The sequence below is a fragment of the Pezoporus wallicus genome, unplaced genomic scaffold (genome assembly GCF_028554395.1).
Source record: "Pezoporus wallicus isolate ANWC-B61680 ecotype Strahan unplaced genomic scaffold, APGP_CSIRO_Pwel_v1 contig_3324, whole genome shotgun sequence".
NCBI classification, from domain to species: Eukaryota; Metazoa; Chordata; class Aves; order Psittaciformes; family Psittacidae; genus Pezoporus; species Pezoporus wallicus.
In genome coordinates this window covers 197,035-269,123 of record NW_026643042.1, presented here as the reverse complement: position 1 = coordinate 269,123, position 72,089 = coordinate 197,035, and the positions used below count along the sequence as shown (strand labels likewise).

Below are 72,089 nucleotides of genomic sequence, written 5' to 3'. Positions count from 1 at the left end.
AGGGCTTGGTGAGTAAAAATCAGTCAGTGTTAACTTAGGAAGGAAAGTCAGAATACACAGGGACTTTGCAGGCAATACAAACCAGTGAGAAAAAGCCGGGGTGAATGGTGGGACGAGGACAAAGCTGGCCACTGTGATGGTTCCCCTGCTTTCCTCAAGCACTGGGAGAGGCAGGCTGTGCTATGCTCAGTGCTTTGGGCTGTGGACCTCCAAGTAGGTTATTGTATTAGTTTTTCAACTCTGGAAATTTGCTACAAGCTCATCTCAGATGAAAACTGAAATGAGTTTTGCAACTATGGCAAAAAAGCAATTTTATATTTCATAGGCCTTTTAAAATCTTTTTCAATAGAAAATAAAAATAACAGTAAGGAACAACAACAACAAAAAAGGCTACATTTCTATTCCTGTTTTTATAGTTTGACGTTGCAGATGTTTCTGGGTCAGAGGTGAACATGTCTCTAGGTGTCAAAAGATGCAATAACCTGAGTCAAAAATGGCCCAGTCCCCAGAACCATGATTGTGTGCCAGAATATCTCCACCTCAGAAGCTTGCTGGCAGCAATGTGCTCCAGGTGTCTTACACTGCACAGTCCTGGTAGTCATTTTAATATTTTCCATGCTCATGTAAATGGACTTGATGTGTGTTCATCAAATGTGGGAAAATCCCACGGAATTGTATGCCATCTGTTTATAGGTAAAAGGCCTGCTTTGCTGACAATTTAGTGCAAAGTCAGGAAACAGAATGAAAGCAAGCCCACTTTTGTTTTGTTCTGTTTTGGCTTTATAAATCTGAGGCTTAACATCATATCAAAACCCTAACAAAGTTCAAAGGTTCATTCTGTTTGGATAGCAGTGCTTTTCAGATATATGAATATTACCTGAGCCCCATAGAGCTCTTAAATCTGCACCATGTGGCTACACTCCAGTGAAACCCTGAGCACACAGCATTCAGCAGGACACGGTGAGGGTTCAAGGGCCACATTTTGGGTAATTTGTTGTTTGCATTGATGCTCTGGATCAGAACCCTATATAAAATACTAGCTGACAGTGTTTCAACACTTCTGGTTGGCCTCAAGTAAGATACTCAAGCCAAAACAAAACCTAAACTCATTTAGAAGAAGCATCACCTTATTTTATTTGCTCTTTTGTAAGAATTAAAGGCAAATTTAATTCAATTAATATAGTAGATGTCAATCAAAGTGTCCATCTTTATTGTTTTGGTCTCTTAAACCAGATTGGCAGAGAAAAGGAAGGCTGTGGTCGCAATGATTTTCAGCGTCAAAATTGTATTTTTCTACAGCACACTGATAACCAGACCAGGAAATTTACGCCTGAGTATGAGTCAGATGTTTTCAGAAGTTGATAACAAAGACTGTTTCAAAACCATATTATTATTATATTCCATCAGGGAGTGAGATCTTGTCTTGGGTGAAGAAGAGTTAACATAGCTGGCATTAGCCAGCAGGGGAGGAGAACATCAGAAGAAAACAAACTGACAAAGCTAATCAAATCCAGACATATGCAATCTAAAATCTCAAATGGGATTCAAGGTAAGCTAAAAGGATACTGCAGCATCAAATGCTGTTAAACATTCAATGTAACCTGAAGAGAATACAGAACAAAATCTCTGTAGAGGCATACACCAGATGCTCAGCAAGGTAGGTCATTGACATCAGCTCTACTGCTTTACATGGGCTTAACCCTGCCCCTAATGGCCTAAAGTAGATATTTTAACCTTGCCACCAGCATTGTACTGGGGTTTAAAAGTTGAGAAAAAGAGTGTGAAAGTGCCTATGGTCAGTTAATTGGGAAAACAACCAGTTCCCCACAGTATAATCTACCCCATTTGGCAAAAGAGACATGTTTTATGTTTCAATCAGAAAAGTGCAAATCCTCCAGTAATGTGGCGGAGACGTTTACTTTGAAAATTAAGAATCTTATTTCCAAGGTCAATCTGAGGCTTCCTGGGTTCATACTAAAATACTTCGTGGGGCCAAAGAAATATTTACTGGGTTCTAGGGAGCAGGAAGTGGATGTGCAGTTTGAACATATTTCAAGTCAGCCTGGGAGGTCTTTCTGGTTTTATGTATCTGTGTCTCCTCAGACAACCTTCTATTATTTTTTTTTCCTGAGAAATTGGAAGTGAAGAAAATGATGACATTTTTGCCAGTACATTTCAGTTGGGCCATTTCCTGCACTGAACCAAAGAACCTGAATTATTGTCTTCCTTGCCAGAATGCATCCCTTTCCAGTGCATCCCATGAAACTATATGGTCAAATTTTGCCCAAGAGCTGCCATTTCTCCTGTTTTAAACTAGAAGGAGTTTCTTTATGAAGCAACGGTTTGCTTTATGTGACCTTTGACAATGAGAGTATTGGGAGAATGACATTAGATGTTGCAGAGCTTATGCTAGATGGAGCTTCTTAGGCAGTCGTAAATTAAACAGCAGCATTTTACAAAAGAGCTCCATAAAGAGTAGGTGATTGGAAGATGCTGCAGGTTAACATCTGAATAGAGAAACTACCACCTAGCCCAGGAATGACAGTAACAGATTAAAAGAAATATTCAATAATATCTATCATATTTTAAAAAGAGAGAACTCCTTACCTGCCAAAGGAGCTTGGGAGAATTAATCTGTCTGTGTCAAAAAGACTGAGAACAAGTGAAACAGGATGATAATGATTGCCAGGATCTTACTTGCCTGGAGAGATAATATTGGACAACCAGTTTAACAAGGCAGGTGCCAAAAATCCTCTTGCAGATGCTATGGAGCAGCTTTCAAATACAAGAATGTACAAGGACCCCCATCATCTTGTCCTCTATATTTTCTGAGTTGCTCATTAAACCAGGGAAACCTCCAGTGAGGTGTGATGACCTGAAAACAGACAGGAGGTAAAGAATCAATGTTTTAAGTAAACCAGCAATTATAAAAAGATCTACAGCTTCTTCCATTGTAATCAGGTATATCACCAGGAGTGGCATAAAGCACCTAAATTGGAGAAAGAGCAGAGGAAGGGGAAGTGGGGGGGGGAAAGAAGTTCCCTTGGGAGATAACCAATAGGATGCTTAGTCTGTGTAGAGGGCAAAAGGTTAAGTGAAAATGAGATGAAGGAATGATCAGACATAGTCAGATCAGAGGCAGTTAAATAAAGGAATGTACTAACCTAAGATAAATGTGAAGAAGCATGTCTGTGCTGAGTGTGTTGGTGTAGCAGTTCAGAACCTGAGAGGAGGAAATCCCTGTTCCCAGTCCATATCAGTCGTAGCTGAAGCACTTCCCAGCAAAGAAACAGAAGGGCTAACGGCTTCCTCTCTGCTACTCCAATAGTGTAAAAGGACATTAAAATGCTTCTAATTACATCTACGCCTTTTGCAGGTCCTATTTACTGCTGGTGTGATAGAAATCATTCTTAGTGGTGAGAAAGGAAGCTAGGCCTGTGCTTCCTTTGTCTGTGGTATTGAACAATGATGCCGTTTAAAGAGTATGGACACAGAAGTACTGATAAGTACTCAAAAGCTACAAGTGCTGGTTGCTGCCACTTTTTATGAGTCAAAAAGCATGGGTTTCCATAACAATAAACAGCATTAGGTTTAAAGATGTGCATAATATAGCAAATAAATGCTTCAGACAGTCTATGTAAAACTTCATTAAATATTTTGTTAAATCTCCATTCTTAGCCTTCTCAACAAAAATAGCCTGGGTAACTGACAGCACCAGAAAAGGTCAAGTATCTCTACTGACCAGGTCTGGAAAGGACCACAAAAATTTTGTCCAAAAGCCTTTGGTGGTTTACAGCCTTTAAACATATCTAAGAATGGCCTTAGATTTCTAAACCCCAAGATGAAAGTTCAAATTCTTAGACCTCTTAATTTAGAGGTTAGTATTTTTTCTGCTTCCTCAGGAGATTATTTAACATACAGACATAATATTTAACATATTTAGCATATTTAACAATTAGAACTGGGAATTACAAAGTTGGAGCTGGAGTACCCAAACTGGATTTTTGAAAAGAAATTTTTGTGCTCTCAACAACTTTGGTGTTACAACAATTTGAGGAGAGAAGTTGGTGTGTGTTCTTTTCAGAGTTTGATTAGTCACAGAACTCATTAAGTCTAGCTGAACTTATCTTTAAGACTAACACAGATCCCACATATATTTATGTCAACTCTAAGCTACAATGAAAGAAGTGTGAGTCTGTAAATGAGGAGTTTCAAATGAAAGAGGTGGTTGAAGCATTTTGACCTTATTCAATGAAGGTCAGTTTTCCTTGAATTATACCTGTTTCTGTGTCTAGCATTTCAGTTACCTTCCAAGCGTCTATCAACAGTTTGTAAGTGGCATTCAACAATGAAGAAGAAAGCAAGCTGCTCACAAAACTCCCCTCTTATGCATGCGATAAAAAATAGAGTTCCACAGGAAGAGACAAAAGAGCGTTTGGGTCTCAGTCATCTGTGCCTATGGGAAAGGAGTGGTGAAGAGAGGCCAACAGCTCCGGGAAACAGGGGTAGGAGGGGTGAGTACAAATCAGCTTTATGAGCTAGCAAATGATGGATGGCTAAATGCCAGCTGGGAGCATTGCATACAATTGAGTTTGCATTGTTGCGATTATTAAAGGTTATTTTACTTTTAATTTTTTGTGGTAGGTGTTCTTACTCCTTCCTTACAGAAACCCTTGATTTTCACTTGCTAGATACTCAGATGCACTTGTCACATCCAAAAGGTGATTTTGGTTCTCAGATGCCAGGAAACCTTTCGACTGATCAAAACACAGCTGCACAGGCTTGCTTGATCTATTAATGGGTGCCACAAGTCTGGGGTATGTCTGTCTATACCTGTGAAAATAGATATAATTAATATAACAGATATCATAAGTATATGCAAATCCAGGTGGTAAAAAATGACTTATAGTAAGACAAGGTTTTCAGTTGCCAAACCAAATCAAGATATCAGAATCACTTAATCAAGCATATACAATGCGCACTCAGACTGCTGCTGTTGCAGGGACATCAGCAATCTCTTAATCTATTTTATTTTACATTAAGCTTGCTTTTTTAATGAAAAATCTTAAGAGACACAGTTTTTTTTTAAACATACTTCCAGGCTGTTACCTTTCCACAGCCTTTAAAATGCTTTTTCCATTATTTCTCACAAGTTGCTTGGACTTAAGAAGTCAGACTGTAGGACTACATGAGTTGCTGTTTAATGGACACTGATCTTAGGTATTAAAACAATAAATGAGCAACTTTCTGTTTCATATAAAATGCTTTCCGTGTAAGAGAACAGAATGTTTTCTTATGGGTAATCTTTTTATCCATTACAGAAATACATACCGCTCCTTTTACTAACAAATAACAGAGAGTGGCAATATCTTCAGTATGCTTGATTATATTAATACATTTTATATTACGATTTTATCTTCTTCACTCTGACATTTATTTCTACTTTAATGAGACAAAATGCCTGTCCAGGAGCTCTTGACTTTAAGTGCATTCTTAACATCAGCATATTAGCTGTCACATTCAGGCTAATAGGCTTAACTTCCCTGTTTGGGATCTTTGTTAAACAAGACCCAGCCCCCCTGATTTTAAAAAATTGATGTAAACTTTCACTTTAGTGGCACTGGAAAGACAATAATGCTGCTTCATCATCATCATCATATGAACACTCGTTATTATTGTTTGCTCCCAAATATCTTTATTTGACTCTTCTTGCAATAAAAGATATTGAACAAAAAGTAGATTAAGAGAGATTTTGAAGTCTTGATTTGCAGCAGTTCATTCTGAATCCTTCATTTTATTCAGTTTCGTACCATGAGGGCAAATGATTGTAGCTTTCATCATGAGCTCAAGCATTACATTTTAGCACACTGATCTTAAGTGCATGCAGATGAGTGTAACATCCTTTTTTTTTTTTTTTTTTAAGAATATTACAAGGCCCACTGTAAGCATATTAATGGCATTTTTTCATAACCATGGGTAATTCTGAGCAATGTTTCAAGGGACTTCTGGTTCCTCTCAATCTAGATGAAGCAATTGCAGGTTTTGAATATTTTTTCAATTCTGACTCTTAAATCACATTAGCATGTATCGCATTATCAGTGCAAGGGAAATCATAAACGAAAATATGCAGCTGATGTGATCTGGTTTTAAGAACAATTTAGAATCAGATTCCTCATTAATTATGTCTATTTTAATGGAAGGAGACAAAACCATTTACATGGCATTTAGACAAGAGTCCCATCCTTTTCTTCCCTCTTAATCCAAAACAACTCTGTGGGATTTGGAGTTTTTGTAAAAATCAAAACAAAACAAAACAACCCAAACCCAACCCAAACCCAATGGTGACAGATTTTCTGTATATACCTTATTTTTTTATTTACTTTTTTTTTTTCTCACTAGAAGGAAGTTGAAATACAGTGGTTAAAATTCCCTGTGGATTTGATCTTTGCTCATTGTTGACCAAAGGGCTGTTTCTACCTTTCTCGGTGACATGGAGTGTGTCTCAGTGGGTCAGAGGTACCAGTGTCAGAGAAACTGAATGCACTCTTGAGGAGTGTTTCTGTATTCAAGCTGCCTTTCAGTGGTTATGGTATTTCTGACTTCTTACTCTTTTCTTGTGAAACTGGGAGATAGTGGTTGTTTGCTTCCTTGTTTGCATGTATGAGGAAGTGAGAGAAAAAAAAAGATAAATTCCATCTGCCTGGTTGATTTGGCATTTTCAGCTCAGTTTCTCACTTTCTCCTGAGGAATACTCCAGGTCTTCTCACTAATATACACTGCTTAAGTGCTGGACATATGCTACAATAACAACAAATTATTAGCCTAGTGGGGTGAACGAATAACACCAATTAGTTATGGTGATGATGTTTCCATGACAAACTCTGGCCTTATGGAGTTGTTCATTTTTAAGCCTAAAAGCTTTCTGATATCTTTTGTCAGGCAACAGTATGACTTGACCACCTCAGTTATTAAATCTCTTCACTGATGCACACAGTCATGGACTGTGTGCCTACTTCAGCCAAAATTTCAATCAACACCTAGTGCAGAACTAAGTTTAGGCTTAACTGTAAAGACTTAGTCATAATAACTCAGATTTCCTGATGAATACTTATTAAATAATTTCATTGCCTATTTCCTGAGGAAACTCTAAAAGAGATGTTGGTGTGCACATGTACTTGGTTACATACTGTCAAATCAAACCCTGGTTCAGAATAACTCCAGGCTCATTAGCCTCAGTCATCAAATACAGCAGACCTCCTGACATGTCTAAACTTAAGCTTAAGTAACATTCAGAATAAAAACTTTTTATTGAGCTGAGAGTTAAATAATTGAGACATGCTTTTGTCCAGCCACAGAGGACAATGCTTCTTGCTGAAGGAATATGTAGGTATGTGCAAAAGACTAAAATATTTGGTGTCATAACATTACTGCTAGAACTGAGTATCTATGAACATAATTCTCAATCTGTTAACATTAAGCTGTTCCTCCCAGCACTCTAATAAGTATTACAGTAACACTGAACAGCATAAGATTAGTGTGATTTTAAAAAAGCTTTACATGTGCTTAAAATTTAAACCGTATCGCACCAGAGACACCAGTAATTTTGAAGGCTCTTTATGCTTCTCACCCTTCCTTTGCTAACACCAACAGTTCAGTGAACAAACCAACATTTTAATCTTTTTTTTTTCTTTTTTTCTTCCTCTCTCCACCACATCTTGACTGTAGAGAGAATGCAATTACATAATCATGCAGCAGATCATCAGTAAACTTTTCAGGTCTGCTGAAACAAAATCCAGAGGTCCACGTGTTCACTGAAATAAACAGGTATCAATGAGTTTAGGATGATTCACGTTGTCTGCGCCATGTTCTGTCAGAAGGGATAGATGCTCTTCATCCACTCTGGTATAAAAATCAGACACATCAGTATAAAATCTGGACTTACCCCACAATTTACTGCCACATTTTCCATTCTGCAGCTGACCTGTTATAACCCATCACTTGCAGACAAGGAAAGGAAGCAGAAGGCAGTAATGATCCAGAAGTCTTCCAGACCTTGTGAGCTGTGTTTCCACAGTCAGAAATTTTCAGGGAGAGACAGATAAGTGTTTTGTTAAATTAGGGACTTAAAAAAGGAAAATGACTGGGGAAGTCACAAGTCGAAAGGACGGTGACTGCTTTTGTAAAACTCCTAACTGGATCACCAAACACAATCACCAAGTGCCCAGCATTCTTTGCTGGATGTTAACTCACCAAGATGTTTCTCCACACACATTTAATACTTCTTGTAACCCATGTTTTTTTTTCAAAGAGCACCCTTCACAGTCATTAGCACACTTGGTAAGAGTTGGAGGCCTGGCTGCAAAAAAGCACTTTCACAGTGTTGTACAGTTGTTCTTCCTCCCTAATGTCTCTGTAATAGGCAGTTCAGCGCAGCCACTAGAGCTTACACTTATCTCATTTTCTTGCCCACTGATGTTTATGTAACAGTGATGTCACTGCTAGATTATGTCAGTCAGTAACATCTTGGAAACAGGAGGAAAAGAGACAGACTTGAAATGCTCAAATGAATTAATAACAATATGAATATTCGTATTGCCTTTTGACAAGAGGTTATAGTAGTTCAGAAATGAAGAGAGGGTCTTAAAGCTTCGTTGATTTGGCACCTCAGTGGAGTTAGTGCCTTGGAGCATTAAAAAAAAGGAATCAGACTGATAACTTTTACTAAAGTAATGAGAGGTAGGTCTGACAATAGAATCCTGTATGTACTTCAGCAAGTCAAAATCTTATCTAGTTGGTGCATACTGTATAAAATACCATTTTTTTAAAGCTTTTGGTTTGTTTTCATTCTCAAATTTCCAAATATTTGACAAGTTCCTAAACCTGCTGTAAAAATACCCAAGTCACAAGACAGCCAGATAAAAATCTGTTCATCGTAAAAAGGGAAGGGTGTAGGGTGGGGAAGGAAAGGTTTGTTGGTAAGCTTATTACACTACTAAAACGTGTAGCCACAGCCTGGAGCTAAAATCAGCATTCATGTGAAGTTCCTGTTTATTACAGTATATGAAGTATATTCAGCAAAACTGTATCTTGTTTTTGAAGGAGATGCACCCTAGTAATCAACATGTAAGACTGGAGAAATACAAGTGATAAAACCAGTCCAAAACTATGCTTTGTCCCCTTTGGAGTTTCTCGACAACATATTCTTAATTGAAATAAGCAATAATACAGGAGAAAAAGGATGAGGAGAAACCACAAAGGCTTTTATCAAGATGAATCCAGGCCCACCCTGACTTGTCTAAATCTATATAAAGAAAATGGTCTGCAAGTCACTCTGAAAGTGATGGGAGCCCATGCTTCAAACACGTGTCTTGAAAGAATGTCAGAAATCTTGTTCCTCTTTTGGCTGCGGTTACAGATGCTTTCTCCAGACAGTGGCCTCACTAGTTTCAATTGTCTGGAGTACTCAAAAATACATTTTCCCCTGGAAGATGGTCTGCATATGCTTACAATAAACATTAACTAAATCAAACGACTTTCACTTCAGGATAAATACTTTCAAGGAAGTCTGTTAGAGACACTTATAGTAAATTGCAATTAATTAGTTTTTCCAATCTACTTAGGTTGTACTAATAAACACAATCACTTCTAACATACTCAGGTTAAATTCTGCTGCTCCCAATATGCCTGCAAAGGCCCAAGGTAAAATGGAGATATTCTGTTGCAGGAACACATGGAAGGTGCTTTAGGACAGGTGAAGAATCCTGCAGTTCTTCTGTGTCTCTGAGCTCTGCTGGCTAAGAAACAACCTGGAGAAGCTGTCTGCACTCACTGCCAGACAGTAGCCCTGGTGCTTGGGCTGAAGCCGGGCAAATCCTGCAGCTTTCTGGCCACAAAATAGGTAAGTTACATAGCATGAAAACTCCCAGGTCTGCAAAGCCAATGAAACCACATTTTCCTATAACCGCTGCTTCCCCTTTTTACACTTTACCCACTTGTAATAGCCAGTTGTAAATGATACAATAGTATCTCTAGAGTTGGGAACTAGAGATATGGTATATCTAGAGATAATAATATATCTAAAAATGGATTCTAGAGAGTAGAGATTTTCTTATGCTTCTGAGCATAACCCAACACCAAGAGGTCCACAGCCTTGATGGGATGTTTCAGGGCATTAGTGGGAGGACAGCAGTCACAGTAATCCTGTCTGCTCAGCACCTATCTGCTAAGCAAAAAGATAGAAGTGAGAATTAGAATTATGCCTATACCACAATTTGAAAACAGTAATGTTGCCTCCAGCATTTTGAATTTGGTCACTGTAAAATCCCTAGATACAGCAGAACAAAGCTCATGGTAATTTGCTCTCCCAAGTCCTAAATAGTACTGAAATACAATCCAATTATTTTTAGACATTATCTTCTCTATTTTTGTGTAACTTTTCTTAACAACTTTGAATACCTAAAGAAGTACTGCAGCAGACCATGAGGCTTAGACCTAGCTGAGAAACCTGTATACATCCCATAAATCATATGATTCCACAACTCATTAAGTCTAATTTATGGCATATGCAATTAAGCACCTTTGAATTGAACCCAGGTCTCTTGAGATAATAACACTTAGAACTTATATAGGGCTTTTCATCTTCAAAGTGCTTTACAAACATTAACTAATCAACAACATAATAAGACATGAAAGGCCAATGTACTTACCCATAGTGCTGCATAACCTCCGTATAATTCAGATTTTGATGATTTTCAATGCAAGATCCAAGCTGGGTGCACAGACAGGCTTTACTTGTGTTCTCCTTCACAATCAGGAAGCATGACTTTACAAAGGATATACATATCACATATACCTGAATCCCAGAGTATTTTCCTTCTCTGCTATTGCTGAGTCAAAAGAAACAACTCCCAGAAATGAAGGAAAGTATGGAAAAGAGCAGCTCACAGCAGTCTATCAAGAGTGTTTGAGTTTCTGGGACTTTGGAGCCAGAGTAATGCAGGAAGGAGCGCTTGGAGAATTATCTGCACCAGATTTTTGGCACCACCTAAGTCCATATCCTTCCCAAGGTAAATCTAATGATAATTGGGTCAAATTCTTCAAAGTCTCTAGGGACTGACTAAACTGTCAGGGAGAAGACGCTACTTCAGCTCAGATAAATTTTCCTGGTAAAACCTACAATATTTTCTTAGAATCATAGAAAAGTTAGGGTTGTAAAGAACCTTAAGATCATCTAGTTCCAAGCCCCTGCCATGGGCAGGGACAATTCACACTAGACCATGTTGCCCAATGCTCTGTCCAACCTGGCCTTGGAGCATTTATCACTTCTTTGGGCAACCTGTTCCTGTGCCTCACCACCCTCACAGTAAAGAACTTCATTCTTATATCTAACCTGAACTTCCCCTGTTTAAGTTTAAACTCATCACCCAGTCCCTGATGAAGAGAACCTCTCCAGCATCCTTGTAGTCCCTGTTCAGATACTGGAAGGCTGCTGTGAGGTCTCCACACAGCCTTCTCTTCTCCAACCTGAACAGCCCCAACTTTCTTAGCCTGTCTTCTTGTTTCTCTCTGCTCTTCTGAAAAGAGTGTGAAGTATCTAGGTTTTTTGTTGTTTTTCTTTTTTTTTTGAGTTTGTTTTTTACTTTTTTTTTTTTTTAATCACTTGGTGTAATTTACACACAAGTCTTTTGAGACAATGTACATTTGCCTTGATATCTATCTCAATGAATGTTTTCTTGGTAACAGCAATGTCGCAGATGTTGTATCAGGTTACTCAAATCCCTCCCGAGCATTACTTATACAGAAAGATGAATGATAAAAGCGGAGCAAATAATATGGGCATTTTTAGTGACCAGTCCTTCAGAAATCAGCCAGTATCAGTGATCAGCCTCATGAGCGCTGAATGTTGACCATTGTCTGTGCATATTCTGTATTTAAGCATCACCTGTCCACCAGCTAAAAAGATAATGAGTATCTTGGCAATATCACTTGTCTCTCTCCAGACAATGTCTGTCTTTGTCTCCTCAGGGATCCTACTGTGCACCAAAAATTGAGTGTTTGGAGACAAGTGGAAAATTATACCTAGCGTGTAAGAGAGAACTCTGCATATGCACCTGTCTAACTCTGCAAATTAAAAAATCTCAGAAAGAAACACAAGTAACTCAGTGGTAGTGGTACAGGGGGAGCCCATGAAAATTAAAGAAAATGAGACATACCGTGGACCAGAAATGACATGTATGTGGAAGCAGTAGGCTTTTGTGCTTCCCCACAGACAAGCAGTTCAGAACAAATCCTGAAAGGTAACAATCTCACAGTAGTAATGTCTGCAAGAGATCCTACAATAAATACGGATTGATGGCTTGGCTTCGCAAGTGAAGATTTGGGAAGGGCTTTACCCACGCTTACTACAAGCATGGTGATCAAGGGCATGTGGGATAGGCAAATCTGTTTGGAAAAAATGCTGCTTAGGCAATCACAAAGTTTCCGACCAGGCCTGTCATCCAAAAGCGTTACATGAAAATGTAGAATAGAACTGTCAAAATGTTTTATCCCTAAACTGTGAATGCTAACCTTCCTATACTTGTTGTATAGCGGTACATTTTAATTTGCCTGGAGCACAGTTGAATAAAGCAAGCATCACAAACACAATCAAATGGATATTTGAAAGTGCTGCTTTTTACAATAACTGTGTGTTTGAGTAAAGCTTCAATTCAATTTGGTGATCAATTGATCACCAAAATCAAAGAATACATTTCCCAAATGAACTTCTACAAAGCACTTAATAGCCCCAGAAAAAAAACACGTAAAGCTCCACAGAACAGCAATCTTCTCTAAAATATTTAGAAATGCAACTTTTTACTGCTTTCCTGGTTTATAGCTTAGATCTACACAGATCTAGAGTAAAGAATTATGCACTTCTGATAAATCAGTGGTTTGATTCAGTTTCAGTGTGGCAAATTCAAAGATGGAAAAGAGATTGAAATGCTCCAAAGACATACTTTAAACCTTATGGCAAATCACAGTCTCTCTGGTACAACTGCTCAAATGACTTTTGAACCTTTAATAAACAAAATTATGGCAAAATATAGAAAATGTTCTCTAATTGCAAACCACGAGTGAACATTCTTATTTCATAAAGCACAACTCTAGGTTTGTTTTTTTTTCCTTAGGAATAAGACAGCTCTATTCACATTTATTTTGTTTCCTCACAGCATTGCCTGTCAGAGGAGTACTATATGGTCCTTTTAAAGGCATATAAAGGTGAGATACTTGGCTTGGTTTTGAGCTTGTCTCAGACAGTCCTGTTAAGCTAACCACAGTTCACGAGAGTACTCAAGGGTATTGTCCAGCTTCTCCCCCCATTGGGACAGATACTATAGAGAATGACTAAATATTAACCATATCTACCAGTGTTCTGACCATCTGCCATCTCCAGAGAGTTGCTTTCTGCTGCTGTCATGATGCTGTACTTCCAGGATTTCATTTTTCATAAAAAACGAAATGGGTTTCTCTTTTGGTCAGCTTCGGAGAATAACTGCACACCAAGTACATCTGATTTATATTTACTGACTTTAACCTGAAAAAAAAGATGTAAAAAGGAACAGTAACTTTCAACCTGAAGCATACCTGTTTATTTTATGACCTTCCTTACATTTTATCCTCCTTCTAAAGGCAGGTTTTCTTGTACCACCCCTTGCAGTAGCCTCATCAGTTGTACTCATCATGATAAAACCTGAGCTGAAGTGCAGATTCTGCAATATGCTCCCTCTACTCTATAGAGTAAAATTCAGAGCTGTTCATGAGTAAGTGAGCCCTCAGCACCCCTGCCTTTATTCCCCCATCTCAGTCACAGGCATTTGTCCTGAAGAACATGATGGGAATTTGACCCCATCATGTGACTACTATTCTCATCTGGAAATTTTAAGGGAAAAAACCTGAGCAATCAAAACCAATTTGTTGATTTAAATGAAAAGTTTGCTCAGCAACTTAAAATACCAACTGAAAAGCCTCTACCTTCAAAGCTTCTGACACTTGATACTGACATTCTGATTCTACTGCAATGAAGATATATAGCCCTTAATCTTTCCCACAAGCCACTGCTTCATTAAAAGATAAAAAAAACCAAACCCAGCAACCCACACTGCATTACACTCTCAGTAATTCTTGGTAACAGAGATTACATTGACCTGCAAAATTTTTCCTTTTTCTACACAAATACCTTTCTGGAGCATGCCTCTATGCTGAAAACCTCTTGTGTAAGAAGAGAGAATTCCAGGACTTGCTAAATCTTAAAAAAAGTGGAATATATATTTCCTTATGATAATTAGGCAGTTGACTCTCCACCTGTAGCTTTCATCTCCAAACTGGAAAGGAGGCATGCTTGAAAGATCCTGTCAGGAGAAAAAAAAAAAAAAAAATAATTAGAACAGGACAGAAATGATGACTGGCCAGAGTAGACAGAGAAGTCAGAAACATGGGAGATCAAGAACTTAAAGGGAAGAGATATTTTCATTTTTCTTACCTTTTTACAGATCATTTCAGCTGAGATGCATTTCACGTAACAAAACAGGATTTATCTCTTACTGCTCTGTGCATTATTTTGAGGAGGACTTTCAGCAATCACACAGACAACACAAGGAACTTTCCATATTCCTCCATATCCTCCGTGTGCCAAGGGATATGTCACAATTTTTGTCTCACTGATATTTACTGTTTCCCCAGACTCTCACCTGGAACACCCATTTTTTTCAGGAGCAGCTGAGTGGGGTAAGGAACATATTGTTCTACTCAGTCCTCCCTTTGCCACTTAATGAGGTAGTGCTGTTACACCCCTGCTGCCCATGGACCTGCCTTCCCCTCCTTCTGATCCTGCACTACTGTAACGTATCATCCTTCAGTTTCTCAGTCAGGAGGAAACAGCAGCAATTCTTTCTCTGGATCTTGTTTTTATATAGGTTTACTAATCACATGAATATCCTTAGTCTTACAACAGGTGATTTAATAGCATTGTTAATCCCATTTTAAACCTACAGAACTGAGACATACAGTAATTGCTTGGACAGGAGGCTAGGCTCAAAACCCAGATTTCCTGTTAAACTCTTCAATATTCATTCATTTTCTGATACTTTAGTTTTTTTTCTTTTTGTTCTAAAGTATTTGCATAACAGTACAAAAAAGGTATCGGAGACAAAAACAAATCAATGAAAGCAATTAAATGAAAGTGTTTAAATAGATAATGGTGTTTCTTCTTCCATATGACTGTCGTTCCATACAATAAGACAAGATGAGGCTCTTCCTGTGCTAGCAGATAGCTGTAACTCTGCAAAGAGTTACTGAAGTGTTAATATTGATCAGACAAGATGGAACACGTTACTGAAACAATTGGTCAGACTAAAGCAGTGATGGCACCATAAGGGATATTATGGATGGCTGAAGTATCTGAGGATATCTATCTTTTTGTCTATCTACCTGTTTCCAAGATGTCTACCATCATTGAACTTAGCTACCAAGGGAAGAATGGTAGCACTTAATCATCATCAGATAAATATTGCTCATACCATTAACTGGGGACTGGGTCAGACTTTCCTTGTTTGTACCTTTGCTGCTCTTTTTATTAACTCCACAGTTGTGAGACAGTAGCATTTTCTCACAGCCTGTATTGTGTTGTTTTGGGACTTGTGTCAGTGGCAACAGCATAGCTCTGTGCATCTGCCAGAGTTTACTCAATCCAGCTCCTTTCCAGGAAAACAGAACAGCCAACTGATGAGAATTGCTCTAAAATTTCAAACCCAGTGCCATTTCATAATATCTGGAATATGATTTGGATGCAGCAGCAGTGTGACTAGTCTGTATGTGACTCTCCTTTACCTGCAGCCAGAAGTGTCTTAAAAGCAGAGGAAATTTCCCAAGCAATACCTGTTGTAAACCCACAACTTCCATAGCTGCCTTTTCTATATAGTTAGTATTCAGCAGAGAGACTGCAGCAGTGCAGAGCTGCGTGTTTGATGGCATTTTTCTTGTTCAAACCTTTTGAGAACACTTTACTGAAGCATATAATGCTGCTTTGAAATTGGCCTCTAAACAACATTTTGAGAACTAAAAATGCAGGCACTTGGCTGGATGGTTTTGCCCTGTGCCATGGTTCACTCAAGGAAGAAAAGTACACCATCTCCTGCTTCCAAAACCTCCTCTCAGCTCAGTTCTCAGCAGTCTGTCTGTGATCACGATTTTCCTCTCTAACACAAGAGTTACTCTTTTTTTTTCTTGTTTTCTTTGCAATTTTTACATTGCTAGTTAGGAGTCCTGGTATAAGATTTTCCCTTTTTACTCTAGGCTTTTATATGGTTTTTAACTTTTATTTGGTTTTAAACTCTTAGAAGAATTAATTTATCATTACAGAGTCTTACATTAAAGACAGTCTTCCAGGGGTAAAATTGGGAGTAATCACAGTGCCCTCCTATTTTTATCTGAAGTACCACAAAAGGAGACTTAGTCTAAATTAGGCAATGGAGTTTTTGCCTTGACATTTGGAAGGTTAAATTTTGCCTGTAACTGTCAACTTCTCAGAAGAGGAGATGGCATTTGGAGTAATCCAAAACTCCTGCAGAGTTACATTACCGTGGCAGCCAGACTGGAGTAAATCTAGGCTGAAGATCTATTGGTTCAATTACTGCTTGGGGTCAGGACATGCCGTAAATTATTAGATATGCAAATGAAAAACTCTGGCTGTTGGTGAAAGAAAGATGGATGGATTTCTTAAATACTCATAATCAGTGATAAGGCCAAGTATAGACTGATGTATAGTTATTTATGTGTAGATTTCTGTTCTTAAATTTTACCTGTGTGCAGGTAAAAATAAATGATTTTTTGGTTCTATGTGTCATACTGTAAAAATAAACTTAAGTAGTCATTTGGAGGTCTGTTTTGAACTGCAATGAACTGCAATGCTGCTTGATTTTTAGAAATAGGTACAGAAAGAAATTCAGAAGATGCTAATTCTCATTCTGTTCTTACTAATCACAGTGTAAACCTGCAACATGGCTCTACATTCACTGAAGACACACTGGTAATATATTTGGAAGGAGAAGAATCAGTTCCTTTGCTTTATGGAGACAGGGTGGGCAAAGAATGCCACAAAACTAACTCACTCAGATTTGTAAATGTTCCTCAGAGTGAATGAGTGCTGGTACATGATAAAATGACCTAATCACAACATAAACTCTATGGTGCTTCAAGAGATGTGTATATATATATATATATATATATATATATATATATATATATTATTCTACTGCACTTGTTTTGCTGTTCCTTAAATACATTATTTGTAGTCTTATTTCCCAGTGTGATTAAAGTTGGAAGAATTTGATCCCTACTTTTGTCATGTGGAAAGTCTGTTACATCTATAAAAGCTTGTTGAATTTCTCTTGCAGATTATCTCTTTTGGGTGAGAAATTTTTACTACATGTAAAACAAAATGATTATGGATTATGAGAGTGAGAATAGCGTGAGCTATTCAACGCCACCTGGTGCTGCAAGGAAAAACATATTCCCAGATGCACCTTGACTGAGCAGAAACAGATGCAGAACCATAGGAAAACTTGTTCTGATTGATAGTAGGTTTGCTTTGCAGGAATATATCACAATGCATGAGGGAATATGCTTTACCAAAACTGATGCTAACTTTTTCCAAGCAGTCAGTGAAAGCCACAGAGTTTCTAAAGGATATACAGCATCCCTCCCCCACATGGTAGTTTCTAAATTGTTTTCATTCTTGTCACTCTAGATAGAACAGTTTTCAAAACTACTACAGGATTTCTCAAGGTTCCTATTCACTGCCTAAGCATAAATCTCTTGGCCACTGCTCTTGCTGTTGTTCTTATTTGAATAGGAGTTTACATGGTGGCGGATGACAACTAGGCAGTAAATTAATGGTTACTTTGGTATTGTCCAAGAGCAGAAATTAGTCCATACAATGCAGTTATTTATAAGAGAAAAAAAATATTAGGAAATCTATTTTAGCTAGTTAGAATATGCACTACTTTACTTTGAGACAAAAACATTGTTCATATATGCAGGAACAGAGCTTCCAGAAGCAACAGAATAAAATCCATTTTCTCAAACCTGCAGATAAGAGGTTACAGTTCGCCATTTGTACCTTTTGAGTTTGTGAAAGCCAATGATGCTGTGGGGTAAGAGTGGTGTGTGTGGTGTTTGAACTGTGATTATTTGGTTCTAGCCTGACACCAGTATAATTTGGAAACAACTCCGTAAATCAATGAAACGGTACATGGAGAATCATATAAATGAGATCAAAGAATCAGATTTTAAATCTTTTCCTATGCAATTCTGACAATCATTTTAGGTTTGTGAGGAGGCTATAAGGATCAGCCTGGTATGCATAATTCACAATTTCTGTGGGGTGTGGAAACATCAATAATAATGAAAAGAGCATTTTTAAAAGATGTTTTATTTATTATTAATTTTGATATTATTAGTTCTGCTCTGAATCAATCATGAAAGTAATAAAGTCAAAATTCAACCAACTTCCTCTTAATGAATGGGTACTTCAAAGTGGGCAAAATTTAAGAAAAACATCTGCAACACAGCAGAAAAACAAGCAAACTACAAGCAATAATAAATGTAATCTCTGTTGGGAAAAGAAAAGAAAAGAAAAGAAAAGAAAAGAAAAGAAAAGAAAAGAAAAGAAGAAAAGAGAAAAGAAAAGAAAAAGAAAAGAAAAGAAAAGAAAAGAAAAGAAAAGAAAAGAAAAGAAAAGAAAAGAAAAGAAAAGAAAAGAAAAGAAAAGAAAAGAAGAAAAGAAAGAAAAGAAAAGAAAAGAAAAATCCTCTATGTGCATGATAGAATTTTTTAAAAAGCAACAAAGCAAAAATCCACATTGGGGAACTGAGGAACTGAATAAACTGTATTTCTGCTTGGCTGCCAGATAAAAACAAGTGTAAATCCTGCTTAGTGTTGTTCAAATCTTCAGTGTCCTAATGAGCGTGGTCACTTGGTATTGACTTTGGGTCTGTTTCTGTAGATTGGCAGCTTTTAGGAGAGAAAAATGCTAATTTCACAAAAACATTACTTTAAAACTTACAAGAAAGATGTAAGAGTTTAGCAGCATAATGGTGTATTCTTTAATATTCTTTATTTCTATACCCTTACCCCCTATTGTACCATTCATTTAATAAATATGTATTAAGTTTACAATATAACTGCTCTTAGCACTTACAATATAACTGCTCTTTTGCAATATAACAATTCAGTGCAGGAAAATAAAAGCATATTTTAGAGTAGCAGAGTAATATTCTGTGACAAAAAAAGCTCTCCACCAAACCTTCTGGACTTGTGTAAAAATGTGCCTTATTGATCAGGTTATTGTAAGTATTTTAAAATTTTATCATTATTTTATTTCTGTGAAAAGGTACATTGGGCCCATTATCCCAGCTTTTGTCTCAGAAATAGAGATGTTTTTAGATCAGGCTCAGGAAAGGGAATTTTTTACAGCTGACTCAAAGTACATTTTATAACCTGCCCCCCTCTCCTCAGTTTGCTTATAGCCAATGACAAAGTAATTATAATATATTGAACGCACTGCCTCTTCTTTTATTGCTTGTTTCTTTACTGCCTTCCCAGAAAGTTTGTAGTTAAAACAATTTTTACAGCTTTAAAGAATTGAAGTGAATTAATTATTTCTAGAACTTCAGCCAGAAGTAACCATATTTTCAGCAGTTGAATTTTCATTAAAATTTACAAAAGACCTCTGCCTTCACTGATTTATTGTTGCATTAGGTAAAACTACACACAGTATATAAAATACTGTGTTACTCCACTTGTAGTCTGATCTAACGTGTTATCAGTGATTGCAAGTACATTTTATAACCCTAGCTGCTGAATCGAAAAAAAGGTGATACAAGCATCAATCTCCAGGATAAAATCAGAGCACTTTCTACCACAGTTTGACCTTTGTGATGCCTTTGGATAGTCTTACTTGTCTAAGTCCTTGCAACAATTACCAAGGGATGGCTCAAAAATGCAGCTTTAGTGGCGCAGACTGGAATTACTAGCAGCGTCAAAGACAGACACAAACCTCGAAGATTCCCAAGTGCAGGAAAAAAAATTGAGGAAACTCTGATGCCACTGAAATGGAGCAGGGCTGCAGACACAGGCCACCGATTTGTGCTCTATTGTCTGCACCCCTGAACTCTGCAGTGTCATTAGCAAATACAAAAAGCTATAAATAAAAAAGCCCAGCTACAGATAACTAAACCTGAAGGTACAGTTGACTCTAGCTATAGCTGCCAAATCTTATTTAGAGCATAAGGAGACACAATTAATTACACAGTCCTAAATATAATGATATTCAAATTCAAATAATAAATCAATTTTTTGTAAGTCAAAGTACTGAAGGTAAAAAAATTAATTAGAAAAGATGATAATAAAAAACTATCTGAGCAACTGCAGTTGTATCTGCTTATAATAAGCATTAAATAATTTTTTATTTAGCATAACAAACTTTTTAAATGTTCAGTCCTGGTGACCCAGAAAGTGAATAAAAAATACACCTATGAACAAACATAACCACTCCTGACAAGGAGAGAATCCCCAATCATTTCAACTATTCTAAAGTACATTGGATAATTATTAAGATAAATATTATATGAAGGATGGAATCAATTATATTGTATATAATCGGGCACTGGTCACAAAACAAGTTGTAATTTGCTTTCCCCTAATTTGCATTTAACTTCACAGGTATTTCAGGAAATAGAAAATAACATGATCTGAGCAGTTACAAAGATGATGTGTGTTTAACTTAAAAACTATGTTTCAAGCCCTTAAAACTAAATTACTTACAATTTCAGGAAATAACATACTACTCTCATGCAACCCATAATTGTTGCCACAAAAATGGTAAACTCATTTTTGGAGGGGAAATATCACAATTTAGGGCAATTCATTTGGCAGGTCTGATAGAGATACAAGAAAACAGTAGGGTAATTTGCATTGGTATGCTAATCTAAATTCATATATAGTGTCTACTGAGTTAAAAAGGTCATACAATTGTAACTTTATATGGAGAATTAGCAGACTGCTTTAAATATTCAACTCCTACTGTAGATGATCAGTCTCTTCAGTAGGCTGCAGCCTTCTATAACTTGTGTTCATCAACAACTTCTTTCCTTTTTTTTTTTTTTTTTTTTTTTTTTGTGTGGGTGTGAACCATCTTGTAAGTTTGAGTCCTTAGTATAGATTTGCAATCCCTAAGTATATGAACACATCTAGAAATCCAGCATTTAGGTCAGTAGTGAGCTTTCTAAATCCTTAACAAACATCTGACATCCCTTCATGTCAGATTTAATTTTCAATGGTGAAAGATGTGCATCTTTTCAACCTGAGCTGTATGGTACTGTGAAAGTATATAAGGAAAGCATATAAGGAAAAAAAAAGCAAATTTTAATCTTACTTGAAACACCAAAACAAATTAAATAATTTCAAATCATCAATCTTAATTATTGTATGGCTTTTGTACAAAAGCTGTATAACAGTGAGGTGCAATAAGGCACGCTGAGGGAAAAGCTCAGTTCACAAATACCTCATTCTTTTCATAATCTGTCCTTGGAGGATGATATTTGAGATACATTATTAAATAGTACACTGATTTTATTAAATGATTTTGCAACCTATCAAAGGATCTGTTGTCTATTCTCTGTTCCATGCCTTTCTAACTTATTCCTAATACCTGTTTATTCTACATGGTTGCCCGCAACAGTCAGTTAGGAACATTGGTGGGAGATAAAACAGACATATATTAAGCATACAGACTTGCTGTACACAGACTTGCGCTGCTTCTTTGAAAAGGAAACACAATCAGTGTAACTCTAGCTTTAGTAGTTTCTACACTAATACAAAACTCAACTAGATACATTACTGAAAAAGACCTAAAGCAGTGATCAAGACAGTTGAAAAGCTACCTGCAGTTACCAAGCCCTTTTGGCTAACTTACATCAGGACAACCCACAACAGAGTCACAGCCTGTAATTCTTCAAAAGCTGATGTCTTTTCTTCCCTGGGACTTATTCCTTCTGGAAACCATTCGTGGTTATGCGGTTTGGGTCCAAGTTGTGTATAAGCATCTCTATATGTCTTCACTGGATACAAGGAGGAAAGCCTGGGCACATTAAAGTCAACAGACGCTTTCCAATTGTTTTCAAAGATGCTCTAATGTCACCCAGAGGGAACAGTTCTGTTCAAGTTCCTCAGGTCCACATTTGATCTGTGTAACAGATCCTTTGCAACTGAGATCTCTCTTAATTTGTTCTTGTGTGGCCATATCTAAACAATGATAATGCAATTCAGACTGAATATTGTTTGTCAGAAAGTCTTTATCTGTCATATGAAAAGTGTAAAACTTCATTTTCATAGATGTTTTAATCTAAAAATGACTAGATATATTTAAGAAGATTTCTGTTTTCCCACATGAAATGCTTTAGAACCTTTGAATAAAAGGCTTCATAAAAATGTAAAAGTACTCTACAAAAATTACAGTGACGATTTTGTTGACAGCAGCCTTGCAAATATGTGGGCTTGCAGCACTGCGTTCAGAGCAGCAGTGGTTATACAGCCATGCTGCTTTGCACAGCTGTTTCAAGACAAACAGGAAAGCAACGTACTTGACTGGCAAAGCTGACAATTTCAATAAGGCTGACGAGCTAACAGAAAGTGACAGTGGTGCTCTTCAGTGGGTAGGAAGGGCAACAGCAAACAAAGAGAAGAGGAAAAGTGATCTTGAGAGAGCACTGTTTTTAAAGAATCCAGATGAGCACACGGTTGCAATATTTTAGGATTGGTTTGTTTGCTTTTTAATTTTAGGAGCATCAAATTCAGGTCTGACAGCCCAGATATCAGCAAGTTGATACAAAAAGGAGGAAATTTGGTTTGGGATGGATAATGACAGAGCAGAAGGAGGACAGAAGTTTGTGTACTGGAGAAGGACGTAGAATAGCCACATTTTCTTCAAGGTTTGGGTACCTCTGAAAAATATCAAAACATCCTAAATGAAGTGCTGTTGGGCAAGTGCTTGGGAGCGACAGGGATGGTCAGGCGTTGCAGCAGTGCAAGTGAATACTTATTTTAATGAATTCTCATGTAATTTTTGCAACAGCCTTCTAGAAAAATCATAGCACACAGTTCTTAGAGAGCCAGATTTGACATGGCTGCTGCTTACGTAAGAAACTGTTCCTAGGATTTCCTGCAGGTGTAGGAGTTAAATTATCTGCTGCATTAAATTCACAAGTTTAGCATTTGTTGCTACTGTGACCAACGGTTATTTCATTGGTTGACTGAATCATCAGTTGCTCATTACATATTTTTGTGGCCTTATACATTTAATTTCAGCAGATTTTGAGTAATCCAATTCTCTGAATGTTAGATGAAAACCATGTGTATAAGAGATTGTTTTGTTACTGTAGAACAAAGCAATTTTGCAAATCATTTTCTTTTGTAGCTGATTGGATCACTGAGGATACATTCAGTCAGCAGTTTCTGGCTGCAAACATGCTGAATGACCACACTCTCAGTAAAAACAGAGAAGGAGGGAATATAGCAGTCTTCAACAAATAAATACACAACATTGGGGCTACAGCTCCTTTTGGCACAGATGACTGCATGCAATGAATCTGACAACGTGTGGTGCTGTGCAATAACCATCCCTGATGCAGATGAATGCAGAGTAAGAACGTTAAAGTCTTTCAAGAAAAGTGAAGGGGTTTGAGTTACTATCTTGTTTGAATCCACTTCAAAAAGCTACAGAAATTGAATACAACTTTTTAAAGGTTTTTTTAATCCAGATGCTCAACAATATCACACAAAACTTTGCTTTATTTCAAATACTCCACAAAATTTGAATGAAGTCCTCCATTGTGCATTTGTCCAAAACCAAGAGTAAAAATCTGAAACTCTTAAAATTGATATGCTATTATGTGGCTGTGCTCCTACTCAGAGTAACTAATTGGATAATTTAGCTGTAAAACTGACTTAAACAATGTTAGTCTGTTGAAAGTTCACATTTCTGTCAAGTTGACAGTGAGTTAATTCAAATGATTTAAATCTGTGATTGCAAAGTTGTGCTTCAGCAGGGTCAGGAAAAGCAGCTATGTGGGACAGGGGCTAAAAGCATTAACCAGAGATGTTCCATTTGAGAGCACAGGTCTACAAGAAACTTGCTAAGCAAATGCCAAAATAAAAAGCCCTCAACTTTTCTCCTGAAAATACAATGAGACCATGTTAGTTCCAGCAGGGAGTCACAGAGGATGAAGAGGTGCAGTGCAAGAGCCAGAAAGCAAGCCTGAAAAGTAGAGGGAGCAGGCTATTTCTCTTTGTTATCGAGTGAAATGACTCCACAAATATGACAATAAATCACTGCAGGAATCAATCTGAGTGGAGGCAACTGCTCCATGCTGATAATGCATCAATCAATATTTAATGTTTACACTTTAATTAATCTGCACGTAGGAAGCATTCTTTCAGTGACAAAAAAGTGATGAGAAATAAAACACCTTTTATATCAAACAGCAATGAATGGCTGCCTATCTGTTAAGCTTTGATTGGGACCTCAATTGATCATTGCAGCCTTTTTTGATTGTACCAGTGTGCAATGTCACATTTGGATATAAAACAAACACAGTCTCTGTGTAGGAAGGAAGGGGGAGCTTCTGAATCTGCTTTTGAGTGATTACAACTTAATCAGAACAAAGAAAGGCTGATAGCAAAGTATGAGTTATTTGAAAAGGCTGTGCAGAAGCACATAAAAGATTTTCAACATCTGCACCAATGACACCTATCTGAACAGATTTTTACCGTGTATTACAATTATTGATACCTACTAAGGCTTTGTATAGAAAAACAATTTAGATGTTGACTGGCAGAACTGCCTTCCCTTATCAGAGCTACCAGTGGAGACCAATAATTAGTTTATTTCGTCTCTATTCTGTACAGCAGAGAGGTGCCAGGTGCTGTACGAACACAGGAGAAGTCAGAATTCCTGCTTCAGACTGTTTTGCCTCAGCGCTCTGTTTAAGCCTAGTAAACTCTAGTTTCTTCTTCTTTTTAAAAGGTCTGATTCATCGTTCATTGATGTCAACTGAATGACTTCTATTGACTTCAGCAGGCATTGCATTAGTCCATAGATGAATGGTATTGAAAGGCATAGTGATGAAAGACAAATGAAAAGACAGTGATACTAGACCAGTAATGTTCAATTATTCCTTTAAAAAAATAAAACCACAGCAGTACATTCTCCATCCATAACTAGAGGTTTCCTATGCTTATTTCAAAAATGATTGAAATGCACAGACTTTTCACATAATAAATGCAGGAGTATTAATTTAGAAATATGCAGAAAGCTTAGCTCAATTTAAATGATTAGAAATCCTAATCCAGGTAAAAAATTTCCACAAACTTACAGAGGGTAGAACCCAGGGAAATTTTCCTGTATTTTGTATATCATATTTAAGTTATTTTGTAAAGCCTGTCATGAAGTTAGGATCACGTAAAGGGCCTATGCAAATGTCAGATAATTTAAAAGTTTTAAGTGGACCTGCAACTAATTAAAAACTAATTATAATTTTTTTTTTTTTTCCCCACTGAAGAACTGTTGTTTTACTTGTCAACAAATAAGAGGATTCTACTTAGGATCTAGTGACACCATTTGATCAAAACTCCTTCCCAGACTGGGAATTGCTTAGTTTAGGGTGCCTTGACTGCTGGATTAGGCAATACTTGAACAAAACTGGAAATAATATTTTGGTGTAAAGTTTTCCACTAAAAGTGATTTGAAAATATTAAGCTCAATCCTGCAAACAAAATTTTGTTTCACTGAGACTTGATGATTTTTTTCTATGATTGACAAAATTTTTCTGGCTATTCCAAAAGTCTAAGGCACCCAGAAACACACTCCTAAGGCTGCTGGCATATTTGGACACTAAGAGCAGCAGAGTTTTTAAAGCATAAATGACATCAGAAGACTTCCATTTATTGGTCAAGAAGTTTTGAAACACAGTACCATACAAAAATTGGAGAAGTGTTCACAGAGGAAATGAAAGAACATGAATATGACATTTAAAATGCAATAATTAGAACTTAAGTCACATTATATATCTGATGTTTACTTGCTATTCCCACGTAATTTTTTTCCACTGAACTTTGTATGTAGATAAACAAAACCCCAAAGGTTTCATTAGCTCCATAAAAATGGAGACAGTGCCTTTTCACCAAAATCCATAAATAGTCTTTCAGCAGACTACTAACATACACATACATATCCACACAGAGATGAGTCTGCAGTTTATCTTTCCATAGAAATTTCTTCCCCCTTCTTTGCAAATCAGATGAACAAGCTAAAAGAAAGGGCAAAGTCGAAAGAGAGGAATGCTCTGTTGTGATGCATGATCAACTGCAAATATTTATAGAAAAGATAAAAACACTACTGTCTGCGCATCAGGATTGCCCTAGGACAGCTTTAACATGCATAGTTAATGTTTATGGAACAAAACCAACTTACTGAATGTGAAATCTTTATGTTCCTCATATGCACCCAAACCAGAAGTAAATTAAAAAACAAACAAACAAAAAAAATATACCCCCCCCCCCCCCCCAACAAACAAAAAAAACCCTTGCTTGATAAAATCCTGAGGGGACAAGAAAAAAAATATTGTCAGAAAAACTCATGGTTGCATTTTCTGACTATTTTCTTCTGTATAGAGCTTGCTGCACACAGTTAGAATAGCAGCCCAATTTGGAAAGCCAAATACTGGTGCCTATCAACTTCACTTTCTTTGAAGCTTCAGGGAGCTGCATTGTTTGTTTGCAGCGCCAATCCTGACATGCAGGGAGATAGGTCCTGTACTGTGATTTTAAAGTCCTGTTAGCTGACCTTCTGAGAACACTAGACCATAACATTCTTTGCTGTAGATTTGAAACTAGTGAGCTATCAAAGCATATGCTTCCCATAAGGATATGGGACCCCTGGACCCCTCTGTCAGAGTTATATTGACTGTCTCTGAATGTGAAGCCCAAGCTCTAGGATGCTCTCCCAGCATCACTTCTGGCCACAGTTGGTGGCATTATCCTCAGTAATTCTACCTGTTATAGAAGGGGTGCCTAGTGATGTTTAAGTGTACCAGTCTCTATTTAGCACCAGGGCTTAGGCTACTTTTCCGCCTCAGTCTTGTCACAGCTGTCTGCTGCATAAAAAGAGACTGAAATGCACTAAAAAACCCTGGAAGACTTATAATTCATTAACCTGACAAATGAAATGTAAGTCCTATCGATCAAGAGTAGAATTTCTTGGTTATAAAGGAAGCATATATTATTCTGACAGTATTTTCACAAGATAAACTGAAGTTACAAAGAAGGCAACCAATTTGATTCAAATAACTGTCTCTCCTCAGAAACATTCAGGATTGTAGTCATCAAGCACAAGGTGGTGGGGTAATGCTACTACCCCAGTTTTTAAAGATTTCGATAACTGCATAATATCCAAGGAAATGGGGCTGTATCACTCACAGCTTTTCTGACTGATGATCCTATGGAAAATGCAAAAGACTGACTCCTGCACCACTGAATCATGCTACTGCTAAATGCCAGCATGGAAAGATGTGCAATGACATACACAAGATAATCTCTCTTCCACCACTAGGCACTGAAAAGCTCAGGGCTTATTGTACAACTAATGAGAACACACATACTTGCAGTTGGCCTTCCACCACCTGTAGAAGGTGAAAGGCAGCCAAAAAGCTACAAGACTCTCCAGTTGCAATGAACTGATGAAAACCAAGAGCATGGCTCAGATTCAAGTCCTAGGCTGGTTATAGCAGTAGAATACTGGTGCCAATAGACCCACTTAAGAGTAGAGGGCTCATAGCAAAAGGCAGTCTCTGGTATTCCATGATGGTAAAATATATTAGGGCAGGCATCAATTTACCTTGGTTAGTTATGTTTTTAGTTATGTTGCAGTTTGGTGCCCAGGGGCCTAATTTATAATTCTAATAATAAAATGTATTATGAAATATAAGCCAAGCACATGCAGCTTTTAATTCTATTTCCTCTCTAAGGAAAGAGCTAAGCTGTTAAGCTCCAGCTTCGTTCAATATTTCCTATTTGTGAAAAATGCAAAAACCTGAAATCAGCAATGTACCACTGCAAGAGTAGAGTTCAGGTAGAGCAAGCTAAATGTCTTTGTGTTTGTTTTTTTTTCACTGGGGGTTTGGGTGGTTTTGTTGTTTGTTTGTTTGTTTTTAAATCCTCAGATGATGTTTCTGGTGCCTCAGTATCACAGCTGTCACAAAACCTGGTTTTGCAGATAAACTGAAGTGACATAGAAGCAAACCAGTCCAGTTCAGACATCCTTCCCACCTCAGAAAAATTACCTTCTATAACCTTACGGGATAGTACTTTCACCTGCATTCTTAAAGAGAGAACATACAGGTCTGCTGAGGAATCTCCTAAGGATGAAGAAAATCCTAATCCATTTATGAGAGATGCTCCTATTCTGGTTTGCTTGTAAAAGTGAACTCAACAGCCCAGATGTTAATGTTATACTATATTTGTCGTTATTCTTACATAAGAATTGGGGGGGGGGGGGGGGGGGGGGGGGGGGGTGTGTGTGTGCATGGGATATGTTCCATTATTTCCTTCCCTCTCAATTAGATGACACAGCACCCTGTGCCAGGCCAAGTGGATATCTGGTCCTATCTCTCTAGGTCCCCTTCCTGAATGCACTTACGAAGACACATTTAGCACAGCAGAAAAGCAACTTGTATGTGTGTGGGACCAAGTTAAATGTTAATAGAAGATTATGTTTAATGATTCAGATTGTCAGTAACTTATTTAAAAATATGATGTCAAAGAGCTGACTAGCAAATGTGTCATTGTTTTTACAGTACATAGTATTTATGCTATAAACAGGAGTTTTAATTAAAAAGAAAAAAAAAATCCCTTCAGTCATTTTGACTCTAATTTCCACTGACTAATGTTGATATTGACAACAAGGTAATATTACTCATCTTATTTAAGCTGAATAAATAACAAAGAAGAGTTAATAAGAATACAGCTATCAAACATAATAATGTTCCTTAATCTCATGAAATTATTCTTTACTCACGTGAGCAGTCAGTGGCCCGAATTCTGCAGTCCTTAATCCCATAACATTACCTTCAGTGGGAATTGTTCTCAATTTAGGATCAAAGACCATAGTTTGCTGGGGCCACTCTTTCAAGGGAAGATTGGGCCCAGGCTTTTAATAAAGGGTTTGGTGGCTTACAAAGGGGCGATTAAGATCTTCCTTTGAAAAACACAAAATATAGAGTTCTTCTTTTGAATTATAAGAGCACAGATAGCCATAGCTTGTGGATTTCCGAGTATTAACTACTAATCCACAAATGAACTGAAAGGTTTTTGTTTGTTTGTTTTGCTGTTACAGTATTTAGTTAAACCTGTCAACCTTCAGTTCTCAGGAAGGCAGTTTTAAGTTCCTTAGCAAAATATTTTATCACATCTCTGTGAATAATTTCAATAGTTGGAAACATTTCCTGATTATATGTAAAACCTGGGGTAGTTTTTCGGTTTGTTGGTTTTTTTGTTTTGTTTTGTTTTGTTTTTTTTAATGAAAAGCTTGCACTTACTTATTCTTGAGAACCCAAACCATGAAGTTTTGGAAACTAACCCACAATAAAGAAGTTTCTGTTTTCCTTTAGTGACATTCAAGGATTTCTGTTTGTCAGTGACAATACTTAGTATAATTATTATAGCACTTCAGTAAAAATCAGATTCTAGCCGTAGATGACTGCAGCTATAAAGTTTCCAGAATAGAAACCATGAGCCCTATGAAACTAATGAAAAAAAATCACCAACTTCCTCACGCCAAAGTCTGATTTTTACAAGGACTTCATTTCTTCCTGGTTGCCAAAACTGAACAGTTTATTTGAATCTAGTTTAGGTGTCCAGGAAAACAATTTTAATGTAAAATTAAATAATGTTGCATCAATGACAGGGTAATTAAGTGGTTTCAAAACTGAGCAATATATAGGTGCATTGTAGCATGACCCAATAATGACAATAAAGAAATAATATTCTAATGATAGCATAGCTAAAGATGATAGATATCCAGACATGCCCCTAGCTGTATCACTGTACTGTAATCAAATGAAGTAGAAATCTAATGACTACTTTGACACAAACAGGTATTTAATATGCTGAAAGTGTACCAGGTTTTTCCCCTCAAGCATTAGTAAAATCCCCAAGAAAATTAAAATCCAGGTCATAGCTAGATTCTTTTGCAACTGGGACTTAAATGAAAAAAAAAAAAAAAGAGTTTAGTCACTGTAAGAATTCTTTGTGCTGTTATATTTTTATAAGGTTAAAGTTAAAAATAAGATCAAAATCTTTTTGGAGGTTACATTAAAAATAGACCAGGTGCGTTCACAAATCCATCACACATATGCCTGTTAAACAGATGCCAACTAATAAATTAATTAAGGCTACTCACCTTTTGAATCAGAAAAAAGGAAAGAGCTTTAGGAACTTTTAGGGGGTGATGTTCTCTTGACTGACAAGTTTTTCATGCTTGGCCTTGATCATACAAGTCACTGATGCTTCTCAAACATTTTCCAAAATGGAAAACGAAATCACTGTCTGTCAGTCTGTACTGCAGAGAATTTAGTAACCTGTTTCTAGGTAGTTTCTATGTTTGATGCTAGAGAGAGATGGCATGACTGTTTATCAGTGAGTCATGAATAGTAAGGAAACAAGGTTTCTATACTGACTTCATGAAAATCCTTGCTAGTAATTCCTGCTGTAACACTCAGAAAATCAGTATTTGCACGTGAAATATCTCACTCTCCTTAGTATGCTATACTTCATTGTGACAATTAGCATCTGAGCCGATTAAATGAAAAAATATCTTGCTATGACCTTAAATCCTACTGTACTTATAGGACTTGGAAAAATAAATAGAAAGGAATTTGATAAACAGTAAATGGTCCTGAAAGAGCAATGTGACTCCTTGAAACATAAGCTTTTCTAGCACTTTAAGGACAAACAACATTAATTTTGAATTTCTTCTTCCAATTATACAAACTTAATTTGTTTTTCTTTAAAACAAACAATTGCTGGAAAAAGGAATTAGTTGGTGTAGGAGTTATTAAACATGGCAATTACCCACTGCTCTTACACAAAAAAGGTGGCCCTGAAAAAAACAAAGCTGATTAATATCAAAGGCAGCTAACCCAAAAACTAAAACTTGAACTGAATGGTGTGTGCTAATCTTTCTCAAATACACTTATGAAAGCTAAATTTGCTGGCATTTGTCATTGCTCTGCAGGCTAAGTGTTTATCTGAACAATATCTCCTCGGTTCTGAGCAAACCACTATAAACCACGGAATTTTGTCCTCACTGGTAATTTTCTGAATCTCCTGTCCGTACACGGCTGCTTGAATAGTAAACACTCCACAATCTGAGGTCATTTGCGATAAACTTTGTTAAAAAGACACCGTTCATTACTGGTCATTTCCTTAATCCTCAAATTGCTTGTAAAGAAAATATTGAAATTCTGTGTTATATATTTGCTTTACTGGGTGTACAATCAAAATAACTCAACATGTTAGCCACATTAATAAAATACTTGCCAGATCAAAATCTTAGTCAGTCCTAGACTTGTCATTGCTTATTGATGCTTGTTTGCCAGTCTATCTGGAGACACAGGAAAATCTTAATAGCTTTGGCCATTCATTAGCAAGGTACTGTGGAGTCCTAATCACATAAAGGTATTTAACTATTTTTCCTTACAACAGCAACAAATGGAGGGAATTCTCATTACTTATTAAGATATGGAACATTCTTTGCATATTGAGTTTCTTCTTATACTTTGAATTCTTATCCCTTATCATTCTATTTCTGAGGCCAAGATCAAAGTAGATCAGCCTTACAGAGCTACAGATGAGTGGCTGCCTTTCAGAGAATATTAATGCTTTCTTGAAGAGCAGTTCTGGGAAGGAGGTGTAATCCCCTGAAGAGAGAGCCTTGTGAGCCCAGCTGTACTGAACAACTGTAGCCTGCTCACTGGATCAGCTGTTAGAGTATGCAGCCTTGCTGAGGTTGGAGCTGCTTATCCCAGTTTAACAATGTGGCCCAAATCTCAGAGCGATAACAAGACAGTCTTTTTTGGAACTGGAGAATCGTGTAAAAGCGGATTCTGGCAGAATGGCACAGAGCAATGTGGTTTATAGCAAGAAAATATGTGACTGATTTTGTATTTTGCATTGCAAAATTTTCTGGTCTTTCCAGTTCAGACTTGTGAATTTTCTGGTTTTAGTTTTCACCTCTCGCTACCTCACCAGCTGAAGGACTGGTGTTATTGATGAGCTTGTTGGCAGTGGGAAAGACAGTGTCACCCTTCAGTCTTCCACTTCCAGCAGCAACCCTGCCATACTGGGTTTCTTTCTTGCCTTCAGATTGCTTGTGAGCCTTTTAAAGGGGAATTACTTTAGGCCCTTGTTAAAGGTAAGAGTAAACATGCTAAGTATCAAGACATTCAGTGGGTATCATTACATGAAAAGAATAAATGTTATATTCATTATAGAGGAAAATCTAGTAATAAAAAATATTACCTGCATTTATAGCCCTTGTAACTTAATTTTTGTGACAAAGCAAAGAAGTAAAAACATTCCTTTCTGCCATGCAGTGACCCCTATAAGAAACCCCCCATGGAGTCATTTAGGATAGTAATTTGAGTGAATATATGCAGCTTTTAGTTTGCTTACTCTTCTTAAATTAATAACCTTTACCAGTGATAAATCTGGAAGTTTCTAAAGACATTTGCAAAAATTCCCTCAAATTAGTAAGCAATTAAAAGAAATAAAAAAAGACATTTTCTACAACATAAAAGAGTGACAGAACATGGAGCTGTGCTGTTCAAATGTTAAAACTGTACATAAAATACCCCTTCAGTATATGCTGCCAGTAAAAACCAGGGCAAAGCAGGTCATTAAAATGTCAGACTTGGGGCAGAGTGGAAAAAATGCTGTGTTTAAAAGTAAGCATGTAGACTTTTTATAATTATTTCCCCTTAAAGTTAACTGTTCAGGAAAAAAAACAAACAAACAGAAAAACAACCCAACCAAAACAAACCAAAACTAAACCTCAAACAAACAGCTCTGTGTCTTTAGGATGAAGATCAAACTCTAGTCCTATTCTTGTTTCTAAGTGAACCTAGGTAGACTTTTGGGGTCCTTATGCAGCTTCTGGATGTCAGCTTTGTGTATGAAAAGTCTTTTTCCTTTATCCAGTTTTTCTAAAGGAAAATACCAATGTCATGTTTATGCTAAAGATGAATATGGGTAACAGGAGCATTAGAAATCATGGGGGCCCCATGGACAGCGGGGGAGCCTTGGAAAGATACTGAGGTGCCATGCACAGTCCTGTGCTTGCAGGGCTTGCACTGACAGATTGTCACATTTGCCATTGTGATGTTGTTAGTGTCCTACTGCAGGACTTCAGCACCGCTGCAAAGAGCTCAGACTAGGAAACTGTTCTCAATCCTCCTCATATGAAATAAAACTGCCCACTGAAACTGGTAGAAGATTCATTAACATAAAGAGACACTATGCTAGTATGGCGGAACTGAAAGCCATGCTAATGCTGTTTAGTTAAATTAATGTTTTGCAGTCCAATGCAGATGAACCAAGACAGTTGTCATGGTTTAAGCCCAGCTGTAAATCAGACCATGCAGTCTCTTTCTCACTAACCCCCTTCCCCCTGACTATCCCCCCTCCATGGACAACAGTAAAATGAAACCACAAGTCTGTATCTTCAGACATGAAGTATATTGCAGGACTGAAAACAAAAAGGTTGAATTTTGCTGTCACTTTTCCTATTTCCAAGCTTTCTGAGCCAGTAACAAAGACTGATATCCTTCTGGCTCATCAATCATATTCCAGTTTTGCTTCCCTCATACTGGAAAAAAGTGCATCATGGCCCTGCAGAAAAATATTTCCATCTCATTAATCTTGGGTTTTTTTTTTAAGCAAAGTGTCTGCATGTGAAGCCAGTGTAATATCTACACTGTGTCTTTTACTGAGCTGAATTCCTAAACTGTGTCTAAAAGGTGGCAATGTTCTAATAACAACTCTGTCCAGTATAACTCCACATTAATTGGGCTAGTGTATCTGAACAACACTGCTGATGTACACAAAGTTATTCCAGATTAATTTTGGTTTAATTAAAAAAAAACAAAAAACACACCCCCCCCAAAAAAAAAAAGAAAAAACAAACAAACAAACAAACTACAAACCAAAAAATCCCTCATAAAACTCAGAAAATGGAAATGTTGTACCCTTAGGCAGTTTCTAGGACTCTCACTGAACTCCATGCAGGAATCCAGGTATCTTCTTTTGTCCTCTAACATCTCCATATCTCTGTTCCCTAAAACTAACAAACACAACTGCTGAAAGTACAGGTTGTCACATTTACTGTCAGTGATTAAGATCAACATTCTGGTTTCCATCTGATAAGACCAGAGCTCCAAGTGGAGAGACAATGAAGAAACGCAAAATAGCACTGAGAGATTAAACTTTTATTTAGTCATTTTTCTTTAAACTACCTTCTACAGTGCAAATATTTTTAAGTTTGGAAAAGGCCTGTAATCACAGTTTGTAACTTGTTACACTCAAAATATGCAGACCATGGAAGTATATTAATCTTCATACTTATGCTTTCTTTTTCTAGTTCCTGGTAATTTAAATATGATAATCAAATATATCAGGAGGAGACAGAGGTGTGGGCCAAGTTTTAAACTGGTATAATTGACTTAGAAAAAACAATCTTTAGACTGTTGTGGTTCTACCACTGTTAATAATAGGTCTGTTATGATCAATACTTCCTCAGTATGTATGATGAGTATTTCTTGGTCATAGTCTTACAGTGGCAACTGTATAAGAACAGCCAAAACATACCATATATGCAATTTTTTTCAGCTCTATGGTTTCCATTCTATGGTAAAAATGGGGAGCACTAATTAGGATTAAAATTAGATGTTGGAAAGATGGTTTCTAGTCACACATAAAGTCTGTGAGTAGAAAGTATAAATTTTTTTTAAACAAATTTTAAACCAAGAGAATGACTTTAGTCCACTTCAGTACTTTGCATCATTTCATTGCACCATTTTGACACAGTAACAGGAGCCTAAAGCCATACTTTATTCATCATGGAACCCATGGCTTGTGACCTACAGTTTTAATTAAGGCAGGACACCCTGAACCTGGAGGGCTGGTATGTAATTAAAATGACAGGTTTGAGCGCCATTAATTTTCCTACTAGGTACAAGTATTCAGGATGATAATTCCAGTTTAATAAGATTTACTAGTTTTATGACACCTCTGGAAGTCCTTAATTCCTTAAATGTAAGCAAAAATTTTATTTCTACCTGTGTTCTGTGTACCATCTTCTATCAATAGTGGAGATTCTAGTATCAGAAAATAGGTTTCGATTTGGGTTCTTCAACCTAGATAAAAAGATTGGAATAACTTTCTCAGGAAACACTAGCTTCCTTGCAATTCTTTGTGAGAATGTCAAAAGCTGGTTCTTTGCTGACTTATTGTATAACTCCTCTTATTCTCTTCCTGGCCACAAGCTTAAACCAGCAGGCAATTCCCCATTTCCAAACTACCAAAAAGATGCAGTTTGCAATACACATTCAATATTTTATAGATTTTAAGATCTTCAAAAATCTTTACTACAGATCTGAAATCCTGTGCCATATTCCAAGGAAATCCGTTAAAAAGATGCTTTTCATGAGTATTTGACTTTGGTTGCTTAGGAGTTTAAGTAAATTATGCTCTCTGCTGTATTTCCAGAGCAGATTCAATTGACACCCACATGGAAGCAACTTGCTCATTGTCCTCAGGTCTGCACATACTTGTTTTCTGGACACCTAGAAGCAAAAACATACTCCCCTGAACACCATCTACATGCATATTTTGAGATATAAGAGAACATGATAGCATTAAATACCACACAATCTCCACCATCACAGTCTTTTCTTCAGGGTTCCAAACTCCTATAACTTAGCAATAGAGCTAGCACATAGAATCATAGAATAGTTAGGGTTGGAGCACCTTAAGATTACCTAGTTCCAACCCCCCTGCCATGGGCAGGGACACTTCACGCTAAACCATGTCACCCAAGACTCTATCCAGCCCTCTTAGAAAACCACCAGGGATGAAGCATTCACAGCTTCCTTGGGCAACCCATTCCAGTGCCTCACCACCCTCACAATAAAGAACTTCTTTCTTATATCCAATCTAAACTTCCCCTCTTTAAGTTTTAACCCATTTCCCCTTGTCCTATAACTACAGTCCCTAATGAAGAGTCCATCCCCAGCATCCCTATAGGGCCCCTTCAGATACTGGAAGGCTGCTATGAGGTCTCCATGCAGCCTTCCCTTCTCCAGGCTGAACAGCCCCAACTTTCTCAGCCTGTCTTCATACAGGAGGTGCTCCAGTCCCCTGATCATCCTCATGGTTCTCCTCTGGACTTGTTCCAACAGCTCCATGTCCTTTTTATGTTGATGACACCAGAACTGCAACAATACTCCAAGTGAGGTCTCACGAGAGTGGAGTAGAGGGGCAGGATCACCTCCTTCGACCTGCTGGTCACACTTCTTTTGATGCAGTCCAGGATACAGTTGGCTTTCTGGGCTGCAAGCGCACACTGCTAGCTCATAACCCAAGTATAAACCCCAACAAGTTGTTGACGTCAATCTGCTTTGTTCTTATAATTTCAGAGGTTTTTTTTTAAGATCCAGTCAGCAAAGTCTCTTGGAGTCTTCTCCCAGAACTCCCATTTCCTGGAAGTTCCTTTTCACATTCTCAGTTCTGGTCAAGTCTGAAAACTGTGGGCCTGTTTTTCTAATTGGTGGCTTGTCTTGTACTCAAACCAGCAGTACTACTAGCACAAAGAATCACATCTACATTACCAGCAGGTATTTGTTTCCCCAGTATTTCCACTGTCATACAGAAGGACTGGCATTTCTATAATAATGCAGTGAATTAAAACAACAGGTTAATCCAGTTTTTAAAAAAATAATAACATATAAGCTGTTTGATAGACAGTCTGCGGACTTCTCTGGGCAGGGAAAGCTGCAGCATGGTTAGACAATGCAAGACACCTGTGTTCACTAACATTTTAACCCAGCACAGCTTATCTGCCCACAGCCACATCTAATCTGGCTGATTTTCCCCAGTTACAGAAGGACTAGGAATAATTAAAATTAATTGGTCAGCCAGCAGAGCTGGGGGAGTTGCAAGCTTCTACCAATGGACAGTGATAAAACACTTTCAATCAGAACAGCTGCTTTTAGATGTAATGTTTGGCATTAAGAAAAGGTGACTTGAGCAAACCAGGCTGCCTGCAGTATTTTATAAAATGTGCACATGATTTGTGCCAAAGGACACGTGGCATTGTATCTCCACAGTCAGTGGTATGAGCTGTTCATGGAAACGTCTTTAACTGGCATAGTTATACCTGGAAAATTGGGCGACTCACACCTTCATTTTCTCTTCTGTGTTAACTCAGTCACTGTTTCTCTGTGCTGGAGTCAATAGATCTCACAAAGCAGCCCTGTGTCCTGCAAGCTGCTCAACAACTTTACACACTGTGCTGAGGTGTAGATCTATAGATGTTTTCCACTCATTTCTAGCCCTCAGATTGGGAGAACATTTTCTAACAAACAGAAGGATCTGATTTACCTTCATTTATGCTGGCATTACAGCACTGATTTTGAAATCAGTATTTTGAGGTACTAGTTAGAAATCTAGCAGCTTTTCCGTATGAGCTGTCACCACCGTCTGCACTGCCATTGGCTTTTTCTTAACCAGCCCAGCTGAAAAATGACCTAGTTAAAAAAAAAAAAAAAAGAAAAAGTTAGATTAGTTTGAGTCCAGTTCACTGTGCCTGCAGAAACACTTCTGCTGGAACAAAGGCAGGAGAAGCAGCAGGGGCAGGAGCTGCTGCATAACTGCAAGTGTAGCCACGTTCCTTGACATTTGAATAGATGGCCAGACTCACTGAAAGTAAAATGGGTTTAGGTGGATTCTAATCTTTTCTTATAATAATGATTTTATTTTTTTTTTTACATTCCAAATAGAATCCATCCTCAGAAATTGTGTTTTTTAGTTTCCATTTTCTGTTCACACAATACTTTACAGCTCATTTCTATCTTAGTCATGTTTTCGTTTTTCCTTTAGCAGATGTTTACAATTACTCCTTAAAATGTTTCCATTTTCTGTGATCATTGAATGTGAGTGAGGTGATATTTTTAAAAATAATTGTAGTTTTTTCTGGCCAGAAACCATGATGTTAGGTTCAAATAGTCTTTGTCTTTTAAACTGTGGTAGAGGTCTTATACCTTTCTAACAGCAGCAACTGCACTAGTTTGCCTATTCTTTTTTTGCCAAAATCAGAGTGTTGTCATTATCTGACTTTATCTAGTATCTGGTAATCAGATGTGTAGATGTCTTTTTATTTAACCTTAAAGACATGAGGCCTATTCTCCTGAATTTGTGCTTGAGGATTTCTTGGGAGGACTGCAGAACAAATGGTATTACAGCAGCCCAAGCTTCTGAAATGCAAAGGAAGGTTTCTTTGCGTTTTTTTCTGTCAGTTTTTTCATTTGTTTTTATTGACCTCAATTTAGATCAAAGTTCTCACAAATAACTGCCATGTTGCCAACACCTGCAATTACGCTGCATTGTTCATAATGCTTCAAATGTTCTCCAAAACCCTTTTCTGGGAGTCATGCAAATTTTTGAGAAAGCTCATCCATTTCTTCTTTTTTCTTCTTTTGCTTTAAAAAGTAAGATTTCCATTTGCAGGAAAAGTATAAAAATTATGCCATACATTTTCGTAAAAAGCGCAGCATGTATATTTTAAAAGATTTTCTTTTTTTAATACAGTCCTGTGACTTTTGGAGTGCTGACTCATGATTTTTACATGCTTGACATCAGCAATACCACAACTGAGAGAAAATCTTTGTGAAAGATTCCTTTCTAGTCCTCTTGAGACAAAGGGATCCCCCAGGAAAAAAAACAGAGAAACAACTGTTTCTTATTCATGATAGTTCTTGGCTGAAAATAAGCACAAACCCAGCTTTAAAGCAAACAATCTAAAATATCTGCCAAACCATTCCTGCTTGTTTTCTTCACCATAAAGACTCAAAAAAAAGTACAAATACATTTTTTCTTTTCTTTGCTAGGATGGTATTAAACTGTATAATGTATAAAAATGAAACTTCTAGTATAATTAAATATTTCTTTCAATAAGAGGCTTCTTTCAATATTCCAGATTCCTCCCTCCTTCTTGTCAAGTACTGGGGACAGTCAATGAATTTTTCATTAATGATGCAATGTTATTTTTAATTATACTGTGTATTTTTTTAGTTTCCATAAAAGAAATGTAATAATTTTATGCTTACATTCTTTCTGTGTAATTAAAATTATTTTTCTTTACTAGGAAATAAGTATGCTGAGAGAAATATGGAAATTTCACTGGAAAAAGAATAGATCTTTTTGCTCTTAAATGAGAATTTTATCCCATGAGTTATTCCACTTTCACTGCAGTACACTGGTTGATCCAAGACCTCAAGTTTCTACTAGTTGGGCACAAGTATTCCCTATTCCTAATAATATAGAAGGTAATCAGTAGCTATCATTGACATTGCTGGTAGTAATGGTAGAGGGAATATAATATAATATATTACACTAACAATAAAAAATTGATTCTGGAACTAGCTGGCTTAGCAGCTAAAACTAGACTCCTTTATCAAACAAAACTTCCAGATAATTCCGAAGAGTTTTTTTATGCATTAAAACTTAAGGATGAATTGCTTGTGGGTGGGATAAAAATGGTCAGTATGTGCTTGTATTAGAATAAATATTTTTGGCATAAACTCTTTTAGAGGCAAATCAGGTCAAAAGATGATTTACAGAATTGTCATTGTCATATGGCATTGATTGCTCATTTCAATTGACATCTGTGAGAAACTGTTGGACATGCCATTTCTCTTGCATTAACCAGACTTTTAATTAATTACACAAAACTGAAAGCAAACACAATTAGACTGAAAAGGGAAACTATGCTCAAGTAAAGGTACACATTAACCAACTAAATTCATACTATAACTGAGTCTAAATCTGTCCTGTGCTATATATTGTCTTCAAATAGTAAACACCATCAGAATTATCATTCATTGCGTGCTGTTCAGTACATAATATGAAATCTTGTCCAGCATCAGAGATCATTCCTTTTGTTCTACCTGTTTGTTCCACATACAGACATGAACAAAAGTACTATTATTACTTCTAAATACTTCTAATATTTCTAACATCATTACTACTACAAAAGTACTATTATTTCTTCACCATTAGCCTTTCAGAACAATATTGAAATCAAAGACAATTTAAGTATCTTGTTCACAAAATTGAATATCCTGAATAGCAGACTATAAAGTATGTTATTTGATCTCTGCTGCACTAGTCCTTTAGCTGATCATAAACCTCATGCTGGGTGTCTCTAAGCATAATACTAATTTAAGAATGACAGAGCACCACTTCATAACTGCTTCTTAAAAATATTATCCTAAATTTGTAATAACTCTTTGTAACCACTTATTTACCCATAAACTCAATTTTTTCTTTTAAATTTAGTATTTTTATATGACACCATATTTTCATGCTACCTCAGTAGAAATATAGCTGAATAAAAAGTAGTTCCAACTTTTTAATGCTCTCACTTAGCAACATGGCGTTAGGACACCACAAGCTTCAAATATATGAATAGTAAGAAAAGGCCCTTTTCATTTTTCCCCAGAGATGCACACATCCAAGATGATGCTGTGTTGTTTAATCAAGACTGGGGGGGGGGGGGGAGAAATCCTTTATATGACAATGTCTTGAGAATTTCAGCAGTTTTAATGTGGCATGAGCTTGCCTATATGAGATCTTTTCTTTTGGGACGGTTCTCCCACAGAATCAAAATCCTATTGTAATATCTCAAGCCACCATCCTTTCCTTTAACAAGTTTAGTGTGATTTCTGGAAAGGGCTCTATGACTGAAGTCAGGGTAATCCTGGAATTTAAAAAATAACTTTGTAATATGAGTTCTTGGCTGTACAGATTGTTGTTGTAGATATGGCATGGTGTAGACTGAAAGGACCATTTGTTGCCTGTTTCTTTCTAACAGCGTATGAAATCCCATTCTGAGGTGCTCTGCTGGTTGCCTGCAGTGTAGGAGAAGAAACTGTTTCCCTTTAGATGTATAATTTGGCTTCTGTTTTTTTTGTTTGCTTTCCTTAGAGCACTGACTACTGACCATGGCTGCAGCTGATAGAGGATGTCAGACTGATATGCAGTTGCTCTTACTCTACCAGAGTGCCCAGCTCAAGTGTCTTCTTCATATTAAATCAAGCTTCAGATGTGAGGTCAATGAAGCGTTTTCCTCAAATCAGATTGGTACAAGCTATTAGATTCGTCTTCTTTTCCTCAACAGGTTTGAATTATCTAAAATAATTAGAGAATTTTGTCCCTCCTATCCCCAACTACAAGTGAATGAGTCCAAAAGCAAAATATTTGGGAAATTAGTTCTTATTTACAAAGATGAAGTAATGAAGTTCTTTTTCTGTCATTATAAAAGCTGTCCACATGCATGTCTGTAAAAGTACTTCACACAGAGCTATTTATGTTGTTATGCTTTTAAATAAAATCTGTGTAAAGTTCCAAAGAATGTACCATGGCCAATTATTGCTTATCTGCTCTTCCCCCCCCCCCCCCCGCAAAGCCACCAGCCCCAAAATGCTCCTTGTTGCCCCCAAACCACACCCCATGGGACACCCCAACACACACTCCCCCCAGTATCAGGGAGCCAGCGGGCAGCCCCAGAGTGGGTGGGTGCCTAATTTGGGGTGTCCCCCCAAAAAGACCACCAGCAAGGAGGTCGGGTGGGGGATGAGCATGAGCACCTGCAGCAGGGACTGGGAGCACTTGGGGGGGAAGGCTGGAAAAACTGAGTAGGGCTGGGAGCACCTGCAACAGGTAGTGGGAACACTGGGAGGGATTGGGAGTTGAGCATGGCAGCAAGCAGGAAGACACCTGCGGCAGGGACTGGGAGCACTGGGATATTGAAAACCCAGCAGTATCTGGGGCCAGGGCCATAGTGACCTATATTAGTCTGTACTGGTGCAAACTGCTCCGTACTGCTCCATACTGGGATGTGTAAATTTGCAGATGGCACCAAGTCAGGTGGGAGCGTTGATCTGCTGGAAAGTAGGAAGCTCTGCAGAGGGATCTGGGCAGGCTGGATCAATAAGCTGTGGCCAATGGCATGAGGTTCAACAAGGCAAAGTTCAGGATCCTGCACTTAGGCCACAACAACCCCATACAATGCTCCAGGCTTGGGGAACAGTGGCTGGAAACTGTTCATGGGAAAGGAACTGGGGGTGTTGATTGATGGAGCTGAACACGAGCAGCTTGTGCCCAGGCAGCCAGGAAGCCACCAGCACCCTGGCCTGTATCAGCACCAGTGTGGATTCAGGGCCAGAGCAGTGATTGTTCCCCTGCACTGAGCATTGGTGAGGCTGCACCTAGAATCCTGTGTTCAGCTCTGGGCCCCTCACTGCAAGAGAGACATTGAGGTGCTAGAGCAGGGCCAGAGAGGGGCACCGGAGCTGGTGCAGGGCCTGGAGTACAAGTGTGATGGGGAATGGCTGAGGGACCTGTTGGGGTTTAGTCTGGAGAACAGAAGGCTCAGGGGGAACCTTATCGCTCCCTACAACTGCCTGACAGGAGGATGGAGCCAGGAAGGGACTGGTCTCTGCTCTCATGGAACAAAGGACAGGACAAGAGGAAACGGCCTCAAGCTGCGCCAGAGGAGGTTTAGATGGAGATGAGGAGCAATGCCTTCCCCAAAGGGTGCTCAGGCATTAGAACAGGCTGCCCAGGGCAGTGCTGGAGTCACTGTCCCTGGAAGTGTTCAAAAACTGTGTAGATGAGGCCCTCCGTGACATGGGTTAGTGGTGGCCTTGGCAGTGCTGTGGTAAGGGCTGGACTGGATGATCTTAAAGGTCTTTTCCAACCTGGCTGATTCTATGATTATGTTATCAGAGCTGCCAAACTATCAAAATAAACTTCCAAAAGCCCTGTATTTACAATACCAAGATTCCAAACAAGTACCAATTGAATAAATGCTTCTGCAATAGTGCACATGTACGTAATTACGATGACTTATAAGAGGAGTAACTTCATCACCTGGTGACTGAAAACAGGGTACTTCAAGCTGTTATTCACAGCCACATCTGTTTGTCCAGTCTCTGCCTGAGCTAAAGTACCTAGTCTTTCAAAAAATGTCCAAACTTGTACAATCTTTCATTAAAAGTGATACTGAATTGATAGACTGATACAAATGTGTTTTGACAAATTGAAGAAGAGCAAGATGATGAAAGTGACCTGAAGTGTTTTCCATAATCTAAAAAGAATTATGATGACAGTACAGACAGAAGGTATTCTTGCATAGGCTATCTTTTCATTACTGACACCATATGTTGAAACACAGTCCCTCAGAAGGAGAATGGAAATATTTCAAACATGCCTTTTCTTTGTTATGTTTTGGAGCACAGGTTTTTGTGTTAACAGTAGAGACAAATATACAGGCTTTTCTTGGCACATATTGTACCATGCAACAACATAATATTGTTAGCTAGCAATTAACCTAAGTATATTCATCCTCTAATTATCATATAACTTACTGTACCACCCAGTCTGGGTAACAGATTTAAACACGTTTATCCTATAGCTATCCAGTGGTTTGTTTTGTCTAACACAATAAACAGCTGTTTACAGATAAAGATAATAAGCTGTGTTGAAACTTTCACTTTGATTCTGGCCACATCTTGTATCACTGAAATTACTGAGACTCATCATAAGATTGAATGGACAAATCCTGGCCCATCTTCTTTTATTAGCATTCTTTTACCAGGGATTTGGTAACCAGCCACTACCTAGAGATCCCTGCAATTAATTCAGCTACAAACCAATTTGGTTTTGCAGTTGGAGCAATCCCAGGCACAGCTACAGGTTGGCCAGGGAAGAGATTCAGAGCAGCCCTGCGGAGACGGACTTGGGGGTGTTGGTTGATGAGAAAATGAACATGAGCGAGATTCAGTGTGTGCTCGCAGCCCAGAAAGCCAACCGTATCCTGGGCTGCATCAAAACGAGCGTGACCAGCAGGTCAAAGGAGGTGATCCTGCCCCTCTGCTCTGCTCTTGTGAGACCTCACTTGGAGCACTGTGTGCAGTTCTGGTGTCCTCAACATAAAAAGGACATGGAACTGTTGGAACAAGTCCAGAGGAGGCCACGAGGATGATCAGGGGACTGGAGCACCTCCTGTATTAAGACAGGCTGAGGAAGTTTGGGCTGTTCAGCCTGGAGAAGAGATGGCTGCATGGAGACCTCATAGCAGCCTTCCAGTATCTGAAGGGGGGCTATAGGGATGCTGGAGATGCACTCTTCATTAGAGACTGTAGTGATTGGACAAGGGGTAATGGGTTAAAACTTAAACAGAGGAAGTTTAGATTGGATATAAGAAGGAAATTCTTTCCTGTGAGAATGGTGAGGCACTGGGATAGGTTGCCCAGGGATGCTGTGAATGCTCCATCCCTGGCAGTGTTCAAGACCAGGTTGGACGAGGCCTTGGGTGATATGATTTAGCGTAAGGTGTCCCTGCCCACGGCAGGGGGGTTGGAACTAGATGATCTTAAGGTCCTTTCCAACCCTCATTATTCTATGATTCTATAAATAAATAGCTTGACAACAAACTGGCATTCACAGAGGATTCTTTCATGTTCTCAAGAAACAGGTAAAACTGTTGTGATGGAATGCCAATAGAAATATTGGCAGATCAGAGCTGAATGAGAGAATATGAAAGAAATTATATTTGTATTCGTTAGCACTAACTCTTCAGAAATCCTTTCACCTAACATTTGGAGGACTAAAATAAATATTTTATTAATGAATAAAATATTTCTGACAGTTTAAGGAGAAAAACATTTTCAGGTATCTAAAAAGTAGATACTGATTCAAAAGTTCAGATAAAACACCATCTGTGTGAGAACAGTGCAAATAGGTCTCCACTTTTTGCACAGATATGTCCTTATCTTTGATACACTAGAAAAAGAAAGCTAGGTCGGGTTAAGGAGTACATAAATATAACATCTCTGAGACATAAAACTCATCTTTCAAAGACTGATTGCAATCTCTTGCACTATCTAATTTAGATTTCCTTTTTCACTCAAATGTTATGATATACACAAAAATTAGGTTTACAGGAGCCATAGGAGGCTCTATGGTCCTGACTGCTATTGCTGAATATTATCTTCCAGCATCATCCCAACTGTAACTCTGTGATACCATGTCCTTTTTTCACACAGCAGATCTTAGGGATAAAATCCCTCACAACTAGAAAAAGACATTGTACTACTGTTCAAAGAACTTGTAATGGGTTTCTTATTGCTACATCTTTGGGGTGGGGTTCTACAAAAAACACCGTGGTTAAAAAAGCACCATGACCTATAGCGTGATCCAGTTTGTTTCCAGTCAGCTGGCGTGGAACAAATGAAAACATCTAAACTTATAATTCCTCTTTCCTACTTGCTGAATTTTGAGCATTAATCAAATTAATTAGTGCAGCTCCTAAGCTCACCAAAGCTGAAATTTTTGGCTTTTCATGCAAGGACAATAGAAAACTCAGCATAAAATCATAGAAGAGTTAGGGTTGGAAAGGACTTTAAGATCATCTAGTTCCAACCCGCCTGCCATGGGCAGGGACACCTCACACTAAACCATGCCACCCAAGGATCTGTCCAGCCCGGTCTTGAGTACCACCAGGGATGGAGCATTCACAACTTCCCTGGGCAACACATTCCAGTTCCTCACCACCCTCACAATAAAGAACTTCTTTCTTATATCCAATCTAAACTTCCCCTCTTTAAGTTTTAACCCATTTCCCCTTGTCCTGTCACTACAGTCCCTGATCAAGAGTCCCTCCCCAGCATCCTTAGAGGCCCCCTTCAGATACTGGAAGGCTGCTATGAGGTCTCCATGCAGCCTTCCCTTCTCCAGGCTGAACAGCCCCAACTTTCTCAGCCTATCTTCATACAGGAGGTGCTCCAGCTCCCTCATCATCCTCGTGGCCCTCCTCTGGACTTGTTCCAACAGTTCCATGTCCTTTTTATGTTGAGGACACCAGAACTGCACACAATACTCCAGGTGAGGTCTCACGAGAGTGGAGTAGAGGGGCAGGATCACCTCCTTCAACCTGCTGGTCACACTCCTTTTCCTGGAGCCCATGACACGGTTGGCTTTCTGGGCTGCGAGCACACACTGAAGCTGGCTTGTGTTCATTTTCTCATCTACCAACACCCCCAGGTCCTTCTTGGCAGGCCTGCTCTGAATCTCTTCTCTGTCCAACGTGTGGCTGTGCCTGGGATTACTCCTCCCCAAATGTGAATCATTACTTTCTCCACAGAAGATTACACTGAAGGATGGTTCCCATCCAACACACACTTTAGTTTACATACACCTCTTTTTATATTTAAGATCATGAACAAAAGATTTTCTAACAAGGAAGAGTTGAATATACTAGCGTGACTTTGCCTGGATTTTCATTTTGTGTTGATTTTCTTAGCACAAATGTAGTGATTAAGAATAATGTTTTATGAACTTGTCCTGGTGAAACCCTACAGTCAGCACACCTGTTTGGTAGCTATTTTGAAAGTGGCTTAGCTGAATGCTCTTATGAATTTTACCTAAGAAGACTTGATTTTGTCAGGGACTTTTGCTTTCCCATTATAATGGCACCAATGAGTATGAAATAGACAACATACATGGCTGCTTTTTTGTTTAGCTAAGGCGTCAAACAGCTATATGAAGAACAGTGTCTGCAAGGCTCTGGCAGACATTACTTCATGTAACTTTCATGATTGCATTTACTCTTAATTGATCCTGCAGTACTATGCCCCTTATAGAGTGTTTTAAATCAATGTCAGCCATAAAGGGGTATTAACTGTACAAGATCCTTTTTTGGTTGCAGTTAAATATTACTTATTTCTGAGGACATGAATAAAACTATAACTGTGTCAATGTAAATATGGCCAAAACTTTCAGAACCCTTTACTTCATAGACTAGGGAACTTTAGGCATCAAAGCACAGATTTTTTTGCTTTTTTTCATCATGAAAGATTCAATAGGACCTTTTGAATGTCTTCCCTTCCCTTTGTTTTTCCCCATCCTTTTATTAGCTGGATATGACTTCGGAAGTTCTGTCATGCAGTGAGAAAATCAAGTGGAAGAGAGACTCTTCCAAAACTTGCAGTGTTCTGGCATTCACCCAGCACTTTCATGTTGCTGAAACATGCACTCTGTTAGCTAGGACATGCATGATTCTCACCAAAATGAACATATCTTCTTAGCCCACAAGTTCTACCATGGACATTACTAGTAGCTCCTGAAAGCAATTGCTTCAGAAGAGCTATTCCTTTGTAACTTAATTTATGAATGCTTTTAACCCACTTGCACCATACAGTAAGAATGACAACTCAGGGAGTGGCTGTCTATTATTCCATCAACCAGATCCCTTTATTTTGGGATGGCCTTCTCATACATATTTCACAGCTTAAAGTACCTTCAAAGTATCACTCTAAACAAAAAGTTTGTTTTTATTTTCTTATTGCAGATCTGAGGATGCAAATGATCCAAAATCCTGGCTAAACCTGCCATGGTCACTGTATTTAGGTTAGTTTTCTGATCTTAATTTCTCAAAAATCTGTCAAGGGAAGAGAACACATGGAGAAATTAGGGAAGTTCTGCTATACGGTTCCTGGAAACTAAAGAATCTCATACTGCTCAGGATTGCCGACATAGAGCTGATGAATGCACAGTAATGAAGTGCAGAATAAGAATGCCATTCAGTCTACATATTACGTTTCTCCTTTCAGATCCTCATAAAAATTACGAGAGAATGAAACAGTACAGGAGACATCTTAAATATTATCATCAAAATCAAGATAAAAGAAATTAAATATGGTAAATTAACTATAAAGACCATTAGCACTCATGAATAATAATGCAAGGTTAAAGATCACACTGAAACAGAAATTAAAGAGATACACAGAGAAAGGTCATTTCCTTACTTGATTTTTCCCTTTTATGGATTAGATTTTACACTTTTAGAAGTTTGAGTGTTTTTTTTCCCTGTCAGAGCCCAGTCAGAGTTATAAATTTTATAACTCACCTAGACCCAGAATTTTTATTCTGTAGAAAACTTTGGAGAACCACACATTAAATATATGGCATATCATTCCACTACCACGGAGCAGTTTGCATCTGAGAGCATACCAGAGAGTAGAGAGCTCAGAACTGATATATTCCTCAAACCTGAGTTTAACATGAATCTTGCAGATGATGTTGAATTGCATCTGCTTGGAATTCAAAGACAATTGTAATGTCTTTAAAATCACCATCCTGTATTTGACAGTACAGCTCCATGTGCTTGGAGATTTTGCTATGGCTGTTCTTTGAAGTGTAAATTCCACTGAACAGGCAACCTGTGAAGGAAAGTTAATAAAACCATAGTACTTGTTTGGCTGTGCAAGGGATGATGCACACGGGGCCTTCTGTGCTTACAGCAGCAACAGAGACAAAAAAATCTTACTGTGTTTGCAAAAATAACTAGCTTATTTTTTTTTATGAGAGCTGGTTCTTTCATATCCTGACTTAAAATAACAACTTATAACTTAGTTGTGTTTTTTGGTTTTCTTTTGAATAACAGTAGAAGTTTTTCTAAACTATTCAGAAGAATGATACTGGGTTTGGCACCAGTTCAGCAAGCACATGTTTAACCTTCTGCATGTCACTAGTTTCTGAAATAATGAGACTGCTTGCAGTCTGAGAGTAAAATCATGTGCTTCAGTGCTTTACCACAATAAGACCTTTACAAGTGTTTTATTCTGTACAGATAATTCTAGGAACTCTTACAGAGCCTCTGTGACTTTCACATATGATGAAGAAACTCTGCTATGGGTAGGAGGAAACCTTGCTAAACATTTGTTTTTATTGCTTTATAACCTTGTGACCCATTTCTTTGTCAACCTGATACCAGAATTTAAATCTTGTTGGAGATTAGTCATAAGCAGAGGGAGTTAAATTTATGTACAAAAGGAAGGCCTTTCTTGGCAAACAAAGAAAGGAAAACAGACATATATAATAAAGTAGTGGTACATATATAAATTATATCTGCAACAAATAAAGGGTTCTTTTAGCTCTGATGCTGAAAAAAAAAAATGTTTGTCTATTTTTAACCTGCAAAGAGCAAAAGACATATCTTTGCAAGACTGTCTTTGAAGAGACTATTTGGGGTACAGAATTTCATTAATGAAAATTACATTAAATTTTTTTTTTTTTTTTTTTACCTGCAAACCTTAAACACACACTTAAGACAACCAGTACTGCTGGAAAGAAGTGGCCTCACTGCATGAGGACTGATTATTAATATTTTGACTGGAAGTGCCTCGAATTACTCTAAACTCCTTTGGGACATCAGGAGCTATACTACCAAGCTTGATAGTTTTACAAAATAATTATGGCTATTGTCTATGGGATAAGATTATTGGAATTTGGATAGACTCAATCTGAAATGCACAGTCTTGTAATGAACTTTTGAAGAAGAAAGAAAAATGAAATTGGCTTTTTTTTTTCCCCCTTAAATGTATTTTGTGACTTGCTCAGGCACCATCTAAAAAATAGCATCACTTTAGTAAGAAATATTAGCCCTAGTCTTCTGAATACCAATCCATCTTTTTTTGGTGCAATAAAAAAAAAAAAAAAAAAGATTCAGCTCACCTTCTTGCTGCTGGCTGAAGAGCCCTTTCTTACGAACAATCAGTTTCCAATGAAACCTCTTATGTGCATTTAAGGTGAGAAACTACTGCCTTCACCCTGGATGAAAAACCACTCTCACCTTTACCTCAGGATGCTAAAGCGGTTTATGAAATAATGCTTGTGCTGTCAGCCTGAAAAATAAAGCTTAGCCCAAAACACTCTCCCCTCCCTTAGATATACAGCAAAATTTCACAGAACTTCATGGTCAAAAAGTGGGAGCAGGCTGCTGCTCAGTATTGGCTGAATTTTTTTTCAGTCACACCTGCATCCCCACATTAGTTCCCACATTGCTCCTGTCTAGATGCGCTTAATACTTGCCTTAGGTGAAAGCCCTGACTCCTCCTTACATACAGTGTCATTACACAGGTGGCAAAGTGGCAAATCTTTAACAGAGCTGAGCTTAATTTATCGACCTGAATCTGGTGGGCAGTGCTGCTGCTTCATGTAAATATCCCTGTCCCCTTGCATCTGGGAAAAACACTGCTCTGCTGATAGAATGAGGAAATATTAATGAAGGGAATATTGCCTGAATATGCTGACAAAAATTAAACCGATGTTCAGGGTATTTTGCTTAGCTGATATTTGATTTGTCTGCTTCACTCCGCATCCTTTCTCAGGGTACAACACTGAAGGTTTGTGCACACTAACTTCTCCATCCACATAGCTTTTTTTAAGACACAGAGATGCTTTGAATTCACTATGAGAGGTAAAAAACTAATGCCTAGCACTCACACCTGCCTCTGAGTTCAGTGATGTTTCAGCCCTGCACATCTGACATGCAGTAAAATATCAGCATCTTACAGTAGCACATACTAATTAGAAAAAGAAATGTGTTAGTTGTCAGGCCTCAAGAAAGCAAACTTAACATTCTGACAGCAGCTGGAGAGTGATAGCCATAATCAAGCATTGTCCCTGCTTAGATCTGTGCCAAACAACCTCGCTTACTTCCAGCTAATTCTCCATCAGCGACTTTCTTTCTTTACAATTCCAAAGAAACATGTTGTCAGTTCCCACCTGCTGGCATTGCTAGAAATAAAACCACAGTTGATCGGATGCAATAGGTCAGCAGAATAGTGCATTGAACTGTTGTTTGTGCTTCCAAGCTGTGGTACAGAGGATTCACTAACAATTATTAACCCTTTCTCAAGTCATGGCTGTTGTTATGCTTTCATAAAGCAGTAAGGTTTCAAAAATGAAAACACATCCTTTTAGCAATTTCAAAGGAAGCAAAATTTGGGCTTGCTGCCAGGCTAAAATTTCGATATCATTTGAAAAACAAAATATATTAGAGAAGAAAGAAAATGCAGATGTCAGCTTAGTGACACAGAGTAATCTATTTGCTCAGTGCTTGTATTTTCCTACCAATTTTGTATTTTTCAAAAAGGACAATAAAAGAATTGTGCTCACTGCTAATTAATGACAAGCTGGTAAAAGCATCTATCCATTGTTCCATTTATTTCTTCATTTCCAGCAGTTAACAGCCCTGCTCTGAAATGAATCAATGTCGTTTACACAATGCTGTCACCCCTATTGTTTCTTTATCATCCTTGCATTTTCATAAATCGGAGGTGTTAATCCCTTAATGGCTTGTCTCAGAGCTCTAAAATGTATGCAAAATGGTAATCCATCCCCTAAACAATTCACATTTACGCAGGCACCCTCTTAAATACGTTTACTATTAAAATAAATCCTTTGTTTGGATCTAACCCTATCTGTTTGTTTTCTAAACACTGAATCGTGGCAGGTATGCAGAGTCTAAGTGACTATCAAGTAACCCTGTCCTTTGGGAAGCATGGCTTTTTGTCTCCAGAGGTGAAAGGCTTTTTTTTTTTTTCCTTTTTTTTATTCCCAAGGAGTCATATTATGTGCATATGAAACTGAGTGTGCGCCTGTCAGATTTTGAAGAAAAAAATCAAAGGCTTGATGCAAAGATTAGCAAGGTAAGAAAAAGACACATACTGCCCTTAGTAGCCTTTGGTTTGGGCCTGAGGAAGCAACATTGTAACTTCTCTCAGAGACTAGAAATGAAAACTAACCATGACATTTATCCATAATAATTTAAAAGCAGCAGGCTTTGTTGATAGGTTTAATACCTTGGTATTCAGAAGTACAGTGGAGTGGGTGATTAAATCTTTGTAGAACTGAAACAATAAAATTTCTGGGACAGGCTGCCCCTTACTGTCTGCAGAAATCTGGGTAGGTACCTGGAAAACCGATCTCTGCAAACTTTTGTAGCTAGCATCAACAGAAATGTTCTTGCTCTGCAGTACAGTTTACAAGCTTTTGAAAGTAAATTCTACACAGCTAATAGCTTCATCCCTTTTAAATATTTTTTTTCCATTCTGTTTTAAAAAGGTCACTATCAATGTGAGTATTTCACATGCACTTTCCTGAGCCTGATTTACAGGAATTTAAATAATTGAGTTTCTTGCATTGACATTACATGCCTTTAGGCCAGGATGAAAATGAACTGCATTGAAATAACTTTCTAGGAATTATACATAGGCAAGTATAGGTTAATTTCTATAATCAAAGTGCAACTCATTTAAAGCAAGATTTCAAACAAATTCTGATCTAAGGAAGATATAGCTTGATGAGATATCATGCTAGCAGTAGGATGAAGATGAAAATGAAAGAAGCCCCAAACCTTAAACTGGAAATGTCTGACAAATAAGCGGACAAGCACTTCAATAAATTAGGGGGGAAAGAACATTGATGCTAATAGAAGTAGCAGGATGAATTAAAAAATCCCCAGCAAAATAATTCTTAAAACATCATTTGTGTATTCTGTTTGATTCAATTTTGTTTCAAGTTGCAGATTCTGTATCAGTTAGAAGTGACACTAAAGTTCTCCAACAATGTAAAATTGTGTGATCTGTGGGCCTCAAAGGATGGATCCTTGGAGTACTGACAGAAAGAGAGAGAAGATCAAGGCTTGGCAGTGACCGTAGCATGCTGCTACACAGCAGGCAAACATTGGAGTGGAGCAGCTGCACCAAGGCGGGTTGAGCTGCCTTTTTCCTTTATGCTCTTGTTTTGACTTGTGTTAATCACCCATTGTTCTAGGTGGGAGAGCTAAATAGATCTCCCATTCAATTAGAGGAAGCAGGTCACTTCAAATTCCACTGCACAAGCAGATGATAAGTAGGAATTAGAAGTATACCTGGAGAGGTGTGTAATTTAGAAGTGGGTACCAATAGCCTAATTTTAACTAAAACTAAACTAAAATACCCTGTAGTCTTCCCAAAAGTTCAACATCTGCCAGCACTGAACAATGGAGATCTCTGAAACTTTTCTTTTGCCATGAACTTACAGCACTAATTTTCAGAGATAGACGTGTAGCACAATGGGAGAATCAAAAAAGATGGGAACAAAAAAAAAAATCACCTTGAACAGTTTCTGTGCATTGTTTTAGGATGACCTTCTGCATGTTCATGACATTGCCAGATTAGATTGCCATTTCATAAATACTTTTAAGCATGGAGAAAAATTTGACTCTGTAGAACTTTCAGCCTTTTGCATGTGATGGGATCTTTCCCAGTGGGGGATATCACTAAGAATCATTCACTTGCATGCATTTATGTGCATTTCCTACCAAATAAAAACTAGCAGATTTCACAGATTTTATAAGAATGGCCATTCTTGTAAGATTCCAAGCTAAATTTCCCTGAGTGTAGAGGTTTTGAATAAACTTTACATGTGAATCCAAAGTGACACATACCATGATCCACACATCCATGGGGTTTGCCAGGCATTCTTCATTATTCATTAGCTTTCCCTAAACAATGTGGGATCTGGGGACAGTAGCGTACCTTGCCGTCTAGGTAGGTGGGGGAAAGGTACACTTTGGCCCATAAACTACTAAGTTATGTCAGCTCCTGAGTTAAATTAGTGGTTACACCTTTCATGGAGACTGATGGACAACATCTTGTGCATTCTGTTGATTTCTCTCAGGCTTTTTGTTTGACACAGGTACTAAAAAAATCCCTCTATGCTGTATGGAGTACACCTTTCCTTGGTAGAAAAACACAGATGGAAGAATGAAGGGTTGGTATCATATTTGTGTTTAAGTTAATTTCTCTTGATGTGATATCAAAGTACATCACTAGGACATTCAACAAGATGTGATTTGAAAACAGAAAATTGAAATCAGCAGTTCTCCAAAGACCAGTAATGCAATTGTTCCAGGGGTAAAAGGGTTGCAGATAAATTGGAAATGTCACTCTGTAACCACAGGTAGAAATGACATAGTTATTTGGGCATATACCCATCCTCTTCCTGTGGCATAATGTAATTTTTGAGACTTCTAGGCTCCTCTACTGACATGTTCTCTATTTGAAATACATTGTGCAGGGACGAATCACTGTGTTTTGTGGTGTGTGTGAGGAGTGAACATCTTTGATCAAAGCAAGTACTGACAAACTGTGTGTGAATTAATGAAAAGGATGAAAAAGAGACAGATCTGGAGCTGTTTTCCAGTGATTTCAATTTAAATATTTTTTGTAGAAATGCCTTTATCTATGTTATTTTTTTATTGCTGTGAGAATAACCATGCAACATGACCTAAAAATCAGGATTTCCTATGGTTTGACTTTCAATATGATGGAATTCTCTCTACAGCACAGCAAATAGCAGCATTTCTGTAGCTCTGTTGACTGTTCTAAGTCATGGAGGAGGCAAAATAATTGAACATGCATTTGCCAGAAGAGTCCTCCAATATTCTACAATACATATTTTTCAAAGCTAGCACCTAAAAAATTATCCTTGAATAAATTTGAATTTATGGGCACAGCATTCTGAATCTGGATTTTTTAAACCTAATTCTGACACAAAGGCAACTACTCTGATTGTTTTGATTTAATCAAAACTGGCTGTTAAATCTCTAATTCTAATGTCTTTTTAATCTTTACTCAAAGTGACATGCAGGTACTCTGTGACTGTGAATTGCGAAGTTAACAACTTGTTATTTGGCCTATCAGTTGTTGAATATCCAGCCCCTTCTTGGATTCATTCAAAATGTAAAACTACTTCTGCTTTTATAGCTCCTGTCTCTCCATTCTTAGAGATCATAGTTTTTCCAGAAATCAATTAAGAAAAATAGGGACCTGTTGTATTTTTAACTTCAGAAGCTGAAGGTATCCAGACCCTCTTTGTAGTTGAAGGAAGAAAAGAATTAGGAGGAGGAAAAACAAAGTAAATATTTCACCTTTTAGTGATAACCTAATACAGAAATATACTGGTTTTAAAGACTTTGTCAGCAACTTAATACAGAATTAAAATAGTCCATGTATTATTTTAAGATCACCACAGGAGTTACCAATCAAAATGTTATATGATTCCATGATATACTTTGAGGGCTGAAAGATTAACTGAATCCCACTTTTTTTTTTTTTTTCTTATTTCTTTGTTTTTTAATGGCCATGGAGGTTCATGGAGTCTTTAAGCCCCAGTATGATCAGAGGAAATAATTTTATTTGGTGAGCACTGCTCAACCTGTTGAGAAAAATAAACCCAAATGTTTACACAAAAAGCCAATTAAGGCTTATATTTAAAACTAACATAAAATTTCATAATAAACATTAAAATTTTCAAGTAAGGCTATTGAATACATAATCAGACCACTGTAATTAAGGCCAACCTAACAGTTTTTCAGAAATAATTACCAAACCTCACATATGTTGCATCTAGCTATCTACATGCATACTTAGTGGCCAGAGTGAATTGGGACTCTGTCAGCTGATTATTTCTGTAATCAAATGCCCCTTTGATAAAATGAAGCATCACTTGAATATCATTGAATGGAATTAAACAAAGCGTATTTATTAAATTGTTTCTAGCTACCGTCACCGTTGGGAACATTTTCAATAATTCTTGTTCATATTAGTATTTCTTTTTGTTTATCATTGAGAGCAGCTGTCATGCATGGAGAAAATCAGCATTTCTATAATGTTTGTGTGATGGAAAATACTTTTGCTCTTTGCTTAACAAATCCTTAATCTCTCACTGATGAATTACTTGCAGAATTTAGCTACAGTTTATTCACAATGAGATTCATATCCTGTCAACCTAACTGGAAGAAAAATATTCTTCGCCAAATGGTGCAGAATTTTATGTGCCTGGTCTAGATCTTATGGAAATCAGTAGAGACTCCTACAGACTTCAGCAGGCTTTGGACAAAGCTCTAGGTGTACACTAGCTTTAGTGGAACATTATTTTAATGTTATTTTTGTGATCTCTTACCACCTACCAAATGGGCTTGTTTGCTTCACCAATGCTAGCACCTTCTGGCCTAGGCTGGTCTATGCCTTCAATGAAATGATCATGTCTACTCTTATTTAGCTTTGATTAACATCATTAACCTATCATATATACACTGAAGCAACTTTCAAAGCAAATTGGTAAGCCAATTTCATAGCAACATAAAGCAAAGAACAGCTTGGATTGTCAGATAAACATACCCAGAGGTGCAGTTAGGATGCTGAAATTATTAGGTGAATGACAGGAAGCCAAAAAATCAGTGAGCCACTTGAGCAGAGAGTATAAACATAAATATACGAAAGCATGCCACAGTTCATGTGTATTTTATGTTGATGTGTTAATATATTTTCTAAGGGTTTATTTAAACCATTTTTGTATTCCCTGCAATTAATTTATCTGCATAAAGAAGAGCTACTTCAGGCTCACTTAACAGGATAGTGCCTTATGAACAAGCAACCCTGTGTGTTTTCCACTGCTGTTTATAATTCTTCATGCTCATATCTCCAATTCATGAGAAAATTGGCTCGTGAATGTTTCCATAAAGGTTGAACAAAGTATGGTGCTGTTAACACTCGCACTGTCATGCACAGAATCAAAATGTGCACACTCTCATTCTATTCATCACAGCTCAAAGACATTTTGGCAATGATGTTATCCAAATATTATTAAAACTTTGAACCCTGTCCCCATAAATTATAGCAAAATGGCTTCAGAGCCATTAGGCAAGGAGGATGTATGGGCTCCAGTTGCTTTGGAGTAATTATGTGCTTAAAAGGAAGCGTGGCTAAGCATTCTACCAGTAAAAAGAGAAAAGCTATGATCATTTGTTACTGCTTCAGTGCTGTACACAGTATTGCTCACACAGGTCAAGCCAACCTTACAGCAGGACAATTATCTGCCTAGAGAGACCAAACATCTGTTATTAAGTACGCAGAGGCACCACTGCAGCATGCTAGAAATCTTGTCCACTTCATTGGTTTGGCTTATGGTGATGTACTTCAAACGCTTGGCTAACCCTGTACAACATCCCCCCTTCTTATTGTTACTGCAAGAGTTCAGCTTTGAAATATGCAGTACCTTCACTCCCCCATTACTTCCTTTAACATGCACACAGCTGTTAAAGATGATAGTGTAACTTTAGATGAGTGTATCTTTCTCTTTTCTTTTCTCTCTCTCCCTTCCTCCTTTCTTCAAAATGTGTTTTGAGATGTTCTTGTACATTCATAAGTCACCCGCTGAGAGACACTGTGGAGATCAGGAGTGGTGCAAAAGCACAGGGGCACACAGTTTTTATACTATAAACCAAACATTGCTTGATTTCAAACATTCCCTAAACTGGCTAACAAGGTGAAGGATGCCTTTCCACACAATAGTTATGAAATAAGTGTTTAAAACAAACAGCAGCAGTGGAACAGGTAGTCACTCACCTGCACTCACTGACAAACAGGTAGAATGATCCTCTCCCCCCAGACTGATTATGCACCTGGAGTGAGGAGATTCTGAACTGTACACAATATGCTCCATTTTTTAATAGCTCTGATGTGAAAGAGACAACAATTTTCTCCCTTCTGATAGAAACTGCAGATGTAACTGACACATTTGCTTTCATAGGGCATAGCAAGAGCGCTAAAAAAGAGTAATGAATGGGTGGTAGAGATGTCAGGGTTAGAAATTAGATCTATCTTATCTGTCTTGGGTTTTTCTAAGGAGTCTATCACAATGCAGTAATCAAACCTCTGGAGAAGATGTTAGGTGGGAGAGCTACAGAAATTAAAGATCCTAAGAATATCTTTTTTTACAGGCTTTGATGAAAAATGTGCAACTTCAGTATCTGCTTTATACACACTGTACTATTGTAAGGGGATACAACAAGCAGATTTATGCTGTCCTGAGATTCTATCAGCATAAACTTCTCTTTAAAGAAATTCAGATTTCCTTATCGTAAAAGCAAATAATATAACACCCTGGGATGAAAAACAGAGGCCCACAGTGCTGCATGTATAGGTAAAAAGTAAAATAAAATTAAAATGAATAGGATTACAAAAGGAAAATTCCATCTTATGTTAGATGACATTATTGTGTAATCACCAGATTATTTTGCCCCTTAGCAGAGAAGGGGCTTCAGAGGAAAAGGCATACCTCATCACTATGATACGTATCCCATCTACAGCCTTTCCCATCTACATTATACATTATACATTATACATACTTTCAATATGCATGCTTCTGCATAAAATATAAGTAAGGCAGAGAGTTCAAAACTGGACCAGTGAAGAGGAGTGTGTCTTCTGTGTGAGCTTTAAATTCACTCATGCCGAGCCTTGAAGGAATTACAGAATCAATTTAAAACACACCCATAAAAGGAAGACTTTAGTTAAGGTTTTTTTAATTTCAAATTTGTTTGTTCTAAAGCCAAGCTCACAAACTCCTCAGATATACTCCTCTCAGAGTTATAGCAGACACTATGTCTATAATGGGTATGTTTGTCAAACAACAGGCAAAGAATTCAAGACCAAATTCATGAGGCAGTATTTTGGGCAAGTCTGAAAATGGGTGCACTAGCTAAAAGATTTGATTTATCCTTTTAACATGACATTCCTGGAAAGAATCGTGACTAAATAGGTACGTTCCTTTGAATCACCTTTGACTTTCATCAGTGATAAGCCTTATAACATTTTCAGTACACTCACAACAGAAAGAAAACTGATCCTTTTAAATAGGCTTTTTCCCAGGGTATGTGTCAAAATGTTCATATAGCCTTTCTAAAATTTAATTTGGTAGAGAAATACATTGCACAAAGTATCCAGAACTGGGATAGTTTGGCATTACATTTAATTTAATTTGGTCACAAGAATTTGGGAGTCATTGAAGTTATCAGGTCAAAAGAAACCTGTAACATTCAAGGGTTTCTCTGCTTCAGTGAAAGTAATTTTAATTATGCAAAGGGAAGAGGGGAGCTCACCTGCTCCTTTTCAAAGCAGGTAAGATTTTATCACAGAGCCTGTTCTCTACCATGGAAAAATGGTCATAACACAGCACAGTCTCCAAGCCTGCTGATAATCCCAGCTACAGAAGACTACAAGCCAAAACTCAAAGGTTTTGGGTGAGAAAGAGAGATGTCAGGACATCACAGAGAGCTAAAATAACTTAAAAAATTACTCAGAAATTACATTGGATTGATTATTTGATTCTATATTTAGGTAAGAAGCAAATTTAAGAGTACAGACCAGGCAGAACAAGACACCACCTCTACAGAGATGTAGTTTGAATAGAAAGAACATAGTAACTGGAATAAGATTCGTTTATGGAATGTGTGGATAGAAAATTGATAGAATAAAGACCATGACCATGAAAAGAAAATTTCATAAATATTCACCCCATAGTGATTGGTGCTGCACACAATGCATATTAATTAATGAAGTCTTGTAACTCCCTGCACTCTTTATATTTGACTATTATCAATTATCACAACACTTCATACAACAGAGAGAACGTTAGTCACTTACACACCTTTTCATATAGTCTAGTGTCTCTACATTATTTGTGTTTGTACACTTACATGAACAAAGAAGTATTTGTAAAATGTATGATGACAATGTCTGATCACTATTTAATGTGGGTATTTGTTTATGCAATAATGAAAAACTAGAATCTGTAAAAATATTTTCAAACATTGTCTGAATTCAGACTATAGAGGAATTGAGTAGAAGGAAGACACTATAGAGTAGAAGGAAGATATTTTCAGACTTGAGACTTTGAAAAGTATGAGTGGTAGTACTATGGAAATTGCTAAACTTTAAGGAGGGCAAACATACTCCATCAAGGAAAGTGATTAGCACATGAGAATTATAATTTTTTAATTGTAACAAGATGTTATTTTTTCTATAAGTGTAAAGAGGAAAATCACAGGATTGTGCACGTGAAAGAGAAGACTTACAATGTGGTGGCAAACCTGTTAACATTTAAGAAGAGAGGTCTGGCTAAGAATCTTTACCAGAAGAACATCCCTTTCAACTAAAAGTTAGCAGTCTTTTATTGTTCCCAACTCACAGTTTCTAAACCAGGATAATACTGGGTGTGCCACTTCCATAGTCTCCACCAAGTGCTCTCTCTCCATATTGTCATGTAATTTATTGTTTGTTTTCTTAGTATCATGGCATTTTGAAAGCTACTTAAAGAGTCCATCCCTTCCAGCTTACCATTGAAACTATTATTTTTCCTTACCTCTTTCCTTATTTTCTGAAACAGTATATAGGTTGAGTCTGTGCAATCACTTGTCAGAGAAGAGGGGAGCAGAGAGGGAGAAGATGTCCACATGTCCTCTCCCTATGCTCACAGCTAACAAAGCTTCTGTCTGACCTGTCCTAAATGGTACTTACACTATTACGCCCTTTGAGTACCCAGATTTTCCAACAGAGAACACAGAGATGTGATGTATAAATGATGTCTTGGCTATTCAATTAATATAGTCTGTGGAGATACATAATATTCAAGGAGGAAAGTAGAGAGAGAAAAGCAAATTAGTATGGCAAGCTACTAATCCTTGGAGTCTAAATCATGTTTCTTTACTTTGGCATCCATGTGTTTTTATTTACACTAAAGATATCTGAATTTGTCCATATTGATAGAGGGACTTGATATCTCTTCTTCCCTTCTGAAACCAGGCTTGGCATGAATAGCACTCTTGGGATAAACAGGCCTTAACAGTCACTACTGAGTTAAGTACCTAATTTGCTACCAACTTCAATGCGAACAATTAAATGGTACACTTACATTCTCACTACCGTGTTCCAAATGCTCTGCCTTCTGACATGTGATCCACAGAGGCTTTGCACAGAGCACTTGTGGCTGTGGCATTATTTCAGGACTCAGTTTGTATGCATATTCAATTACTGACTCATTGCCAGATTAATGAAAAAATATGTCAGAATGGAGGACATGTCTACAACATAACTGTTTTATGGCAGTAAGACATGATGAGGACTATTACTTTTTAAGGGAAAAAATCTTACTCTAGACAAAACAACACATTATTTGGGTCTATACACACAGATACTGAAATCATGCTTAATTGAAAAAGCTTATCCATTCAAATTTCATGCTCAATTATACCATTTTTCCTTATTTTTGTGGGAGGAAAATTACATTTTCTATAACGTGACTGAAGTTTTTTTCTGACAAATGTCACATAAATATCACATTCTTTGTAAAGATTAAAAAAAAAAAAAAAATCCTGGAGCAGGAGAGAAAGCACTAATAACACTAATAGGGTACAGCACAGAGTTTGAACAATAGTGAACAACAATAGTTCATCAAAGAACCCCCTTCTCCTGATTGCCTCACTCAAAGCCAACTTCAGTGCCTTTTCCATGCACCTAGATTTATTTGACAGGCTAGTGAAACTTGCGTTATTCCATCCCTTAAAATTTTTTTAACTCCATTTCCATATTTCATGTAAATATTGATTGCCCAAGAGATATATAGCTACTGAAACATATTTCAAGCAGTTTTCTTTATCTGAACAAGCCTCCAGGAAGAAAGAAACCCAATAAAAAGAGCAGGTTAAAAAGGAGAAGCGTGGGAACAAGCTTGTCAAAGAGGGTTTTTGATCTGTCTCACAAAATATTTGACTGTGTGAGGAGACAAGTACAAGTAGATGAAATTTTCCATATAAGAAAACTCCTCCACAGTCTAGTTTCAAAACAAAGAAGTACACACATTAATGTCAACCATTCTGTGCCAACTGATTAATTTTCATAATCTTGTTTTAGGTTTGCTCTTCAATTGTCAGTTGTAGTTTCTTAAGAAATCTGCATGCAGCTGCATTTTTAAGCACTCTCTCTACTCAAATGAACTAATCTCTTATATTGTACTTGTCAAAAAAAAACCCCTTTCAATATTCTTTTTCCCCAGGAAGGCATAATTAATGGTAAAGTAAATTCTCAGGACCTTCTCTTACTGAGAAGACATATATGAGACTTTGGGCATAATTTTGGACCATGTTTTCCCTTCTTGATGACAGTCTAGTCTGTATTTCTAACGTACTTCTTTATGCAGGTGGATGGTTAAACCATCACAATTCAATCTGAAGAAGAAAATTACTTCATGCAGGTATGATTGCACTCCCAAACAGGCAAGAGAAATAGATGTTTTTACAAACCTTTTTGAATCTTTGTGTTGATGGTACAAAGTTACTGCTTCCTGAGGGCAGCTGCCTCCTGCTGGTCATAATGTAGATCTAGTTTCAGACAGCAAGTTATAAACAAAGACCCCTCCCCCCCCAGGATATGTAAAAAATATATCCTAGGTATGAAGTCAATTTCCAAGTTTCCATGACAAATTTGAGAATAAGTTTCTTCTGTGGTTGCTACTTTCTCTCACTGCTGGATTGTGGTGGAGCTGGAAAATAACCTAAATAGTTAACATGCAATGAAAATTCAGTAGCCTATAGGGAAAAATCTTTCAGTCCATTTTCAAGACACACATCCAACCAAAACATTAACAGTTTCAGTTAGCAATAATCACCCTCGTAAGCAATCTAAGCAGGGATTGTACAGACATGGCAATGAAGTTAAAATTGAATATTAATACGGTCTTTCTAAGTTTAGTTGGTAGATTAAATTAGGAAAAGTGCCCTGTCTAGACAGTTTCAGCTTTGTAAATAAAGGAAACACCCCATTCCCTAATTTTTTATCCAGTCCTTTTATGTGTTCACCTGAAGGGACAGACACACACATTCAAGTTCACTCCAAGGTTTATGAAAAGCCATATATTCCTTTTATGGAATATATTGGACACTCGGATTCAAAATTCTAGAAAGTTTTTGTTGGACCTTTCAGCAACTCTGTAGTGTTTATATGAGCGTGATTCTGCCACTAAATTATTTGCAAATGTTCCTTTTTTGGGGGAACTTGGAGCCAAATCATAATAAGAAAGAGCAGATTGATCCAGATTAAAAGATACAATTAGTCTGTCTGATTAGTAAACCTAAAAAGTACTACTTAAACTAAGTTATTGTTTTTATGACAAAAGAAGACATGCTGGCAGAACAATAAAATCAGTGCCATGGATAAGAACCTTGCAATTTACTCCAAACAGTATGAAAAAAAAAAAAAAAAATTCAGATTAGAGATACAGCAGTTCAAAATCAGTAGAACTGAAATGTTATCAAACCAAAGGTTAGTCTGACAGTACAAGTATATACACATATAACTGTACATGTCTGATTCTTTTTCATATCAAAGCCATTTTTATGTTATGGCATGGGTGAAATTTTAATCCTATTAAAATCACATGCAAAATCCCACTGAACTGCTTAAACATAAAATCAATCTTTTCCAGTAAGCATTCAGGCCCAAACCAGTTTCATTTTATAGCCCCGGTAGGACTTATCTTAGTATAAATTAAAATGAAAATTAGATTTCCATGTGTGCAAATATATACATATCTAACATATTTATTTGCACAGATATTGAATTAGAAACTGATTCCTTTAGAGACCACACCTTAAAATAATTTTTCTTCACTCAATTTAGCATTAATGACAAATAATGCATCAGTCAATATTTGTGGAGTGGGGGGTGAATGGAAATGAAACCTATCTTAGAAACCATTATTCTTAATGTAATAAACATATTAAGAGAATTATACTCTGAAAGGTTTTACTGTGATCTGTACCACTTCCATTCAAACATTTGAAAGCAAAGTATTTTGCTACCATGATTCTCGTTTCTTCTTAAAGCCTGAAATGTGTGCTTTGTATGTGAACCTTGCACATGGCTCAGCTGTGGTTGCACACAACACTGCTAGTGAATTGTGGTCATAAAGCATGGTCATCTGTGATGGGCAGAAAGGCATACTCAGCAAAAATTCTTCCCAGCCTGGACAACTGTGTGTGGTCATTGTGACCTGAAAAGGTGCTACCCAAATGAATAGCATTTCATCAACCAATTCAAAGTTAGCAGTTTCACCGTTTGATGCTTCTAAGAAGTCTGCTGAGCCACATGCAGGCCAATATTACTGGTTTCACACCACTGGCTTCCAAAATTGCTTATACAATATAGGACTAGGAGCCATGTTGTGCTTCCCTTCACAGCAGATCACTAAGACCATCAAGAAAAAGAGGTATTTTTTCCACTATACAGTACGGGATTTTTGAAGAAAGGCCATCATCTGATTTTGAAAGACTCATGATTGCAGAATCTCTTGGATAGCAGGATCTCAAGTGGGAAATGATAATTTTGTTCCCATGTCTCTTCCCTCTAGAAAATCTGCTTCTGGGAGGCAGTTTCCCATCTGCTGCTGAGTACTATGATGCTATAAGTGTGACTATAGCCTAAGCAGTTTCAGGATGACAGTGAAATGTGCATTTTTAAGACTAAAGGGAGAAGGAAAAGTCTGATGTCGAGACAGGAAGCTGATGAGTCTTGTAAGAGCTGACTCTGCTATACGCTATCTTCCTGAGAAAAGGAGATGAGCAAAAAATGCTTTGCAAGAGATAGAAAGAAGCCCTTGGAAAAAATTGCTGAATACTTTGAGAGACAAAGAAAATCTATAAAAAAAACCAACAAATAAACAACCCTGTCTTTGAAATATACTCATCCAAAGCATATACTCATGCTTTGAATCTAGGATTATTTGTGAATAACATGTACATTTGTATAGGTGCATATTATTGCACATCTTCCTATGTGTAGGTAGTTCTGCAAGGAATTCATCTTGTCTCACATATCCATCATGATCATCTGATCATCATCATATTCATGTGTTTGTTTTTAATTATAGAGCACATTTAGATTTCCTAAGTATGGATTTTGTAGCATTACAATGAATTGCATAAGACTCAAAATCTGGACTGCAAAAGTAACATCAGTAAGATAAAAATAGGTAATAATACATAGATTGAAGACTAAGAGCAGCAAAAGTTTTCACTAAACATCATACAGAATGACCTTGGGCGAAACTGAGCACTTTGAAGTCCCTGGGAGATAAGGGCAAAAACTTCAGTAAGCAGAATGTGAAGCATTCCTACTTAGTAAACAAAGCAGATGAACACTCTCCCATGCTGGTATCTTAAAGGACAATGCTTGCTTGCATTCCTGCAATTAAATGGAAAAAGCAGCACCCAGTAAGGATGCAAGGAGAATGTAAGTCATCACTGAGTGGAAAGTGAGGACTTGACAGATGTGCAACAGTTGCTCCAAACAAGTGCATCATTGTCTGCTTTTTCCCAGATGCAGCTGCCTTTCAAAATGTTTTGATAATCACATATTAAAATACCAGATGATAGACAAAATATATACATATAAGCTCTCTAAATAACTGAAGCTATCCTGCAAGGCTTAGCATGTAGACATGGTAAAGTTAAGGGTTACCCTTGAGGGCCAAAAATTGCTCCCTTTCATGCAAACCTATCTACACACACATTCACCCTCCCCCGAATTCCAGTTTGACCACAGATATTTTCATAAAGCTTATGATGTGGGAGCACTCTTATAAAATTAGTAAGGCAAGCATGACAGAAAGATGCAGGGAACAAATATCACAGCATACAGGTATTTCTGCCTCTCTCTAGTTTCTTGGCAGTATCCAAGCTGTTGATGAACCTCATGTTCATCCCTGGTACACCTTCAGAGTAGCTGCAAAACCCATCTGAACTCCTGGGTAATGGTCTTGTGGTTGGCTGAGGATGATTTCTGTGCTACATTAAACTTACAGTAGTAGAAGCAACTGCAGTACAAAATATCTTTATGGCACTTATATTTTAGAACTTTGCCCTCTACTTTCTGCAGATCCCTTCACTCTCAGGGAAATTTTGCAAGGCAGCTGAAATAATGCAATAGTTATCAGTTTTAGAATAGTGGTCTCACTCGTTTTTGTTCTCTATCCCACCTAACTGATCTCATCTGAGCATTAGCTCAGATACTTAAACCTCTCAATGAGATGGCTTAATATTCTGCAAGCTATTAATTTCTGTAAATGATCCACAAAGCAGAGATAACACCCTGACACTAGAGCTGGACTTATATGAAAGTCCAAAGAAATCTCTCTCTGTTGTTCAGCAAGTTCAGTGAGCACAGGAGTCATAATTAGTCTTTCCAGACTCCATCCATCAATGGGTAGCGATCACACAGCCTCCTGAAAACAAAATTATTGTTTATTAATAGTAGTTAGATGTTTACTCGCACCTAAGGCCAGCCATTTCTGGCAACCTGAGCAGGGCTGCTGCTTCTCGTTCTTCCCAGAGAGCAGTTCTGCCTAGCCAGATTGTCCTGAACCACAGCACTCTCAACAGATCATCCTTTAAAAAACTACTACTATTTTTTCTCCTTCCCCCCACCCCGGTGTTTGTGGGACTTTTATTGCCCTGGTTCAAACAGCTGAAGAGGAACCTTCAGAGTTGATAGAACTTCCCTAAATGGCTCTTAATGGTGAGAGAATTTCAACTGGACCCATTCCTTCTCCTTGTACCTCCTCTCCATTAAGTGAAACCAGTGTATTTTTACAATAAACACTCTACTAAACATATCTATACATAGACTGATTTGATTATTATTGACGGGCAGCTCTGATTTTCCAAAGCAACTTGTCTGAGTCATCACTATGCAACACAGAAGTCATAAACTGAGAAAGTAGAAAAGAAACTCAAACTCTTCTCTTTAACATTCCTCATTGACAACTTCTTTATGTATTCCACTTTGTCCTAGGCATTTCTCTAATGATTCACTAACTTTATATACTCTACCTACCACTGAGTCTGAGCCACAAAGGACACTTAGGACACATTTTTTTATGCAATAATGAAAGTGAAGTATCTCTTATGAACTTAAACTGCAACGTTTTGGGAGACTGGAGAGAAGCCTGGGAAAGTAGAACCAGAATATGCTCAAAACACAGAGTGAATATCCATACTGCAAAATTACCATAGAATATGTAATTACAAGTACTTTGGAGTTCAGTGTTTTATCTTACATCCCCCCCCCAAAAAAAAGCTGCACTGTGACATAGCAGTCAGTATCAAGACTAATTGTGTCGCCAGTAACAATGACTGTTATTACATTTTATTATATGTAAATTCTCCATTTGTTTCTGCAGCTAATATGTCCCTTAATCTGGTAACAGTATGGCATAGGTGATTTCTGTTTTTACTGGCAACAACGCATTCCCTGCTGCGAAAATATGACTTGTCATGGAAAAGGCTTAATCTTGAAATTCATCTATTTTTTGTTTCTTGGTGGCCTCTAATTGCAAGCTTGAGGCAGTGCACAATAATTATCAGTCTGCAAGCATGAAAAGATGTAAATGCCAGTCAGGTTATACGGTTGCTTTGTGGACACAGCAACATCTAAAGAACTCTGCCTTGTCAGTGTGGGGCTGGCAGCTCTCTGGTTCAGTGTGATGGCAGCGATTCAGCTGGTAACTGGATGAAAAATTGCAGCAGGTTTCCCTGTTATGATTCTTCCATGCATCTCTGTCAATGGTAGTTTACATTCTGGGATTGAGATAATTTGTTTCCTGTTTGCTCACAGCTTCAGGCTTTTCTTGTTTGCCACCATGGATTTACAGCCCTCCCCCCCCCCCAGCAAACCACATCTAAGGGGTTGAGGGATTATAAGGCTTAATACTTTACAGCTCAGCACATGTAACAGAAAGCTAAAACTTACTGTAAAAGGAATGATGACTAGATACGCCTGTGAAATAGATAGATGCACATGTGCAGGTATGTATAAGTCTATGTAGAAAGAAGCCTGCATAGCGGTCCACACAGAGGTGAGATGCTAGCATAAAAGCTTTACTAGCAGTCTGCCTTCTCATAAACTAACAGACAAAACCTCGGGAAAGAAATAATAATACAAATAACCTTTTTAATGGGTTTCTTCCCCTAGCCCTACTTGGAAAATGGTTGCAAAGTAAAATACATACTTCAAAAGACTTCCAATAGTAAGAGCTTTTTATAGTTTGATTAAAAAGATGTTGCTGTATTCGTACAGTCATTAAACATTAAATGAGAAACACAAGCATGAACAACCTGATCCGGTACTTACCATACATACCTAGCAGGAGAGATGTTTATATATTCCATGATACCAGCTTATCTAGCCAGATATCTTAAATATTTTACTCACATGCTTCACTACCATCAATACCTGTACCCTCCCAATGCCTATCTGATAGTAAGAAACTGCTACTATATACACTAACAGTGTGTATATTTAGGCAGACACAGGAGTGCTAAGGCCTGCCTTTAACTCCTGCTAAAATTAACTGAACTTGATTTCAGCCTGGAAAAATGCGACCCTGGTTCTCAGAATAAAACATGAGCATAAAGCAATAAGACTAGAACAAAACGGTGAGTGTGTGATTAAACGGAGACCTGAATAAAAGTTGCTCAGTCTACCGTCTTTCTTAGCTATCCTTTATCTATGAAAGGAAGTACTGTTTGTCTTTATCACTCTTGTCATGGTCAGCAAAACTGTGTGAAACACATAATTTATTTGGTAAATGCCACCTGTTTTTTATTTTTCTATTCACTAACTGCTCAAAAGCAGTTCAGCTTTTCCTTGGAAGCGTACTTGTATTCAGAGAATTATTCGTGGTTGCCAGCTTGTTCACAAGCAGCTCATTACAAGTGTTCACTCTTTAAGAACTTGGTTAATTTTGATTAGATAAATGGCTATAGGGTATGTTTCTGTCCCTGACTGGATCCCTAAGTGTTCAGTTTCTCTATTAAGTACTCATGTTTACAAATTTCCAACTCTCTTTCTCAGACTATTCTTCAATATTTATTTAATATACACTATTTCAAACATTTCTGCCATGAGAAAATAAGCTTTGTCACAGCAGTTCAAGCAACAGTCTCTGGTGACTGAAGTTTTAGAAGGCGCATTACTTGTCTGAGTGAGTACGACTGAGGTCGTCTTATTTGAAAATGCAAACATGATGTATTATATTGCTTAGCTGTAAGAAAACTATTCCTTAGAGGAGTCAGAGTGTCTAATATGAAGCTCTTTGAATGCACTAGAATATTTTAAAATATAATGGCATAAGTAGATTGTTAGAAATCTTTCTGAAAGAAGATCACAGAATCAAATCCACTGGCCTGCCCTGCTTCTTTTGTATGGCTCCAGCGATACAAAACAGTCGTAAAACTACCTTCGTCAGCCAGTTTATTATGCTTAGTCACCAGAATGGTGCAAAGAAGTCTTTTAAAGGTGATCTCAGGCACTGATAATGAGGCAAAACATTGCCATAGTAGCCTCTCGTTTCTGTCATATTCACTCACATTTGCTGTAGGGTGTGTATATGAGTTATAAGAATGGCAGAGGTGCCCTTTTGGGTTAGCATTATTAAAGGATCTGAAAGCCAAATTCTGAGTTAGGTTGGAATTTAAATATCAGTTCTTTATGTCAGATAAAGTTGAGGGGAAGAGTCAAAAGGAAGCAAAGGTCAACCTAGAGGGTAGCAGATGTACCCAAGGAACACAAATGACAAAAATAGAAGCTAACCTCCTTTGCAGAGATTGTGTTAAAGCTGCTGTTTAAAATGATCACTATGAGCAGATTCTCCTGAAAAGAAAGGCAGGAAAAGGATAACCCATTTCTTCCAACTGAGTCAAGTCACAGACTCCATGCAAAACTGACACTAAGTATTTTACTCTTTACAAATAGTCTTTATAATTGGGATTTTAAAATAATCCTCCTTAAAAGGGATTGCAGCTGTAATCAATTTGTGGAGGGCTGTTTTAATAAGAAGCTGCTTGAATAGGATTAACTATGAGACCCTAGACCTCTTTCCTCCAGTCCTTAAACTCCTATTTGAAACATTTAGATACCCCATAAATTATTTATTGGTCTTACAAGGTGTCATCAAGCTAAGAAAATGATGCTTGACAAGTTGAAAACCGTAACCATTTCCACCAATTTGTTAACAGCCTCTCCCACATGGCATGTAATGTCTCACTTGTGCCTTGTCTTACAGGAACAGTAGTTACGTTCACCCATTGCACCAAAAGCACATGTGTAGAGCTGGCAGATCTTGTGCATTCTGTTTATTTCAGAAAATAATTTTTATGTAGCTTGAAAAGAGAATGTCAGAGTGGATTTCTTTTTCTTTGTAAGGTTCTTAAGGAAACAAAAAAAAAAAGTTTTTTTCTACCCTTGTCTTCCACCCAAAAAATCCCTAGTTGACTCTTTCTTTGCTGTCTGAATTACACAGATAAATACCTAAATAAGCACACTGTAAAAAGGAATAGTGGGAAAATCTATGTGGGCTTTTGCCAAGAAAAGAGAAATCACCCCTTCATCTGAAGTACATCTCTCAACAGCTGTATCTGTCAGCTAAGGTAGGCAGTAAGGCTAATGGAATATTTTTGCAGGGCTTCTCTGGCAATACTGGTTAGTGAAGATTGGTAGAAAGGTAGTAGGAGAGGGGACATAACTTTTCTACAAGGGACCTAGCTGAGGACCACTTCAAACATGAGGCAATTAGCTTTTAGTAAATACCATCTGAATTCAGTCTTTATACCTCTATCTGAGAAAGATAGAAACTCACTGCACCTGAAAATAGGTTTTTGCCCCTCATTGCTTCTTGTGGGAAGGTAACACAAGGTTTCATGCTTTCTGTAGTCTTAAAACACTGACTTCCATACTGACAATGCTCCACCATTAATTACAGTGGTTTTGTGGGGATTGAAGGCCATAAGCATTTTTGTCTAAGGTTTTTAGTTTGGTTTTGTTTGATGATTTTTTTACACACATCATGAGATTATAGATTTGATCCATAGTGCAACCATGAAGCAGGCTATTAATGTATCACACAAAGCAATTAAAAACCCAGTTAAACAAAGACTTCAAAATGTGAAGCTCTAATTTATTGCAAGTCATTTGTTTACTGTATTATTCTATTAATACCAGCTCAGTCAGGCTTCAACTGCTATAATAAAACTGTCCAGGGGACCAGGGCTCATGGGGGAGTGACCTCTAGTTTTGCAAGTATACAGTTTCAACAGACAGAATATCTGAAACTAAATCCACTTAAAAGCACAAAACTGAGGAAACTACAGATGCACTCAAGTAAGGTTTTGTCTGATCTACTTCCTGATATAATTTCAAGTTCACTGAACTTCTTTGATGTTTGGTCATTTTAAGAGACAGTGACCACTGAAAACTTCTGTTCAGTCATGGTGCAAGTGACACAAAGAAGAGCAGCAACTACTGCTATTGCTTATGAACTATCCATGTACATCTGAATTTATTAGACATTTATTGACATTTGGACAGGTGTGGTCATTTAATAGAAAATCCCTCTGTCTCTTAAAAAGTGAGAAAACAATATGAAGTGAAAAATAAAATAGGGACATAAATCTATTACTACTTTCAAAATTAGTTAAGCTGTTTGTTTCCATCTCCTTATAGACACCATGAGATTACAGTTTTGATCCTCTGTACAACCCATCTGTTCAGTATGAAGCAGTGTTACTATATCATACAAAGCAACTAGAGAACCTGGGTAAACAAAGCCTTCAAAATGTGAAATCTCTGGTAGTTCTGGGTAATATATTTAAAATACAATACACTGCACTGTTTTTTCCACAAACTACTCTTCAAAATAGTAAGTCTGACTAGACTGGAAACATAAGCAGAGATGTCACTGAAAACATAAGCTTAGATTTAATGCAAAAATATTGTTGCTTCCTTTATCAAATTTTCGAATGCATGTAGATGATTGACTTTTAAGCTATTTCAGTACTTTAGAAATAAGTACTCTGCTTCAATTCACAAACTGGTATATGATGA

At 37.5% G+C, this 72,089-nt stretch overlaps 2 long non-coding RNA genes across 2 annotated transcripts; one reads left to right on the top strand and one right to left on the bottom strand.

Moving 5' to 3' along the window:
* Positions 1-2,748: 2,748 nt before the first annotated feature.
* Positions 2,749-8,359, bottom strand: LOC130592310 (uncharacterized). Its single transcript, XR_008970518.1, has 3 exons — positions 7,943-8,359; positions 4,626-4,833; positions 2,749-2,875 (listed from the first exon to the last, which is right to left on the bottom strand). It is a non-coding gene; the product is annotated as an uncharacterized LOC130592310 (long non-coding RNA).
* A 15,941-nt stretch (positions 8,360-24,300) lies between these two features.
* On the top strand, positions 24,301-41,559 carry LOC130592311 (uncharacterized). The gene is made up of 3 exons (XR_008970519.1): positions 24,301-24,356; positions 32,373-32,560; positions 41,407-41,559. It is a non-coding gene; the product is annotated as an uncharacterized LOC130592311 (long non-coding RNA).
* Positions 41,560-72,089: the final 30,530 nt, after the last annotated feature.